Source organism: Brachyistius frenatus, unplaced genomic scaffold, assembly GCF_029030835.1.
Source record: "Brachyistius frenatus isolate BFR_SWC_R1_liver_20210118 unplaced genomic scaffold, ASM2903083v1 Contig_42, whole genome shotgun sequence".
Taxonomy (NCBI): domain Eukaryota; kingdom Metazoa; phylum Chordata; class Actinopteri; family Embiotocidae; genus Brachyistius; species Brachyistius frenatus.
The window spans coordinates 25,852-97,940 of record NW_027210641.1 but is presented as its reverse complement, the minus strand read 5'-3'; the positions used below and the strand labels follow the sequence as shown (position 1 = coordinate 97,940).

The 72,089-nt window shown below is 39.3% G+C and overlaps 3 protein-coding genes across 6 annotated transcripts in view; 1 reads left to right on the top strand and 2 right to left on the bottom strand.

Moving 5' to 3' along the window:
* Nucleotides 1–7,573, bottom strand: part of kcnj3a (potassium inwardly rectifying channel subfamily J member 3a) — a 26,267-nt gene extending 18,694 nt beyond the window's left edge. The window contains exons 1-2 of the mRNA XM_069702433.1: nucleotides 6,039–7,573; nucleotides 4,513–4,729 (exon numbers count right to left, since the gene is read on the bottom strand). Coding sequence (XP_069558534.1) covers nucleotides 4,513–4,729; nucleotides 6,039–6,716 — 895 coding nt within the window. The 5' untranslated portion in view covers nucleotides 6,717–7,573. The remainder of the gene's footprint in view (nucleotides 1–4,512; nucleotides 4,730–6,038) is intronic.
* Nucleotides 7,574–11,785: 4,212 nt separating this feature from the next.
* galnt13 (polypeptide N-acetylgalactosaminyltransferase 13) lies at nucleotides 11,786–52,896 on the bottom strand. Of its 4 annotated transcripts, none has more exons than XM_069702451.1 (13): nucleotides 52,469–52,896; nucleotides 49,060–49,352; nucleotides 41,839–42,007; nucleotides 39,908–40,074; nucleotides 37,847–38,054; nucleotides 35,674–35,844; nucleotides 34,854–34,971; nucleotides 32,585–32,765; nucleotides 30,663–30,802; nucleotides 28,295–28,393; nucleotides 27,481–27,615; nucleotides 21,929–22,151; nucleotides 17,059–17,148 (listed from the first exon to the last, which is right to left on the bottom strand). In XM_069702451.1, exons 2-12 carry the CDS (start codon nucleotides 49,199–49,201, stop codon nucleotides 21,966–21,968), a joined length of 1,716 nt encoding a protein of 571 aa, XP_069558552.1. In that variant the 5' UTR covers nucleotides 49,202–49,352; nucleotides 52,469–52,896; the 3' UTR covers nucleotides 17,059–17,148; nucleotides 21,929–21,965. The 4 variants fall into 4 exon arrangements, with proteins under 4 accessions (XP_069558554.1, XP_069558552.1, XP_069558553.1 ...); XM_069702452.1 differs by lacking the exon at nucleotides 52,469–52,896 and adding an exon at nucleotides 51,577–51,676; XM_069702455.1 differs by lacking the exon at nucleotides 17,059–17,148 and adding an exon at nucleotides 26,964–26,993 and having other exon boundaries at nucleotides 21,931–22,151.
* A 2,075-nt stretch (nucleotides 52,897–54,971) lies between these two features.
* Nucleotides 54,972–56,137, top strand: rprma (reprimo, TP53 dependent G2 arrest mediator candidate a). Its single transcript, XM_069702407.1, has one exon. It carries the CDS (start codon nucleotides 55,250–55,252, stop codon nucleotides 55,556–55,558), a length of 309 nt encoding a protein of 102 aa, XP_069558508.1. The 5' UTR covers nucleotides 54,972–55,249; the 3' UTR covers nucleotides 55,559–56,137.
* The last annotated feature ends 15,952 nt before the right edge of the window (nucleotides 56,138–72,089 follow it).

The window sequence follows — 72,089 nt, the reverse complement described above, 5'->3', positions numbered from 1 at the left end:
CCGGAAATCCCTTGATGTCACAAAAATGCAGAAAAGGATGGGTCAGTTGTTCTTCTCTCAGTTACAACAAAATAGGAGAGGAAGGAACATGTCAATCAAGCTTATTTTCTACACATGCTCACCAGATGGGTCTTGGTGAACTATGGATTACTGGTCCACAAAAATCAGTCGTGTCCAGAAATGATTTATTTAAAACGAATGTGAATCCCAGTTGCTTTATTCTAGACCATAAACAGTTTAGTCTCCAGCCAGTGATGAGGCTTGTCACCACAGCATAATTCGACAACCAATTTAGAGAAACATAAATTTAATTTCCAGTAGTGAGGGTTGGATCAGTTCCTCAACCCAACTGGAGGAGGTTGGGGTGGATGGTTGGGCATACAATCAACCTGTGTCCAGCATGTTGTCAGATTTTTAGGCTACAAAAGCACTTTGGTTACAGTTATAAAAAGATTGTAGAAGTTGGTTCAATGCTAAAATAGTCAAACATCATTTCTTGTGTTTTAAGTCACTTTGACATTTTTCTGTATTAAACCAAGACTATGACCTTTCCCTAACCTCAACACCAAGTGCTTTGAGTGCCTGAACATAATCATGAAGTTTTATCAGGCTATAGCTGTGACCACATATTGTGTAGCAAGTGCAGATATTGGAATTGCATCAAATGATTAGATACAGTCGAACCTTTGCGTTATTTGTCATTATATTGCAGTCCATTAACATCAAAGCATGTAATACACCCATCAGTCCACTAGAGGATACCATGTCAAAGTCACATTTTACAATCATGTATGAGCAGCCCATTAAGGGGGTCATACGATGAGGTTGGGGGTGTTTGGATGAAACGAACACAGAACTTTCACCTGGAACATTGTTGTCTGATTCTGTGAGTAAGCAAAAGTTGCAGTGGATTTCTTTAAAGTAATGAAGTAGGTTATGAACAATATCAAAAATGTAACTTGCGTGACACATGTAATATTTATTTATTCTAACACACACCAGGCTCTTTTCCTAACCAAGTAGTTTTGTGCTCAGATGTAAATGAATTGCGACCGTGACACATTTAACAAAATCATGATCATTACCTCATCAAACCACCTAAGCCTAAGCGAGGAAAAAGGTGACACTGACACGGTTTCCTCTAGTGGACTGAGGGGTGTACTACATGCTTTGACGTGATACGGAGTTGTATATTAGTAGAAAATGAAATCAGAGCATCATTATGTTTAAGTTTATTGTTGCAAATATGAACTGTATTGCAAAGCTAAAACAATTAGTCAATTAAGCCACTAGCCAATACAAACCCAATTAATCTGTAACCGTTATAATAATTAATATATTGTAATAATAATTTTTCCAAACATTCAGACGCTCCTTCTCTTCCATTGCGATGATTTGCTGCTGTTACATCAGTAAAAACGGAATATCTTTGAGAACTATTGGTCTGGCAAAACAATCACTGTGAAGACATCATCTTAGGCTCTGGGCTTCTTTTTTTTTTTTTATTTTTTTTTTTTTATCATTTTGCACATTACCAAAACAATCTGTTGTAGTCTTACTATATAAACAGTGTCTTGTAAACAGGGTTGTTCCAAGATGTATATAACATGCAAATGTATATTAACTCAGAGAAGTTATATTATCACACAACTGAGCAGATGTTACTGCCCCGCAGAGTGTGAGTCTTAATAAGCTTGTTGTCAAATGCAAAATCTAATAAGTACATATTTTTTTATCATAACTGTAAAACAACTACAGTTATTTGTATTTAATTGGTAGTAGCGTGATCCACAAACATCCAATATCGGCTGTAGTCATTACTTCTTACTATCTTTAGCAGTATTAAATTCCGATTTGTTTATCCAGGCACCTGTCAGGCCTGCAGTGCTCAAATAATGCAGAAGTAACTCTGTATTATTGAGCTGAGATTCACATCAGCAGCAGTAACAGGGGGATGGAGCGCTCACAGACAACCTGACATGCACATTTGCTCTGTAACCAGTGACACTGTTGAACTTCTTGTTGTGAAGTAATGTGCCGTGTGTTTGTAGCCTGTATCTATTGTTACTGTGTCAGCCATTTTTCCTGTTAGCACTGTTAACTCATCCAAAACTTGTTACTACGGGCCTCTCATTTGTGCTTTTTTACCCCGACAGCTTGCCTGTTTTTCAGACAGCATGTACAGTGCATTAACTGCAACATGATGTCGAGCCAATTTATCCTCAGGAGCGCGACAGCTTCCCGCAGATGTGCTAGAAAACCAACTCGATACCACAAAGCCACAACTGGCATTACTCCAGAAGAAAAAAATGATGCTACCAGACACCGTACATGTCTCATTTGGACAGTGTATCACACTGAGGTGGTGATCAAAAGCACATTGGGCTCCTTTTCAAAAGGAATGAGGAATAGCTCGTGCCTTTTTATACAATGCAGAGGTTGTCGGAGGTTACAGCAAAATGGAACAATTCTGAGCTCCTCTCTTTGTCCTCGTGTTATGGAAAATTCAGTCCAAAACATTTTTGTGTTTTCTTTGGGAACAAAAGGTTACTGTGTCAAAAAGGCTACACTATTGTGCCTGTTACTATTTAGTAGGAACGCCAACGAGCCAGTGATGGTGAAGCTTTAATCTGCAGTGGACAGTATTTTAACTTGTGCTCCAAACAGTCTTTTTTTCCAATCGTAACAAAAAATCGAATCTGGGGAGTTGGGCAGCTTCTTCACTAGCAAACACCAAGCCTCGTAAATATTTCATCTCATTCTTTCTCTGCTGTATCACCTGTTCTGTCAAGCACTTTATGGTACAGTACCGCCTCCGTGTGTTTTTTTTATATTTCAGAGGAGATCCTCCTTAATACTGGGTGATGTAGTTAACATGGCAATTTCATTTCATGTTTGACATCGCGTGTTTGTCTGATTTATTACAGAAATTGTGTTATGATTCCTATACCATAGGAATAAAAAACCTAAGTTTAGGTGCAGTGCTGCAATCCTGAATACTCAAGGAGAGGTTGCCATGGAAACAGAGTTACATTGGCCAGAAATGAAAGCGTCTAAGGATTTAGACTTTCACTGTACATCAATTTTTAACTATAGATTGTTTCTACATCATCCTTTTCCACCGACTTTACATAACCACTACTGCTCCTCGATACAGACATTTCTATAGGTAACTATAACAATCCCCAAAATAAATAAAGCCAAAGATAAAGTGATGACATATGCCTCTGTGACGCTGTAATACTATAATTATCTGCTAATATAACACTAGTTCAACCGCATTGCTTCACTTGATATTTAAAATCAAAGCAACATGTACACAACAGTAGACAAGTTCAGATTAATTAGCTGAACACCCAGCAGACATACAATTACTCTAATAATAAAAACATATCAGATGTAGGTCCCTTTTACTCTTCATGTTTACTGGCTATTAACTGAATTTGTAATGAGTTGACCAAATATGAATGAACAAGTCTAACACTGTACTCACACTGTAGTATATTAATATTATTCAATAATGTACACTGCCTTTTTGAGTATGTCAGGTCTCATCAGAATGATACAACATAAATGCTTCATGCCCTGAGCTCAAGGGCCATATGTCAGATTAATCTCAGCCGCAATTCAGCTTTAATAAAACTGCAATAAATTACTATCATAATCATCTATCAGGAATTGAATGTCCTTGACAATTACCATCTGCATTATTAGCTTGTAAGCCTCCCTGTCACATCTCCATATGCTGCCTCCTCTCAAACCAACCTATTACAACCTCTGCTCAGTCTGTAATACTGAAGAGCTCTCATCACACCACTATATCAACTGTGTCAAATAAACGGTTGAATTTAAAATGACCACAGAGGAGAATTTTACTCGGGGCATGCTCATCTTCTGGAAATGGAATTCCCCGATTCCTAGGGGACCTTAGAAAGCAAATTATTATGCCCTCTGAGAACAGCAACCATGAGGTAAAAGTGCTGTTCAGGCACAAAGATGGAGAAATGGAATTTGTTTCAAATGAGAAAAATAAAATGTATAAAGCCGCATGGTGACCTGCTAGAGTGTTCAACACTGATTCGTCGCTTGAAACTCTGTCTAACTTCCTTCAACCCCTTAAACACTTAAACTGTTCAAATTCATAGAATAAAAATGATTTCACTGAATGCCGTCAACACAAAGTTAATCAACTGTGATTTATAAATGCTCACTGCTTCTATTATTAGCTGCTCTGTGTGTTTGCCACAGAAAGAAAAATCTATGAAATGCAATCAAAAGGTCAATATTGAGTCCATTTGGATGTCAGCTATTAACACCTATGAGAGAGCTCAATATTATTCATAAGAGTTATTGCAGAAATATATCACAGCACCTCAGTACCATTACAGAGACAATACAACATGCTCCTCTACTGTACACGTAGCCTGGAGCCACAACATGTAGAAAAACAGGCTGCAGCCTCTCGTTTTCACCAGAGCAGCCCATCAAAAACGCAGGTTTGTTCTTACTCACCTGTGGTCTCTACTATTCCTTCTAGTATCACCACAATTTCAAACTGCTCTGTTTGCATGGACCTCTGGGAGAGGTCGTAGAAGGGGCTTTTGGTGTCAATCACATGGCAGATCGTGAGTGGTGAGACGAGAAAGAGCTGGTCTGCCCCGGTGCTGAAACCCACGTCCAACTCCAACTGATCCAGCGGAAGGAACTCGCCTTCGGGTGTCTGGCGAGACTAAAGGAGCATACAAGAAGAGACAGGGATGTTGAGTAGGGGGGGAAACACAGATTTATCTACAGTTTATCAACAGCCTTTGTGTAAGCTTTTCACATTTTATATGCAATCACAGCCAATCATCAGTCCATCAGAAAAATAATTTCCTTAAATGAAGTCTACAGAAGCATCCATACTGCCAGAACATTCATCTCATCATGGGTTTGATGTGTCACTGAGTCTTATAATGTTGATTTTTTTTTTCCTTCTTTTTGTTTTGTTTTAAGAAACAACTAGTTTTAATTTCTTGATACATGTGGGTTTATCTGCTTTATACTCATCTGTTGTGTCACAACATGGAAACACAAGAAGAATGTTTATCTACCTTTGCGAAAAACACATTTGTATAAATTGCTATGATGGGTGCGGTTACAGTACACTCTATACCTACCTTAAACTTAATTGTTGACTACTTTCTTTTTCTTTTACATATTTCTGCTATACTATCCCTGTTTTCCTGTCTGCTACCATGGAAATTGGTGAATAGGTTTATATTGTTGACAAATCTGACATGTTTACTACACTTGTGAAACCAGGAGGTTGACAGCAGGGGACTCGACAGAGGAGGATCTCCTCATGAGGGACAGCAGCAAATTGTAACCTTGTCATTTAATAGTTGAAACAGTTTCAGGAGATGAGCTAATGAACAAAATGGTCCTTATCAAGGTCTTAAAAGAGCTATTTTGCCATGGTGAAGGCCACCTCCTGGCAAACTTGGTGGATTCATGTTCTACCAGTTTTGAAAAATATGTACTTAGTGCCAAAATGGGCCTTTTGTGTTGTGATTCAATGATAACTAATGGTCTTCTTTGTGGTATTTCACACTGTTGGTATAATTTGGATCCATTGCAGTCTCTACAATAAGACAGAAGCTTTGTTTCACAAATGCCTCACAGCCTTATAATAGATAGATAGATAGATAGATAGATAGATAGATAGATAGATAGATAGATAGATAGATAGATAGATAGATAGATAGATAGATAGATAGATAGATAGATAGATAGATAGATAGATAGATAGATACTTTATTAATCCCTCAGAGGGAAATGTTTATGTTACAGCAGCATAAAATGGGTTAGGGTTAATTATGGACAATTAACTGATTAATTGTGCTTAAATGTCAGTTAAATTAGTTAAATTCAGTGTGGAGGCGTCCCTGTATAAGTAAAAAAACAACAACAAAAACAACAAAAAACATGACCTGAGCTTTGATAAAGTGGGGTTAGAAAATAAATAAGAAGATGCATCCCGAGTAAGAGTCACTTACTTTCAGCAATTTGCAGCGGATCTGTGCAGAGACCATATGGCTGTTACGCAGGTTGCCCACCCTGAACATGAGAGTTAGTTTTCCATCTCGCATAGAAATCACTGCATGTTCACTGAACATCAAAGTCTCGGCCCTTTTCTTGGGCTGAGACATCTTGATGAACATGCAGCCGATCAAAAATGCATCGACGATCGATCCGAGGATCGACTGGAAAAGAAAGAGAATGATCCCCTCGGGGCATTTGTCTGTAATGTATCTGTAACCATATCCTATAGTGGCCTCGGTCTCTATGAAGAAGAGGAAGGCTGAGGGAAAGTTATAGACATTGGCCACACATGGAGTGTACTTATCATTGTGGGCTGTGTTGAGGTCTCCTCTGATGTACGCGATGCACCACCACATCGAGGCCATGAAGAGCCAAGCGACTGTGTAGGTGAGGATGAAAATAAATAGATTCCAGCGCCATTTCAAGTCTACTAGTGTTGTGAATAAGTCTGAGAGGTATCTGCTGGTTTCACCACCCAGGTTCCCATGCTGGACGTTACATCGCCCGTTCTTATCCACGAACCGCTGCCTCTTCTTCTTTTTCTCCGGGGGAGGCTGATTGAATCCAGACCCGCTAGATGAGGTGGTCACTACCTGATAATCGTCCCCAAATTTCTTTCGAAGTGCAGACATACTACGATGACAGCAGCGAAAGAAATAAGAAAGGATTCAATGTTTTAATAGAGAAAGTCTGGCTTGTAGTTGCTGCAGTCGTCAGTGTCCGTGCGCAATGTCTCCTTTTTGGAAAATAAGGCGATAAAAGTGCGAAGTCTTCGCCCCAGTTAGACGTGCACCGTCCTCTTTCGCCACACACTACTGTTGCTACACTCCACAGCCATGAAATATCAATAATGTACCAGTAGTTCACAAACCTCGAAGATAAAAGCCATATGAGAAAAAAATAAACGACCCACAGGATAAGGTATCCAAACGCGCCAGTCGCAGTCCAGGTTTCACAGGTTTATCATTTGCAGCGTCGTGGATTACTCATCGCTCGTGAAGGCTGGGGCTATATCGACCTGTTCAAAACTGTACTCACAGAGTAAGTTTTCATTGGAAAGTTCAAAATCCTTCAGCAGTCCATAAAACACCAATATCTCTGCGTAATTATTCGCTGGAAACGGTTTCCTGGATGAAACCTCTCTGTGCGCACTTGCGGCTGTGTAAGAGATGATTCGGTTTCCAGTCCTTCTTTTGTGGTGTGTATACATAGGAGATAAATTGCATCCAAGCATGTGACTGTAAAAAATGACGAGCTGGAGGAAGAAAATCACCGTCCCACTGTCGTCATTTTCGGCTGCGCGCATCGACGCTGATTGCCAGGCTCTTTTCGGGCACCCTTTCCCCACTTTTAGAGAAATATCGACTGGATTGTCATAGTTCCGCGGTAGAGATCCACCAGATACTCGTTTGGCTGCTTAGATCCTTCTTTCCCTTCGATTTCTCTGTTCGGCTCCTGCGCACTTCCACGTTTTCAGTGATGCACTCACTGTTGCCTAGTGGTACTACAAAGACAGACAATTTGGAGGAGGAGGGAAGAGGGTTTGCCTGATTTGGCAGTTTTTTTGTTTTTGTTTTTTTTTTCCATTTGATGAAATATGTGAAACTGCAGTCAAGATGTCATGATGACTTTCAAATAATTACAATGAACGCCTCATTTTGGGCTCCAAAAATGAATGATCAGGCCTCAGGCTCTGTGTAATATAACCAAAATGGTTGATATGATGATAATTTCTATTTATGAAAAAACAGGAAAAGCTGAATTTTTATGCCTTTATCTCTCTGTTGCAAAGAAACTGCATCATGCTGAATAAATATATTTTATTATTTTCTTAATTTCCTTCTCAATATATCTGCAGTTCAGGAGAAACAGATTTTTTTAGTGAACATTTACAAATGCACCTTGTTTGCTGGTTATTCTTCTGGGTCACCTGCACTAACAGCCACTGATGACCCCTCTTCCATCCCACAGGTGACTGCCCCTGCTTCATTCTGTGACGGCTATACATTTGGAGATCTTAACAGAGTAACACGTTCTGCAGGAAAGCTGCTGACACTCACTGCAAACTGTATCAGATCTCAGGGGGACAAAAAGCTGCAACCAGAATTCACTCATATTACCAAGACCATAGTCACAAAGGAATACACCCACTCCATAGTTACCCAGGCTTACACAGCGTTTCACAAACAAACGAGGCACAAGTGAACACTATACCACCACCTCTCTAGTTTATCTATCTCCACCCGTTTCCTCTTTTATTCCCTCTTAATTTTGTCGCATAAATCAGGGAGTTGTGACAGCATATCTCCCTGCTTTAAGCACACACTTAATCCATAAACCACTGATGAATGCAGCATTGAAATCTGCACATGTTTGCAGGAAACATCATCGGTATAGCTGCAATGTAGATTAATTCAGTTACTCTCACCCAAGAACTAGTAAAATGAATAAATGAATAATTTAACTTCTGAATCAAGCTCAATAGTCACCGGTAACAACTGTAGAGTATCACACTTGAGCTCATGTGAGTGTGGATCAGGCCACGCACCATCTTTTCATCTTTTATACGCCAAACATGCTGTAATGTCCACAGTATCTTGTTGATTCTAATTCTTCAGCCATAGCTGGATCCGATGTCTAAGCTCACAATAATCAATATGCTGTTGAGTCAGTCTGGTTCCATGTGAAATCTACCTCCCCGGCTCTCCTGCAGATCCCTGTGGTTTACCACATGATATCCCATGTCCAGTCGGAGCCCAGCAAGCCCTACTGTACAAATGGAAGCTTCTAAAAACAGCACTAAGGCCTGACATAACTGTTTCCAAATGAATGATTGCATGGCAGCACAGCGCAAAGTTGAGATGCCTCCAAGCGTTGTCAAGGCTCTGTGATCCGGCCCCTCTGAGGGGAACAGGAAAAGATTTCCCAAACAGTCACCAGACCATCATAATTGCCAGGTGAACATTAGCTTCTGCAGGACTGTGTGCTTTTATAATGAGTGCAGGGCATCATGGGTCATTCAATTCATGAAATTCTGGCCCTCATTAGGAGGAAAAGGCTATTCACATATTTGCAGAGTAAAAATAGGGCTATTAGTTTGGACTGGCCAACAGCTATCCAACCAGCACCACAAGCTAGACATTTTTAATTGCTGTATTTCACACATATACTCACTGAAACGAAAGTTTTAACACAACTTTTGTCAAAGTGTCTGTCCTAGATGTACTTTTAGAAATGGCAATTAACTCCAGGATACAGTGTTTTTTTTATGACCCAGTCCCTCAGCATTACTGTCAAGTGTTTAAAAGAGGTTTAAAAACCCCTGACTTGGCTTCAAATCAAAGTATTTCTCTATAAAAATGGATATTTACATGCAACAATCAAAGTAAAAATAAACATTCTTCGGGATTAACAGTTACACTTCATTAGAACTGTGTGTGTGTGTGTGTGTGTGTGTGTGTGTGTGTGTGTGTGTGTGTGTGTGTGTGTGTGTGTGTGTGTGTGTGTGTGTGTGTGTGTGTGTGTGTGTGTGTGTGTGTGTGTGTGTGTGTGTGTGCAGTTTGATTAGATGAGACTGAAATAACCAATACTGTTTCAACTTTGGCAAAAACTAGTGTGTTCATGTTGGATCTCCATCATTCATAGCAAAAACTGAATTGAGATAAAAGGTGATACAACTGTAAACTGTACATCCCTGGTTACAGAAATGAATCACTGTCATGTGCAGTTTCTTTTCTTTTTGAGGCATTTTCACCTTTCGAAGGTCCTTTTTTTACAAGGACTCACTTCATAATCACAAAGAGAATTGTACAATATACTGTGTAGTGTTAAGAAGTGCTTTATGTGCATAATCCTTGAAAAAAAATCTGCCATAACAGAAACCCATATTTTTGCCATCATTCAAACATTCCCAACTGCACAGAAGCACTTCTTTAATTCTGCTGAGCACACAGTCAGTGACAGCTAAATACAGGGAGGAGGTTAAGGTCTGAGCTTGTTCTTGTCACACACCAGGAGTGCAACACTGTGCAAAAAATTGGAAAGTATGCAGATTAGTTCTCGTCGAGTAATGGGAGGGTTTTAAAAAGCAGCACATTTCGCTTCTACAAAGCAAAGGTGCAATCATCCTCGGAAAACAACTACTCTTTCGCAACAAAACACTGTCTTCCCTTTCCCATCTGAGACTAGCGAACAGCATGTCGGTGCCACTTCTTGCAGCAAATAACATCAAACTTGTGTTACGTCAGTGATCAGAAATACTTTGATGATCTTTTCTAACCCATTTCTTAAAAATAGCCTGGGTAAAACCTGATGGGCGGGTGGGGAAGGGATTGATTTATTAATCTAATCAGACCAATGTAGGACACTGGATGCATTTGTCCCCCTCTCTGAATCAGCTAGGATTGGACTTGAGGTCATTCTCCGGGAAACATCAGCCAATCACGTCAAACAATCTTCTCTAATTTTCCATCTTCCTTTATAATCTCAACAATCAGAGACAGAGCAGGAAAAACCGCCTCGGCTTTGATGTTGGCTTTGATGGATTTGTTCTTCTATGCGCCCCCTCCCCACGAATTTGAGACTTCCTCGCTAAAGAATTCTCTGTAATCGTATTTTGTGGGTACAATATTGATTTATGAATTTGAACAAACAATCCTGTTCTCATAAGAGACATGTGCTATGATTTTCCCCCTGCAAAGATAAGGTTTTAACATGATCTGAAGCGTGCTCACTGGATGCTGAAGCACTAACAGGCTCTTCTCCATGCTTGGCATGTAATGTAAAACCATGTGGTGGATGAGCAGAGCAGCATCTCTAAACCAGTGATTCCATGAGAGTCAAGCAACTGGGTCAAAATATGGAGCCTCCGAGGGAGATATGAAATTGTCAGCATCTTGTGGTATTTAAAGGACATTACAGCTGTTTGTGAGTGAGTGAATGAAAGAAGCGGCAACCATTCTGATAATGTGGATAATAGCCCTTATAGTCACATAGTCTTTAACAGGTACGCTTAACAGCAAATGGGAACATTGTTCTGGTGTAGTCTGTTGGTTTTTCCTTCCCCAGAAGAAGTAAGACCTTATTAGTTGTCGCTGTGGTCAAAAATAGCATCTGAACAGGAGTGCTTTGCAGAACAGCTCCTGGAGATTGATGATTGATTACTACACAATTACTGCTGAAAGCAGCGGGCCCCCTCCTCCTAATCACTGCTTTCGTTGCTAAAAGGAGATTATCACATAGGAGAAGCTTGTTAGAGCCACTTCCTTCCTGCAAATCTATAAAAATTACATCAAAAATGTCTCAGTTGAATCCCTAGGCTGGCTCTGCACATTTACAGGTACTGTACATTAGTCTGTGGGTGTGTGTGTGCGCCTCCTGTGGCAGTGGATCTGACCCCCTCTGAGATATTGGCCTCGAACCATGTCTAATTAAACCAGCTTTTCAATGCAAGCTGTGGAACTTCAGGTCCCTTCAACAATTAAGTGCAGCATTTCTCATTTGGTCTCAAGTGAGGAGAAAAGGCACATCCACAGGGTTGATTATCCCCTCCCCCCCCCCCCACACACACACACACTCTGCCTCTACCCATTATTGGATTCACTTAGTTGATGGAGCCCCATATATAGAGCGGGGAGAGACAGGCAGAACAGCATACAATCAAGCACACCAGAGACACTTGGAGAAATTGGACAGAAAATGTGCAGCATTTTATTAGAAGTCAAGTCACGAAAGTATTAAGAGCTTCTTGTCATGATGGTCTAATGGAAACAGATTAGAGAGACAATCACATAACCAAAAGGTAAGAACTTCAATTCCTGCTCTTGTGTCCTTGGAAGTTCTCCAGGATAAGAGCATCAGTAAAAAGGAGTTTGAAAAAGTGAGTGTAACAAGCAGCAGGTAATGTAATGGGGAAAAAAAGTAACCTAATGTCTAAGATAACTGCTGGTACAAATGTAGTTTTTAACCAACATTTTCTTATTTTACCATTGTATCAAAAGTAATAGCCCACCAAAAACATAACTTAGTTTTTCATGTCTAGTCCAAAAATAATCAAAATGTTGTTGATATATTTTAACTTAGCCTTTTATACATTATGTTTGTTCAGAGATTGATTGATTGATTTCTGTTGTGTAGTCTTTTAGTTCAGTTGATATTTTGTGTTTCCTGTTTTATTTTGTAGTCTCTCACCCCGGTCTGGTTCAACTGCCCTTCTTGTCCTTGTCTGTTTGTATGCCGCTCCCCGATTCGTTTCACATGTCCCTCGTTGGCTTCCTCTCCCTCGTCTATTTAGTCTTTGTGTTCTTCTTTCCCCTGTCAGTTTGTTGCTTCAGATGGCCTGTCTGTCTCTTTGAGTTCAGTAATTCCTTAAGTCTGTCCGGTCCCCGTTGCTATTTAGTTAGCCAACTTTACGGTGTTTTAGATAGTTCTTCTTCATCGCTTCTTAGTTGTTGTTCTTCTGTTTCTTTGTAGACCTAACAATGCTGACTCTCAGTATTTGTGTTTTGGATATTCAGCTTTTGAATTAAACTTTGTTTTTTTTTAGGCTTGAAACCTACTGTTCCCGTGTTGGGCGTTTGGGACCTCCCTCCCTCTGAATCATAACATCAAATCTGCTTCTAAATGACCTGTTTGATCTCTTGGCATAAAAATTATAATCTTCATCATCAGCTACTTCAGGCACAATTTTAAATTTCCTGAGCTTAAATGATCCAATGCTTTAAAAAGCTGTAGAGCCCGCATGGTGAGCATGTTCTACCTCCTAGAGCCACTGCAAGCTGCAGATAGCCACAGATAAGGCCTCCATTAGGGCTATTATTTTAAAGCATCTCACCCCTTAATGGACTCTCCTGGCCTGGCCACAAACCCACTATCTTATCCTCAGAAGCCCCGTTAACCAGCCTGGGTTCAGCTTCTACAGGTGTGAGACTGACTGAAACCACTCAGTCCCCAGAGGACCCCTGCTGAGAGTGTGGTGAGGCGCTGATGTGTTGTCAGCTCCACAACAGCAACTGTTAATAACGCCGCTGTGGATATCTCAGAAAGGTTTACAAAATGTTTATTCCAACGCTTAGTGAAGGAAATGAAAACATACAGTACGTCTACACAAAGAGTGTGCAGAATAAAAAAACGGAATGTGTTTTCCTGTGTGATGTAGAATGCAAACCTTCTGCACCATGAAAAAAAGTATTTTACAGTTGAGGTACTTTATTTGGAGAGTTTATATATTAAAATAACGTTGTAATATCGTTGACTAAAATTGTGTTTTTAAGGTGTAGTTTTACATTTTTGATTAGATAATTATTAGTATTCTTCCTGACAGTTAGATTTGCACTACTCTGTCTGTTCTTTAAATATGAAGAGCCAAAAGCAGCAGCTGGTTCCTGTAGCTCTTAGCATGATGACCCGGAAACAAGGCAAAATGGCTTGCCTGGCTCTGTTCATATATCAGTTTTCAGAAACTCAAATTTGTGTTTTTGCACTGGTTTTTGTGTGGATTAATCAAACTAGATGTGTTACTAGATGAGCTTCAAAGGTACGGTTAGACGGATCCAGGCTAGCGGTTTTCCCATATTTCTAGTTGTTATACTAAACCAACTGTCTGTTGAATTTAGCTTAATCTTTACAATACACACATGACAGTGGTATTGCTCCTTTCATTTTATTTAAAAAAAACGATCCCCCAAAATATTTAACTATTACTTTAGTCAAGAATTTGATGATGTTTTTTTCTGATTTAAGCTTTTGAAATCTGCAGACACACCGTTTAATTATCCAGGTTTTGAAAATCACGTCAGACGAATCAAATATTTTGAGTATATATGAAAAGCTCTTGGGAATTTTGTCCAATGTCAACATTTTTGGACATTCTCCAGACTAAATCCTTCATTAGATGGTAAAAAAAAAAAAAAAAAGAAGAGAAATGACTGAATATCTAAAGTAATGATTAGTCAAAGCTGCATAACAGTCACAATGTTGAGTGTTAGTGTGATATTCCCTGGTCTCCGTCTCCATTGACCCTCTGGCTCTCTTTGTTCTGTGTCCTGTTCAAGGTCAGTAATTTTACCTCTCAGACTTTAACAAAGCAAAGTCACCTGAAAGGTCAAGCTATCTTTGCCTTAAAGAACACAGAATAATGATCCGTGTTAGAAGTCCCTTCATCAGCTTACAATAATGGGCTTGACCCAATAATGGGAAGGTAAAGTCTCTTACAATGTAATTCTAACAGCGTCCGGGGGTACCGGTCATCAGGGGAGGCTGGAATTTGCTTCATTTAAAAGGCCTACACACTGAATAAAAGAGTAACGATCTTAGTAAAGAGATGTATGTTTTTCTTTTAAAGTTTATTAATGAACTTACCGTATATGTTGGTGCTATATTTTCATCAGTTGTTTCATAGTGAAATTTATACTAATTTTGTTCAGTAGAAGTTTTATTTTTTTCTACAAAAAGGCAAAACGTACAAACAGGTAACATCACTTTGCAACCAGCACATTGAAACATTACATTCCTATCTTAACATGCACTTAAAAATGATGAAAAACAATAAATGTGTCTGCGTGATAGTAAAGAGGTCATTGAATTTTAATCCGAATGCCAAGTAGGCACCTGGCAAGGATTCAGCATTCAAGCAGCATTGATATTATTTCACTCCTTCATGTGACAATTGTTTTTTGTGGGTCTGATGTTGATTTTCAAAACATGCCGCAATTTAAAAACCTCATTTTTATTACCTTGGTTCCAAAAAATACCCACTGCAATACCCCATGATCTTTATTTTTTATCATTCAATGTCTTTTTCACTGAGGAGTGCTAGAGTTTTACAGCATCTTAGAAAAATAATTGGTTCTGTATGTACAACAATGGTGCTAGAAACATGTTAACAGCATAATGCACAGTCATATTTGTTGTTTGATCCCAGCTATGTATTGAAAAGTACCTGCCACAATTGGATGGGTAATTGGTCAATATTAATACAGTGAATATTGACTTACTGAATATTAACTGAATGTTTGATCAAGAATTAATGACGGCGACATATTCATGAGATATGAAAATGATTTGATGCCAATATGGTGTATATACGCTGCAATGTTTTATCTGAAATGAAAATGCTTTCAACATTCTTCTTTTTCAACAATAAAATGATTGAATAATCCAAAAACCAGTGAACCAAACTCAAAACATCTTTCAAAAGGCACACATAGCTGCTCTGTCCAAGACAACAGGATTTCTCAAGCTTGTCCCAGTAGAGGAATGATATCTGTTTTTTTTCCAAATACAGTTGGTACCATTTAGGGGAAACTTTTACATTCGATAAAATTAATCATATCGACTCAGAAGAATCTTAATCACGTATTTACAATCGCACATTAAATTCTTTTATCTCTTTATAATAGCCTCTTATAAATAAACTTCCATACTATAATTCCTTTTAGACTGATATGGAACACTACGTTTATATTATTCTCATCCAAACACTTCAAAACAGACACCTTAATTAACCAAAAAGGTCAATGCTGAAATTCCAAAGATATATTTGAGGTTATTCAGAAATAGTGTGTCCACTACATGGCTTGTGGACCAGAAAGCTTTTTTTCAGAAAGTATATTTTTCAACCGCAAACCCTAAACACAATAGTGTAATAGTGTACCCTAACCCATTTCAGGATTCTTTAACAACCAAATTGTACAGATCCTTATGAAAATTTTATCCAAGTTAAACTGAAATAAAAAGCCAGTTCAGAGTATGTATAATTAATATTTGTTTTGACTACTGCATATATTTGGTCAACACTGTAATCACACAAAAAATTAAATTGTATTTTATTTATTTTTCTGAAATGAAAAGAAAAGCAGCTTGACATTAGTGTTTACCAGGTTTGTGAATTGGCTGCAATTTGATTGGTCAGCATCTGTGGCGACGTGCTTCCAGTTTGCGTGCTAACTTTGAGTTGAAAGTTGAAAACAAACACAATGAGTCGTACCAAATGTGGGGAAAAAGACACATGTCTGAAATCACTAATGCTACAGCGTGTGGGTTTGTTAGAGGAGTAGAAATAACGGGCCTCAATGCTCTTTAGTATCAGTGCTGACCCTCAGCTGTCGTCGTGGGAAACACCCACCAAGCAGCCTGAAGCATAAACACGGTTTCCAGAAATATGTTCCTTGTCTTTTGAAACATAAAAAAATATGCACAGCAGTATCACTATAGTTTATAATTCCTTACACAAAAATGATTAAAAAAGAAACTTCTCCTGACATATTGTCATCAGACCTTTTCAGTATCTGCCTCATAAATCCAGTATTGGTGTGGCTCCATTACCAAGATAACTTTCTTTTTATTTGACGGTGACAGGTAATGATATGGAAACAGGATGAGCAGTAAACCAGCTGTAATGTTTTAAGATCGTACCTACAGTAGACACACCAATGCACTGCCTGCACACCACACAAGGAAGGTGGTTAACATTGTAGACCATTGCAGAAACGTGTCTTAGAATATTATAGATGCTCTTCTGTTTAATTGTTTGCCCAGCAGCTAAGCAGCAGTCTGAGCAGCACAGCATAAGCGCAGTTTACAGGTGTCCTACACAGTGTGATTGCTTTGATATGTTCTCCATATATACACCCGACACATTGTTTTCCCAGTGTGGACACGACGAGGTCCCCAAAGAGACACCTCGTCATGTTGTCAGAATGGCAGGTGCTGCCTCTCTCAAATCTGTAGCCAGCTGTAAGAAGAGACGTCTCCGTGATGGAAGATAAGCTGCTGCTGCTGCTGCTGCTGCTGCCTGATCTCTGTATTCGTTGGCCAGGTGGAAACAGAAAGAGGCATATGATGTGTGTGGTTAAGAGCCACCTGGTGAGGGTGTGGAGAGCCAGGGCTGGTTCGGAGCAGTGTGGGGAGTCGTGAGGAGAGGGATCAGACGATCAGGGTCATGTTACGAAGCAGCCACTGCTGAGAGCGGCTGCCGCTGCAGTCTCTCAGGGTGGGGACCATCTTGTCCTCCTCAGATGGCATGTCCAAGCACTGGTTGCTGTTCACGTGTAGCAGAGTGAGTCGCTGGAGAGAGGAAGGATGAAAACACAGGCAATTACACAGATAAACGTACAAACATGACACAAATGCAAATTAAAGGGACTTTGCTGTTGTTTCACAGGAACATTTGCCTAAATCAGCCGATGATTGACCCTCCGCTTTGACATTTGCCTTGAATCTACGTAGATGACTCAGATGAACCTTCTCAAACACATTTCAACTATTGATTTCCCACATTTCACAAATTTACCAAGCAGGAGCGAGAAAACACAAGAGGAACATCAAGAGAGCAAATGTTCTTGGCAACAAAAAAGTGAAAGTGCTGCCCCTTGTACAACAGACTAATCATTAAGGCTGCTGTGAGAATTGAGGCTCCAGTTGGTGAAGAGATTTGTCATTGCTACTTTAGAGAGAAGAAAAAAACAGTGTAAAAGAAATTATTCTCTCTGCTTCAGAGGGACTGAAACGAACATCTGGTAGAGCTGGGTAATATCGACCAAAAGATACCCTGATGTATTTTTGACGAATGGCAATATACGATTGATATCTCAAAATTTTCGCCGAAGTGGGTTTATCATGTGAAATGTCACAAGCACCTTCTTTAAAACAGATTGTGACCAAAACGTAATACAAAGACAGGGTTTCCTCCCCTGTTTAAAAATATAAAGCTTCAAAACGTGTCAATGAAATTTTTTATGAAGTAAATAGCCTATTTTAAAAGAAACAGGTATTTCTCTGAGAATGTTTTCAACATCAAACAGTGATATGTTGCAGGAAGCGCATTGTCTTATTTTGTTTCCGTTTCCAGCATATCTGTGTTACTGGTACAGATGTTACTGCTCTCAACTCGGTTCATTTGCTCTATTCCTCATTACAACTATTAATCACCTGCTGTACATTTTAATTTACACTAGTGCCACTCACGCACAGCTCTCCTTCTTTTAACTACTTTCTCGCTGATCCCACAGTTTTTTGCAAGTTTTCAGCTCTGCTAGTTACTTTAGCTTAGCAGTTAGTGATGGTTTCTCACGGTCCTGCTCACTCCTGCTCAGTGTGTCTTATGTTTAGTTCTTCCTCTGCTTCTTTAGTAATAATGGTGCATATTAACTAATGTAGTTTATTTGCCATGATGAAAGTGAGGCTGAATGAATTGGAAGGGCGGCTCCTCATCATAAAAAGCTCTATCGTTAACTGTTACAGCCCCGATGAGCCGGGTGTTGGTCCCTCCCCTCAGCCCAAAATGCATTTGCATTTCCCAGCATGCCTTAGTTCTTCCTTCTTAAATTTCAAGAATAAAACAACTACATAAATAGGTCTACATGATGGGTAGAAATTACATTTACTTTTGATAAATCATGCAGTTTTGGAACGGTTTAATGCAGACAAATGTAAAAGACGATGTAGTCTTTTTCATTATCTCTGAAGAAAAACCTGAAACTTGATATATTGCCCAACACTTGTATATTTCGGACATTTTGGATAGTTATGTTGTGTGTCAAAATTCTCTAATCTCTAAACAATAGAAACCCTCCCCCAACGTAAGCAGAGCACAACACCATGTTGGTACATGACAATTGCAGAATGTGTACACTAAATTTAAGGATTCAAGGTGCATTGTTCTTGCTCTGGCTTCAATTTCTGTCTTTAACTTCCTATTTGTTAGCCGTTTGTATTGCTTCATCTAGCTTGACCAAAAAAGGAGGCTTGATCTTAACGTCATTGCACCCAGCCACCCCCACTAGTCGCTGATTGGTCCGCCTTTCAGAGTGTCTGAGACAACCTTCATGCGAACAGGGTTTTCAGACTATAATCATAGCAGAGACTGAAGCTGTGAGCAACAGGCGAGTAAAGTGAGGCTAGCTAATAGTGCCAATACCACTGAAAATCCCCCCTCCACTCTGTACCTGTATTTAGCATTCTCTACCTTCTCTCTACAGGTCAAGCCAAAAGGGACAGAACATTTTCTCTGTCTAACGTCCATGGAGGGAAATGTTTGCTCAAATACTAACTGTAAGAACTGAGACCTCTTGAAAACACTACACAGACATATTTGACCTACAAAAAGAAGAGGCCTATTGAACAAAGACATTTTCTGATCATAAGAACAGATTTTTTTTTGGTCATGTACTACAGGAGAGGCATCAGAGATAACCACCCCACAAACAACTGTAAGAGAGCTTTCAATGGACTTGATTAACCATTTATGTTTATTCTCTCAGAAGTAACACGCTTCCGCAATTTCGTTGCTCACTTGAGTTGCGTTTCTCGTCCTAATGATCACATGCAGTGGAGAGGACAACCTGGGATTGGTTTGTAAAGAGAAGCGGAGCCTCTGCTGGGAAAAACAATGCCATGAGAGAAATTGAGAAAATTATGTTAGGTGCTGTGAGGACACCATACAGTGTTGTAATGTATGAAAGTCAAAGGACTTATAAAAGAAAGCTTGCAACACCAAAACAAAGATAACCTCAGTTTTAGCGGTTAATACAGCATTATCTTGGGAGTCACTCTAAACCAGTGCAAACGTAAAATATAATACTTGTGAAAAACTACAAACGACAGCCTGCATAGAGCATAAAACTCTGTGCAGTGGGATGATTTATCCTGCGGATGAAGCATAATTCTTCATTAAAACAAGATTGTGCTTTGACTGTTGACAGAGGATATTCCGACTAATGAGCTCACAGAGGCGCTCAGGCCATGTTTGATCTTAGGCAATAAAACACAAGGGCCTGACATTCCCTGCCTGGATACAAAGAAGTGCACGCACACACACTCACACCGGTGCGCACACACACACACACACACACACATATGCATCTTTTCCTGAAGTACAGATTGCAGACCGCCCTACAGGGCACATTTGTTCAAACAGAGAAAGAACAAAGACAGCAGGTGGCGTACGACCTTATACACCTGCCAAAAAAAATTAATAAAAGAACAATAGATTGTCAACACTGGAGACATTTTACATTTCTTGCTTTATCTAAAAATTGTTCGTAAAGCTACAACTTAGCGGCGAGTTCTTACTACCAAATAAGTTAAAGATAAAAAAATAAAAAAAATGCTCTTAACCGACATAAAAAAAATACTATATTTTTAAAAAATGTGCAAATGGCAAGCAGTATGATCAACAAATAACTTTCTTTACAAGCACATTCTTACAAGGCACTTCTGTAAGCTGGAGGTAGATCTAATCTATAATTGATAAAGCAGGCTGATGCAATATTGAGAATAGTATTTCTTTTTTCATTCAACGAACCAGATTTACTCTCCTCTAAATTACTGGAAACGTGCAGGTCCTGTCCTTTGCTCATAATTATTTCATGCCTGCTTTAGAGCAGAGAAAACTCCCATTTCAGCCTCCAAGCAAACCCAGAAGTGTCTGCGAAGCAAGTTACTGAGTGTGTGCACAGCTGAGACCGGCTAATTAAATGATGGTTTCTATCCATAAGCCCCGGTTGAGGAATAGCATCCTCTTTGTCACCAGGCAGCACACTGGACTTGCTGAAAGGCACAAGAGTCCTGTCTGACGTGATGTGATGCTGACTGTGGAAGGAGATCTAGAGGGCTGAGAGGCTTTTTGTGGGAAATACAAAAACAGCAGATTCCTTTTATCTCGAGGCAGAGTCAGCAACAGTCTCATTTGATTTAATGGTGCCCTGCTCTTGTGTACGTGCTCTCCTCTTGTGCTGACAACACCAGGAGGACATCTGAGTGTGAACAGCAAATCAGGCCATCTAACAGCAGGTCACTTTACTGCCGCAACTCTGACACACACCAGCAGTCCTGGGAGCTCCTTACCCAATTTACCCTGCTTGGACACAAAAAACGGTGGCATGCTACAGTGGAATTGCTGTTTTGCATTTTGAGAGATACAACGGTACTCTGAGGTACAAACTTCAGATAACTCGGCAGAACAGAATTGGCTACAGAGAATATGACCCTAACCCTAACCGACAGACACAAAGGCTGGAAAAGGAAGGACAATAACAACCGTGAAAGAGACAGAAATGCTGAGCTAAAGAACATTCTTTACAAAACTATGTAAATAAGCAGGATGAGTGGTGAAAAGGACTAATAATTGTGATTCAGTGGTTTAACAATATGTATACAGCACACAGCTGCTTTAGGCCAATAAGAGGGTAGACTGAGCAGCCAGGGCCATGATGAAAAGTAGGTTCACAATGAAGGATCACTTCAAAAGGACTTGTAAACAATGGCAAGCCCATTTCAATCAGCCCTGCATGTAGATAATCAGCTAAAAATAAACACGTCCTCCATCTCAGGCATCATTCACTGAGCGCAGACTGCCCTGGGGACAGCCAGTGAATTTTCACATCAAAATAAAATATTTATGTTGGAAAATAAATGTCAAATGAGATCTAATTTAGCATGAATACTTGCTAAAGGTCTTGGAGATAGCATCTTATACACAGAAGCATCTTGATGGGACATCTGTCATTGCATAACATGCCTCTGTCCCGTCTTCGTGAGTTTCCCCTTAAAGGTCACCAGTAAAAGCTACTTAGCGCTTCCTTAAACAATTTGCGTCACATTCCCACAAATACCTAAAAGATCAACAACAAGCTCTAAATTCATCTGTTATCACTGACAAAAACAAGAAAATACAAAATACTCTAAAAACTGAGACAACAATCAGCTACAAATGTGCCTATTAACAAATGAACAGGTCAAACTAAGCTACTACAAGTTCTAACAGAGCTAAACTATATCGCTACAGAGCAGCTAAAACGACCACCAGCCTTTATTCTGAGCCTAACTTGAGTGCTAATCTGCTCACCTGAGGCCCCCCACAGCCCTCAAGAGCAGACATGACTTTAGAGAAAATAATCCGTGGGACTGAAGTAGAGGTGTCTCGCGACCTCCAGACGAGTGTAGTTGTGGAGGATCCACGACTGTATCGGACTGTTGTTACAGTACTCCACAGTGGGGCCATAGGTGCCGTCCTCCAGACGGCCGATGGTCAGACATGATTGGGTGATGATGTGGAGGAAGGTGTGCTTCTGCAGCGAGCCAGGAGGGAAAAGGGACAGATGGTTCGGAAGATAAGTCAGTCATCAAGTTATTCTTAAACTGACGCATCTGTTCTCTACGGCAAACCTTCCCAGTTTTCAATGACAGTCAACACAAAAGACTTTGTTCAAAACACTTCAAATAAAAAAATTACAGTTATTCTGCATTAACATTAATAGCATGTGTAATCTCTATGCCTGTAAAACAAAAGGTTGACTAAGTTTATTTAGTCCATTTAAAAAAAAAAAAAGATATTTGAATTAGTTAGAAGTGGTACAATGTTTTGGGAACAGGTAGCGGGTGTGCATCAAATTCATGACGTGAAACCAAACAGGCTGTAAGGACTGGACAATAAATCTGCTAAGACATGTACATGGCATGAAGGCCAACCCAGTATCACAGGAAAGCGTGTAATACATACAGTTGAAACCAGAAGTTTACATACACTGTGCAAAAAGACACATAACACTTTTTTTCTCACTGTCTGAAGTTAAATCAGACTAAACCTCTCCTGTTTCAGGTCCGTTAGGATTACCAAAATTATTTAACTTTTGCTAAATGTCACAATAATGAGAAAGAGAATTTCTTAGAGAATTTGATATTACTTTCTTTGAGGTCAAAAGTTTACATACACCAAAAGTACTATGTCTTTAAACAACGTGGGCAAGCCCAGATGATGATGTCATGGCTTTTGAAGCTCCTGATAGGTTAACTGACAACATGTGAGTTAATTGAAGGCACATCTGGGGATGTATTTTAAGGCCACACCTCAAACACTCTGCTTCCTTGTTTGAAATCATGGGAAAGTCAAAAGAAATCAGTCAAGGAATCAGGGAGAGAATCGTGGAGCTCCACAAGTCTGGTTCATCCTTGGGTGCAATTTCCAGATGCTTGAAGGTGCCACGTTCATCTGTGCAAACAATTATACGCAAGTATAAACATGGGAATGTCCAGCCATCACACCGCTCAGGAAGGAGACAGGCTCTGTGTCCCAGAGATGAACGTGTTTTGGTCCGACATGTGCAAATCAACCCCAGATCAAAAGCTAAAGACCTTGTGAAGATGATGGCTGAAGCTGGTAAGAAAGTGTCATTATCCACAGTAAAACGAGTCCTGCACTGACATGGGCTGAAAGGCTACTCAGCAAGAAGGAAGCCATTACTCCTAAAGAAACATAAAAAAAAAGTCAGATTACAGTTTGCAAAAAGACACCAAGACAAAGACCTTAACTTCTGGAGACATGTCCTGTGGTCTGATGAAACTAAAGTGGAGCTGTTTGGCCATAATGACCACCGTTACATTTGGAGGAAAAAGGGGGAAGCTTGTAGACCTGAAAACACCATCCCAACTGTGAAGCATGGAGGTGGCAGCATCATGTTGTGGGGCTGTTTTGCTGCAGCAGGAACTGGAGCTCTTCATAAAATAGACGGCATCATGAAGAAAGAACATTACCTGGAAATATTAAGGCAACATCTCAGGACATCAGCCAGGAAGCTAAAACTTGGGCGCAAATGGGTGTTCCAAATGGACAATGACCCTAAGCAGACTGCCAAAATAGTTAAAAAGTGGCTTGAGGACAACAAAGTCAATGTCTTGGAGTGGCCATCACAAAGCCCTGACCTGAATCCCATCGGAAATTTGTGGTCAGATCTGAAAAGGCGTGTGCGAGCGAGGCGGCCAACAAACCTGACTCAGTTCCACCAGTTCTGTCCAGAGGAATGGGCCAGAATTCCATCAGAGTACTGTAAGAAGCTTGTGGAAGGATACCCAAAACGCTTGACCCAAGTCATGCAGTTCAAAGGCAACGCTACTAAATACTAAGGAACTGGATGTAAACTTTTGACCTTGAAGAAAGTAATGAAAAATTATCTAAAATATTCTCTTTCTCATTATTGTGACATTTAGCAAAAGTTAAATAATTTTGGTAATCCTAACGGACCTGAAACAGGAGAAGTTTAGTCTGATTTAACTTCAGACAGTGAGAAAAAAAGTGTTATGTGTCTTTTTGCACAGTGTATGTAAACTTCTGGTTTCAACTGTACACCAATTCACGGGAGACACAGTGTCAATGTCATGTTTTGCCTCGACCAAAAACCAAGTTACTTAAATACTACTCGAAAGCTAAATATGTTACACTATGTAAGTAACTTATAAGATATCGATGTTGACTTTTGCTTTCTCACAGACTCAGCAGTGGTCCTCCAGGTGCATATCCAGTGTTTGTTCCATCCAACCCCCCGACACACTACCTACTTTGGCCCGCTTTGTACTTCATCACACGATCTCTGTCACATGACGTCGTTCATCAACTCTGGTCATACCATGACCATACAACGTCATGTGACAGAGATCGTGTGACATGCTTGTTCTTCATGCCTAGGTGAGTCAAAACGTGACACTGAGTGGTGAAAAGGACGATGGTGATGGGTGTATTACACACTTTGGTGTGAAGCCAGAGGATATCAAAAGGGGGACCGAAGTACCTGAACCAAACTTCAAACCTCTGAGACAACATCAATACTTGATAACATAAACATTTTAAAAATGAGACAAGCAATTTGTCCAAATCTGTACAATTCAAATGAAAATACAACTTTAAAAAAAAAAAAGAAGAAGAATGAATGGCAAAAAAAGTGACTTTTATCAACAAAAAAGGTTTAAAAAGGGGCAGAGGAGGCAAATCAGTTAACAACCAGTCCAAGCTCCTGGATGTCGGTTATTGTCTAATTGAGTTTCCCCTTTTGAAGAATTCTTTGTTGATGTAGCCCTTGTGGTCTTTTATAGAATATTTTTTTAATTTCAATTTCGTTGTATGGATTTTGTGATTTACCGTTTGTCACACTTTCATGATGCTTCTATCAAATATTTGAATTATTAATTTTTCAGGAAACTTAGTTCAAGTTCTTGGTTCCTTTTTTTGACTGGTTAAGGAAACCTGAGGCTTTATGCTAATGTGAGCATATTGGAGTTGTCATAATTTTAAGTTTCTCATTTGTAAATAGCTATCCATTCAACATGACAAATATATATAGCATTAGTTTAAAGAACATGTCACTTCACATTGTGGATTTGGTGTCTAAGAATTCATGACTCAAACATTGCATCTCAAATAAAGTCAGTAATTGCATTTTTCTGCAATCCAAGTGTGAATTAGAAAACACTTCAAGCTTGAAAAAATAAAGAACGTGGGCTTAAAGAGCACCTGGAAACTTTTAGTTGGAAAACTACAGTAATTAGTCTCTACTGCACTAACATAAAACTTCATGAGTGTAGCAAAGTAAGAAACACTGCTGTTTACTGTAGGTGGAAAATTCAGCAAACTTTGGAAATTCTGCGTAGCAAGACTTGGGGGGGGCAATATCAATCAGTACAATGTTTGTCACAGGTATGTTCACGTGTGATTGATTGTGGGGAAAGCTCAGCACACGGCTTATTTCTGCCTGAAACAGCGGAGCAGGTGAAAAAGACGGAGGGCTGTCAGTCACAGCTGTAAAGGAATACAGCAGGAATATTGAGAAGTCAGGTATTCCTGTAAAAGTGAAACTGATGATCAGATGAAATGTTAATGTTACTGTAGTCACTCAGGATTTAGTCCATGTCAGTCACACCTGGGCTAAAAATAACCTCGGCCACTGACAGCGGTGAAACCCCAATGCTGTTGACAACAGAGACCGTTCCTCTTTGGTTATGAATTATTCAGTTTTTTTCATTTTAAGAATGCACCCTGAGAACAAAGTGTAATGAAAGGATTTCTCCTAGGGTTTGTTCAGGGCTTGATGGAAAGGCCTCTGGGCCTCCCCACCTTGTCATATCGACATGCCAGCGGTAGGACATCTCAATCACCCAAAGATAACACTGTAACCACTGCAGTCTTTCCGAACCACCTCCCTGTGGTTTAAAAATGCATGAATTGTTAATACAAAAATGCTTTTTCAGTTGTATAATCCATAATGTATTTTGAGCTCTGTGGCAACAAGGCTTTAGGGGAATATATTTTAGTTCTCCTACGAGATTCAAAATGTCTGTTTTCTGCCTGCAACATCTGTTTCTTCATTTGACAGAAGATTGAAATTGTAGGACTATTACAGATTGAATAAGAAGGAATTATTTAGTAAAATGACACCCTAGTGTTTAATATGCAGTATTTTGGCTTTGTCATTTATCTCATTTCTGTTTTCATTTTGGTGTGCCAGTGCTACAAATGAATAAACGGTGACAGACACATTTTCTATATTCTCTAAATTCAGTGGTGTCTTTAGTGAGTGTGTCTTACAGGCCAGGGGGTCTGTAATGAAACACACAACATAGAATTGCATTGGCTTATTATCTTTTCAACGTACCATTTGGCACCTCCATCCATCTGGTGGTTGTTTCGTTTGGATTTCTAAGATGTTATTTTTAGTTCTGGTCTTGGCTGGTGACATCTGTGTTACTTTTTTGGACTGAAACAAGTTCTGTGTTTGTGTAAAAGATTTGCCCACTCATACTTCGACTGTTTAGTAGCAGGCATGGCAAATTATGCTGACTATAAGGCAAATTTTATTGGTTGTTTGATTGCTGGATTATGTGAGGAAGTGATAACTAATAAAAAAATGTTTTTAAGACGATCACATCCCACTTTCAGGCTCCACTTCAGTCCTATATAAAAAAAAACGCTTTAGTTCACAACAAGATTTAAATTTTCTACTCTAACAACCACTGAAACTTCATGGTCCACACACTGTTAAAGGATATCACGACACAAGAGCACGGGGTGCAAACTATGGGGGAATATTCAGAAAGGGACGACTGGAACTGCTTACCTCAAAATCATATTCCCATTTGCCAACATACTAAATGAGAGAAGACGAGAGGAGAGACACAGCTGGGTGGAAATACCAACTCAATTTCCGTGCTTCTTAAAAAAATAAAAATAAAAAATAAAAATAAAAACATACAGCACCATCTGGTGGCAGAAAAGAGGTACTCCTTTACCCCTTGTGTGTACTATCTGAATCCTCAAAGTGCCACTGCTCATGCAATCTCCTCATGACACATCCATCCATCCATTATCTATACCAGCTTTATCCTGTAGAGGGTCACGAAGGGCTGGAGCCTATCACAGCTGGCATTAGGCGATAGGGGGGATACAGCCCGGACAGGTCTACAGTCCCTCACAGGCTTAACACAGACACACACATTCACACCTACGGACGATTTAGAACCACCAATCGACCTTGTCATGTTTTAGTGCTTCAGCCATCAGGAGGCAGGAACGGCCACCTGCAATAACAGCTCCAGTTTGGATCATTTGGTTACTTCAGGGAGCATAGATCCTACCTCAGCATCGTACTCAAACATCTGATTGCCCTTCATGTGGTGACACTTGAGCATGACGACGGGCCCGTTGAGGCGGGAGACGTCCAGACAGAGGTCATCTGTCCGGATTTCTTTATCAGCCGTGTATGAGAACACCTGGACATAGAGGTTCTTATTCAGCTCTTGAAAAGCATCAGCAACATTATTCATCATTTTGTGGTCAAGCCATATACTCTACGGTTGTGTTTAAAGGTGCTTTTAATAATATAGGACTAAATTGTACATAATTATAATAAGTTATTGATTTATTTTTGATTACTAGTCCAGGTCTTTGTGATTTATAGTGCAATTCAAATTAATTGTGTACTTATATAAGGTATTTTCAGAACTTAAAATAGTTTTAAAATGACTTTCCCCTTTTCACATTTTCCAGTTACCACAGGATTAGACTGAGATTCTGTCCTGTGTAGTGCGGAATAAATTCTTGGCACAAATCTTTGAGCCTAATCAACACTGGACTTGAAATGAGACAGAAAACTTGGAGAAAATAAACAATTTAAATATATTAAAAAATCTGCAGATTGACTTAAATATTACAAATTCACAAACACCGTGCATCTAACTTGAGGTCAAGCATTCGTGCAAAGTTGAAATCCAATGATATAAAAGTGATCATGGTATTTAATTTAAATTTAAATGATTCAAAAAGAGGAAGGCATACTTTTAAAACACCATAAAAAAGTAGCTTACAAATTGTACATGTGCAGTTACAATAGATCATTATATCTATAAAACAACAAATATTGTATTGAGATGACTATACTTTTCTCCTCACCTGGTTTCCACCCATGCCATGGCAGTTAAAAAAGCCAACCTTCTCGTTCTCCTTTCTTCCCATGTTGTCCACACACTGGTTCGTCTCAACATTTCGGATCTACAGACAGAAAGTACACATTTAGAAGTTCCTTCAAATTAAAGTTCACTCTTAATGAGTTGAGTTCATAGTTAGTAGTGACTCAGCCAATCAAAACTTGTTTTTTTAATAAGTTGCACCTTTTAAAATGTATCTAGCAAGCTAGCTATCATTATGCAAAGTAGTACAATGCATTTTATTCACGTATTTATTCCTTGACCCTTCCCATCGGTGTTATTGTCCAAACTATGAAACAAATGTTATTTTCAATGCCAAACAAAATCCAGTCAGGTCCCACTCACGATAAAAAATGAATCCTCTTTTCGACACCCCTTTTTCCATTAATGTTTCTGACTGACCTCTTCCTCAGTGTTTCAGTTTTTCTATCACGGTATCTTTTGGCATGATTCTGACTTTTATATTTATACATTTAGAATATTGTTTATCAAAAAGCCGAAACAATGAATCTGTTAATGAACCACCTGTTTGACATAAAACTAACCAGCAACTATTCTGACAATCAGAACTTTTCATGTGCTGTAAGGCTTTGTTGGAGCCCCCTTCTTAAATATGAGGATTTGATGCATTTCTTTATCAAAGGTACTAAAAAGCTATTTTCTGACAGAATGATTATGTGAGTAAGAAATTGTAATCAATATTGAAAATAATCATTAGTCACAGCTATAACTTCACAAATGTTACATCAGGTCTGGAAGGCTTCACTTTAACCAACCCAGTGACAACAGCTTGCTGTTTAAGATGCACATGTTGTTGTTGAAGCCAGATCTCACACACACACACACACGCACACTCACGCACACACACTAACACACACTCACACTCAAGTCACAGATCTGAAGACACTCTCTTCTCAGAAAACCAAAGTGAGACACAAAACTGACATTCAGTCCCAAACGCAGCCAACTTCAGCCAAAATTTGTCACCTTAGCTTCTCATTAGAGTCATTGTTTTTTTTTATCATAAGAAATGCATGTTTATCTCCAGATCTTTCTGACAGGGTCCATTAGAATTTAAGGTTTTAGCTGCAATTATAAACCAGACATTATGTCACTGAGTTATGTCCAACTTCTTCTCATTATCTCCACTCTAAAAGCTGGAATACAGAATTGACCTGACTGCACAGTTCTGAGTACCCCTGTTATCACAGCTCCTATTGACTTACAGTCAACTCAGCTATCTAATGAACTCATACATTCACAGAGCTAAAGCTGACCTGACTGTTGCCTAAGCTATTATTACGCCTACCATGCAGGAATAGAATGGCATTCATAATTAAGTGATATAAAACGTAATGGCTCCAGCTGTTAAAGAAAGGCTGACTGTGTGCTATGGAGGATGCGAATCAGTCAGAGGAGGTCTGTGTAGAGGAAAGATGGGAGGAGAGCTGCTGCAGAGGCTAAAGAGAGAGAGGGAGAGACAGAACCATCTTTTACTGCAGCGTAGGAGAGCAGCATGAGAAAAATCCTCTCATCCTAAACTAGATGAATGCTGGAGGATTACAAGCTAATTTCACTGAGTTCTTCGACTGACGTTACATTTAAATGGCCTCCGTCTGGCGTTCAGACAGTATATTCCATGTCAGCTCTGAATTTACCCCATGCTGCACTGCTGTCGATACGGAGCCACGTGGATCAAAAGGCAAATTCAGGTCACTTAAAAAAATGTTGTTTTGAGTGAGAGGGAACGAACTAATAATACCAAAAAAACGTGAACTTTTATAATCCAAAAAACAGCAGACAATGAGTTCTCATGTCTTAGCTGCAAATGATCAGTTCCTGGCTTCTACAATATCCCTTTTTTCCTATGAAAAATGTCCTCTATTTACTTAAACAAAATGTATTGCTAGCTGGCTAATATTTTACAACAGTGTGAGACAGATTCTGACTAATATTTGCACTTTTTCTGTCTTTTAAAATTCATTTTAGCTCACTGGTAGATTACAAAACTAGGCCGTGAGACTGTGTAGCATGTATACATAAGCCTTATCTCACTCACCCAGCATGCACGGTATAACTGTGTAAGCATGTGAGAGGGATCAATAGCGACGTTTGTTTATCATATGTGTTCAATGCAAACAGTTGGGAATGTTTGCTTTTATCTTGTTTTTTCAAGCCGTTGCTGAATCCTGAGATTTTTCAGATTTTTTTCGCAGCAATATTGTCTTTCTGAAAAAATACAGGCCAGAAGCTACAAGGACAAATCTGACAATGCAAAAGGAACCAGTGTATCTGCTGCCTTGTGTGGGATCAGAGTACAAAAGCGCTCATACTTCACCAAGTGAGAAGTATCTTCTGGGGATCTGGGAGTCTGGGTAGACGTTCTCTAGATACCAGGAAAAGGGTTTGCACTTCAAAGCCTCGCGGAGGGCTTTACGGGAAGAGACGTCTCCATAGTCCACTCGCATCACGCCTGCGGGATAAATACAGTATATAGACACAGATTCAGCCATATGTATCAGTGAATATCATCAGTTAGTATTTATCTTAGCATTTACAGTTCTTGTTCTAAAAATAGGAGTTTTATTCTGTCTTGCACCACCAGGATTAAACACCAGGGGGACCCTTCTTTAAAAAAAAATGCTTACTATACTAGGAAGTACTGGCTTTGTGAATGATCGTGCAGAAATTTCTACTTGAATCATCTGACTTCTGTAATTCCTATTATACACAGTGTACTGCTAAAGATAAGGCATCTCATTCAGAAAGGCACAAGTGCTGTTCTGTAGTACTGTGTACCACGTTACTTTAACCAAATGGAAGCTGCCTGATGTATCATTCGTATTGAAGCTGAAGTCTGAGGAAGGATTAGACAGCGACTGGGCATCGACACTTACAAACACATTAGGCAGATGGTTTCTCCCTAGAGTGCCTCTTGAGGACTCATAGCTTGCATGTAGATAGATCCAGGGTGGTAATTTAGAATGAAAGAGCTTGATTGCAATGAGGGAAAATATAGTAAAATTTGTAAAACCAGCCAACATGTAAGACCTGCAGCATTGTACTGTATATAGCCATCACACGTAAGCAGGTCAATGCAAACAGCACCTTCCGTAAAACCAATAACATCCTACACTTGAAACAGAAATTTCAAGTTGGCAGATAAAAGCAATAAACTGAAGGCCACGTTTTCTCCCCCTGGATCTATTTCTCCCTTTCTCTTTCTGTCTCGCTCTGTCTGTACGGTCTGAGCATCACATGTTTCAGATGATGAATAGCCTCTTTGATCTTGAAAATCACCAGTGCAGAGGAGGGACAAGGAGGGAGATACACTTTTAATAGGATCACTAGATGACACTCCCAAATTTAGGCTTAGCAACATACTGTGCTCCTCTGTGCCAATAAGTGAGGCCTGGCAGCAGCGTAGCCCAGATCATTCTCCCTAATGTCCCTGAGGAACAGACAGTCATTGCAAGGCCACAATACGCAGAAAAACCTCATCCATCACAGGCCTGGCTCTGTCTGCACACCTGCCCGTGGAGAATCCTGTCTGGCTGAGTGGAAGAGAAGGTCACAATTTGTGCTGTACGACCGGCAGATTACGGATGATCCCTTATAGGTTGGATGGCATCTAAAATACTTAACCAGAGATTTCCGGAAAACTGCCGTCTGCAAAAGGGTAATCATATTACAAAGTAGACAGATGGAGGGGGACTAATCTCTCAATCTGCACAGGCGTATTGTTGTAGTTTGTCCGTATGGGTTTGAGCTCTGCTGGAGAGAGGACCGTTTTTGACAAATTTAGAGAACCCAAGTTAGTAGAGCACTAAAAAAGTGTCTGAAAGTAGGAGCGAATTAATCCCACTTTGAGGATAACAAAGCAGCGTTAAATTCCAATATAAGAATAAAAGGAGAATTGTAAATTCTGAGATGAATGAGTGAGAAAAAAAAAGCACCATGAAAGAGAATGAAATAATAAAATAGAGCAGACTTCTTTTTCACATCACTTTGCTAAATGTAATAGCAGCGAGCACATAAGCAGCACAGGGGAGTTTGGTAATGAGGATTGTTCATATCTGCTTTTGAACAGTGGTGCACTCGGAATAAAACATCCATTAAATTCCTGACTGAACTAGATATTCCTTGAAACTATTAAAACATGTCAAATGTGTGCCATTTCAACATCGTTGTCACATCACTCGGTCATCACAGCAGCCGAGAGATGCAGTGAAACACAGGTATCATTGCTCTGTACCTGGTGATATAATATAGAAGAAATCTTTGAAAACATCCATCCAGACTTCGGCCAGGCGCCTGTTGTTCTTGTTGATGACTTGGCCCGTTCCTCCAGGGAAGCTGTATGGGGTGGCCTTCCGGAAAACATGGCCCACGTGCGAACATGTTACAATTTCCAGGGAGCCGCCACATTGCCAGATCTGTAGAGACATAGAGATAATGTAGATTTATAGACAGTAATATGTGGCAAGAAAGCTGACAAACACAAACCTATAAAACTGTCAGTTAATGTAAAATCCCTTATTTTGTTGTTCCTCACTCCTGGATGCTCATCTGACTAAGAAATTCATGAAATGAGTCAACAATAAGAATTTGTAGCTCTTAAATGTAAGAATATGAAGGTTCATAAGTGCCACCATCCTACCATACCCCCCTTTTTTACTGCAGAAATGTCTGGGATTGGATGCTGCAGCTCGGTGGCTCGCTTTGAAACAGCTTTTTATGTGTTTCCTGATTCAACATTTAGTTAGAAATTGAAAACAATAAGCAGAATAGGATATGTTTTACAGTGGATGACTTGTTTAAGACAAAAATCATCAAAAATCAAAAAATAACTTGCTCATATGAATTTATCCATCAAGAGTTTTCTTTTTATAATCTGTTATCTCCCTTTTACCTGCATTTCATAGTCAGAAAAAAAATCAACCTTGGACCTGACAGTATTTAAGACATTATACTTTGTCTTTGTTGCATCTTATCTTTCATCAATAAACCTTATTTTAATGTAGTTGCATGGCTGTAGGGGTGGCAATGTTTCTCTGCCTGTCGGTTGGTTCGCTGATTTTGTCCAAACTGAAATATCTTAGGAACAATTGGTTGCATTGCCATGATATTGAGTACAGACAGTCTTGATCACCAGAGGATGAATTGTTGTAGCTTTGCTAATCCATTAACTTTTCATCTAATATCATCCATCCATCTATTTATCAAAACCCGCCTTATCCTGTACAGGTTCATTAGGAGTTGGAGCTTAGTCCAGCTGACTTTGGGCAACGGTGGGGTTCACCCTGGACTGCTCACCAGTGCTTCATCCTCAGGTGAAATTTTAATTTGGCCAACATGTTGTTTTTGAATTAAGAATTATGGCACTCCCATCATCTATCCTTTGTGTTTTGTGCTGATTAGCAAATGTTAGCTGGCCTGGTCCTGCCTGCCTATTGCTTACAGGTACAGCGTTTGCTGTGAATATAGTCTGGAAACCCTTTTCAAATGAAGGTTTGCTCAGCCATTATGAAGGGCGGAACAATCAGCAACCAGTAGGAGTGACTAAGGGCGATGGTCGTTTTGTGATGAAATGTAGTTCCAACAATGGAGGAGGTGATAAAGCTACGTAGATGAAGCAATAGACGAACAGACGAACAGTTGTAGGAACACTAGCAAATGTCTAATAATTAAAACCACAGTCTGCAAAGTTTGCAATGGTCATTAACCAACACAGCATTGCACTGCTCACTTTGGGGAAGGGTCTCTGTTGTTTGCAGTGTGGCGAGTATTGCTGCACAACATTTGTCATATAGTGGGCAATACTAATTGGATAAAGCTGCTCCCATAGTTTCAAAATTAACCCGAGGTCTACGCCTGTTAGGCTGCTACGACTGCAAACAATCCTCAATGGAGCGTGACAGACTCACATATTCACAAAGTGAATTGGGGTCTGGTGACACCAGGCAAAATGTCACCATGCTAGTATACAAAACTAGGATCATTAGCTTCAGCATGTTAGTACTGTCATTGTGTATTTAGCATTCAGCTCAAAGCACCACTGCCCCTAAGTGAAGCCTGCAGATGCTCGTCAAACAGTTCATGTAGAAACTACTAATCACAATAATCCTCAGTAACCTCACTAACCTCAGTAACACAAGACTAGTTCTTGTATTGGTAACTGTGTATGCTTAAATTAGTAAGAAAGAAACTCCCATTATGTCCAAATATCAACTCCAATGGTATAGCACAGCTTAACTAAAGCTGCCTGATCAAGCTGTCATCTTAAACTGACTTCACTGCAGATAAGCTTCAGTAAAGATATCTTATTTCACACAACAGGTATTTATAAGAATCCCTGTACCTCACATTTTTTTTGACTCTCTCCCTTGAATCTCAAGCAGAAGAGATGCAAGTGTAGACAACGTGGATATGGGTAAGGAAATTGGCATGAACCTTCTGACATCTACCAAGTCTGGTAATGTGATCACATCGTGATATCATCCCTCCTGTAGTCTGTCACTCACTCGAAAAGACATTTCCAGGTTCTCTCCACCCCAGATATCCATCCCGGGATCGTAGCTTCCAATTTCTTGAAAATATGTTTTGTCTATAGAGAATAATCCTCCTGCCATGGTGGGAGTCCTGCAAGAGACACACAACAAATTAGGACGAAAAAGAAACCCCACAAAGCCCTTTTGTAACATTACATCTCCTAATGTTGTATTTGTTAGAATCATTTTACAACTCAAAGGAACATTGAGGATATAAAGAAGGCCAATTTTGTTTGACAATTTGAGACAAAGCCTTGGAGGGGCAATTACTTTTATCATCTAATTCATTCTATGTTGAAGTCGGCCCCGAATTATGGATATTGTTTTGTTGCTGCAAGTGATTTGCATATACAAGACAAATTGTGCTTACTTATGTGAAGCAAGAAAAGGCAACTGTAATCAGAGATTCTGTTTTACTATTTTAAAAATATATTAATCTGCTACAAAAGAGAAACATCACAACTCTATGGATGCTTTTCGGGCAGTGGGACACTGAGAGGAGAATGATCTATTTGCAGCAGTAGATAAAAATGATACTTTTCAGAAGAGAACATCTTATAAAGAAGTCTAACTATCAATGTTTCCTGTGTAGCCTCTTGCCACCACAGACAAAATGCAACATTTGCTTAAACTTACAAAAGTGTCGTTCATTTTTTTTTCTGTCTAATTTGACCTCCTGTGTCTTCATTTTTAATGATAAGACAAAACAAAAGTGGAACGTCAGGCACACATCTCCTTGAAAAATAATCTTGATTTAGCTTCAGAGGAAGAAAAAAATATTTTCTTTGTGTACCTGACAGGAAGTGTTCTGTCCCCCTTGCGTCGATCCATCTCACGCTGGGGAACAGGGTACCATCGGAAATTCAGCTTCCAGTTGAATCCGCCATAAGTCATATCTGAGCCTGCCATGTATTCAAAAGTCTCATCGCTGATGACGTCTATGATAGGACACACCACTGCTGTACTGAAAGACACCAAGAGCAAGATTCGATGTTGAGATTAACTGTGGCTGAAGGTGCGCATTGTTGATTATATTTTTAACTGATGATGATTCAACAGTTAAAACATAATGTACAGGTGGTGTATTGTTATTTTACTGTATCTTTAACATCCTAACCCAAATACCAGACCTCATACAATAAAGAAATCAGGTTCTAGTTTGTAACCGCCAAGTCTTACCGCTCTGCGCCTGTAATATACTATTGATTTCATTATTGTTCTGTAGAACATTTCTATGATTATTCATAACGAGTTGCAATCAGCTGAATGTTCACTTTTGAATTAGTCAATTATTGAGTCTATAAAAAGTAAAAACAAAGAAAACATCTTCAAGTGTCTTGTCTTGTTGTTTTGCCCGACTAACTGCAGAGATAAAACAGAAAAAAAGCAGAAAGATTTGGCAGTTTTGGTTGATTAAATAATTCCAACAATTTAGCAACTGATCAAAAATCAACATAATCTTGTCAATATCTTGCTGTATTGTCCAGAGAGCTAAAAATACATCATATCTTATTTCCAGGCCTGTTGTCTTTTAATGAAGATGTCTTTTTGTCCAAGGCCATCCTGTGAGAAAGTCCATGTAATTTTCTTGCAAACAGTAGTTGTGGTGATTTATCTTTGTTAATGATGGCCACTGTACAGTTATTAAAATTAAGGTACTTTGACGCTGTCAAAATAAATGGAATAATCTGTCCTTTTTAATAAACAAATGAAGTAGCCATTGCAAAGGTCAAAAAGCATGACTAACACTAATATCTGTAATATATTTTTCTTGCCTGTTTTAGGATTGGGCATCATTCAATATGATTGTTTATTGAATTTCAGTCACTGTCATAATAATATGGTAATATTATACAATTGAATAAAATTCTAGTGTCCGAATCAATGATTTCACATATACTGTAATTAAAAACTAACAAAATGAGCATGAAGCGTGAATTCTAAAGTGAGTTTTTTTCCTCTGATGTAATGCACAGCAGCAGATCACAGTTGAATTTTTAACATGTGATTTTCAACACATTCGCCTAATTGTAACAAAGCAGTTAGTCTATTAGTATTGGGCAAAATATTTTATCACAAAGCTGCATATATATATATATATATATATATATATATATATATCCCTCCCCCTGACTTTAACAAAGCCACCCATGTCATCAATCATGTGAATTTGCAGTCAACATATGTATACTTCCTACACCCTCTCATCTGTCTGTGCCCAGGCCTAAAGACATCAATACATGAGGAGCAGCATTCAGTAAAAGTGTAATGGCTCCATAATACAATATTCAGAGTCACATGATACCAATTTCTTCCTGAGGGAAAATGAATGTGTCTGACCTCAGATAAGAAATGGATCACAATGGGGTCATTATCAATCCATCCATCCGTTCATGTCACTATCACTCACACAGCCGATGCACTTTATGTTTTCTACAGATATCGCTCAAGGAAGTAGATAACATGTTCTGATAAATAACATAAACACAATAAACTCTTCTTCATCACTTTAAATTAACCCAATTTTGTTTAATAATTGTAACAGACATATCAAGCTGGAGAAAACATCCACTTTCAAATCCTGCTCACATCTCCTTGCTCAGTTGTAGCAGTGTTAACACAATGACAGAGGTACAGTTTTTCCTCTGAGGCATCAGCACAAGCAGAATGATTATCGTCTCCTATCAGCAGTGTCAGGCAGTGTGTTCATAACTGATAGTTTGCTATCCCATCAATATTCAGATAGCACTTTGGCTAAAGCATCCAATGATGCAACTTAGGTGAAACATGATAACAGCAGTATTAATAAAGCATGTTAGCAAGATTGAATAGGCTGACAGTGAAAAGCTCTTCAGCACTGTAGTGCGCTGGCCCCAAAAAGTAGAACGTATTAATCATTTCCTATCAGCGCTTCCAATATTAATATTAAATTTGAAATATTCAGTGTGGTCCATTTTGGCTCCTACCTGTCCTCTTTGATGCGAGCCAGCAGGGGCTCCAGCCAACCGACAGTACACTCGCAGTGAGCATCCAGAAAGGTGATGACCTGACCTGTGGTGGCAGCCGCCCCCCTCAGCCTGGCTCTGATTAGACCCGAACGCTGCTCCATCCTCAGGATCCTCACTGGCACCTCCAGAGTCCGAACATAGTTCTCCAGCTTCTTTTTCAGGAACTCTGTGACAAAACAGCAGACAATGCAGCAAGAGTCTACCTGCAGGGTATTCAAACTGAGCTGAAACAAGTATTCAGTGTATTCGTTGGTCAATCAAAGATCAACAGAAAATATTTTGCTTACAATCTCGATCAATGGTCAAAAATATTTTTTGTAAACATTAATGCCAAAAGGGCCGTTGATTGGACAAATGTTAAAATTATGACGGACAGTTTTCTACAATTATCATTATTTTCACTATTTTCTGATAACAGAACCAACATTTTTTTGTTATATACTGCATGTCTTTTTATACAACTCCCAACTAAAGCCAATACAGTTGGGACCTGCTTAAATAAAGCAACACTTACGAGAAACGGCTGCATCAAACCCAGTATTATGTTGTTTTTTTAAAAGCATCAAAGTTAAGGCCAAGAAGATATTGACCTCAGCCATTCCCACATCATATACATGTTTAAAGTTCGGAAAGGGCAATATGAGTAGCATATGGCGAGAATTAGACAAGCTTTCAAGGGGTATGTTGTTCCCTCATGACAAAATGAAGGTGGACCATTTGATGATCTGGAGTTCTAGTGATCAGCTTCTACAGATAATATTGATCCATACTAGTTGACATTAGTAATATTTAAGTTCTTTTGCCAGACATTACATTCTGCTCGGTGACTTATGGCCTGTGTGAGAAAACATCACTCATTGCTACTACTCGAGCAAAAAGCTTCATAAACGGGTTAAGTTAAATTTTTGTGGCCCACAGAACTCAACAGGCATTTAGTGAAGATATCAGCATGTGATAAAGGAAGGAACAAGGCAGAGCATTATCATTTTTTTGCATCTTTTAATGCTCTGAATCTGTTGTCCTGTCGATGACAGCGAGGACGATATCCCTCTCAGATCAGTAGGACAATTTTAGACGCTTAAAGTTCAGAGTAATGACATACAAGAGGAATGCTTTAGTGGAATTTGTACAGATTTTAAATAATTCCTTTGAAACGGTAAATACTAAGTAGCTGTGATATGACAGAATTGAATTAAACCTGCCGGGGGGGTTGTAATATTAGAAAATGTAAAATACTTGAATCGATATAAATTTTTCTACACTGTGCTGATAGTTGTTTTTATTTAGGATTTAACCAGGAATTCTAAAAGTAAAAGGCCTGGAATTTATTTTTTAAAATTTTGTCAATTTTGCACTTGTAATGTAGAGAATTTAATTCTGGGGTATTTGTTTTCCACACAAATTTAGTAATAACACTGAGTAATTTATTAAATTACCCAACCATCAGAGGATCCAAACTAAATTCAATTAAACAAAACTCTGTGAAGAATTAAAGACATTTTAATCTAAAATATTGGGAACAATTTTGGTATTGTTTACAATTGTTTTTGTGATAGTTATTCTACCATCTTTATCACAAAAATAACAAAAACTTCTATTAGTTGCAACCATGCATCAGTTTACTTGGCGTATTTATTGTCGTCTGTTCTAAATAGGAAATGTTGATTCCACAGATTCCTGTTGTGGCCGGTCTCCTGGCTCTCCCTTTCACTGTGAAGCACAATTCACCGGGCGTTGGATTGTTCACCCACTAACAGGGGATGTGAGCTGGTTTTAGACCATCATGATACAGGTTAGTTTTACCCTTCTACATTGTGCTACACTGTGTTTTTTACATTGCTGCCAAGTTCGTGATCCTTCCTCAGAGATCCATTGCCCACTTTGATCCTCATTCTGCTTAAGTACAAAATGCACATCTAGTATTCTTGACTGCAGAGATAAACCTGTGAGTCTGTCATGTATCAGATACTGTACACTTTGTGAGCTGCTTATTAGACACGGTGTAAAGTGTGTACCGACCTCTCTCGCTGGCATCGTCGACGAGCACAATCTCCACTAGCAAGTGTTTGGGAGAGCGGTTGATGACACTGTGAACTGTCCGCAGCAGGGTGCTCCATGCCTCGTTGTGAAACACGATCACAATGCTGGTGTTGGGCAGGTCGTCTGAGTACACCTTGGTCTTACAGCTGACAGAGCAACAGAGGGAAAAAAGGAAATCTGTGACAGAGTTGTACATAGGAAAGTTGCTTTAGGTTTGTGTGTGGAGTATCGGCAAACTATAGGCGAAATCGCTCAAATCCATATTTACTGATGTAAATGTCGCTCACCTAATATATGAACACAACCATGCATCTGTATACTATTGACCTGAAGCTATTGTGTTGGTTTCACGATGCAGCTCTTTGTTTTGTATTAAAAGTGTCTGAGAGGAATTTGAGTGTATCCTGCTGCTATCCACTGCTGCCATCAGTGCAAAAACATAGTCAGAGGAGATTTACTGACAAAAATCTCCAAAGAAAATAGAAAAAGTAAAATAGTGTTGACAGCTATGTCAGCATGTCCTTGGCTTGATGTGACGCCTGTCAAAGCCAAAGGGTGAGAATGTGGCAAATTTGGGATGCTGCTGTAGTAGATGCTCCTGAATAAAGAATTGGTTACATTACAGAAGAGGAGGTGGACAGTAAAAGTAAAAGCAGCCTGTATGGTAGGAGGAGGGGATGTGGAAAGTGACAAAGGGTGAAAAAAGCCACCGGAGCAGACAGCATTGCTAGTTCAGTTCTGTCTATTCAATGTGGCAGCAGTGACTGACACAACTAGGCCAGGAGGCTGCCTTCAAGACAAAATGTTATTGCCCTTCAGAGGACAACGACTGGCAATTCTGCATGGTTCTGGATAACTGTCAGCACAGAGCTGGTGAAATGTTGCAAGGCTAAGCTGTGTTCTGTGTACATTGTTGTATTATTTATATGGAGAGAATGATGGAGCCATAATGGACAGGAAAGCTAGGCGCTGAAATCAGCTGAATGTTCACTTTTCTGCTGTAATATAGGTCTTCCTTTTCACTATGTAGTCAAAATGATTTTTATATTTTCACATTTTGCCACATTGCAGAAAATCTGGAGTTGGCATTTTCTTGGTATTGGCAAAAAAAAAGCACAAAAACTGAAGATTGTACAGTAGGTGTACAAAAGGCTAATCTGGTGGCCTATATCTCATGTGAAAGGTGGAGACTTTGGTATCCATTTAATGAAAGTGTAGAGGAGAACTCGGCTGGAATATTTAAACATGAATCACTTGGATATTGTGTCTACACGAGGACGCAAATGTCTGTGCATATCAGCAGCTTTAAATGACTGTGCTCATGTTTCATACAAATTTTCATTAAGTGCTCAAGTGGATCTTGAGTGACAGTAAACAAACCCGACTCCCATTCAAATGTCAGGCATAATGTACACAGCTTGAGGGATCTGATGGATGCGACATTGAAACAGTCCTCAACATTAGAGATGTATTTTCTCATTGTGTACAATTATTAGTACTAATAACAAATGAGGGACTCAACGAGTACTTTATTTTAATCACCAGAATAACTTGCACCTATCATCACTGACTGTAATCCTTTGAGACTCTTAACAAGAGAAAGTATTCTGCCCTGCTGAGCATTTGTCTGAATACTGGATCCATGTCTAGCATGACAGGGTTAAGTGTGCACATATTAAAGAGTAAAAAACACAAAAGAAAGAAGCAAAAAGCTAAATGTATCGCCTGGAATGTCAGCTTTGATATAATGAAATTTGCGATCGATATCTAAGGTACAAAAGTCTGCAGGCAGCACAGGTGTCGGGTGAGAAGTGTGTTATGCTGGTCCGTTGGAGAGTGGACGGTGTTAAAGGGTCAGTACAGTAGTGTGATTCACAGCATTCATCTGGCAGACACCCAAGCTTACGCACCCATCCAACCTCACGTCTGGCAGACTCCTGTTGAGCGCAATCATGTCGCTGGCCATCAGATTGAACTGGTTAATCTTAAAGAGCTCCTTCATTTTTTCCTGGTCGTCCTTGGCGATGTTTACTGCCTTGCCCATTTCGCCTGGACCCTCATGGCTCCGAGATATCACTGCTGTAACAGACAATGCAGAGACATATCTGATAAGAAAACCTTTTTTGCTCACTAATGAGGCGGAAAATTAACATCAAACTGCATTTTACACTGTTCATACACATATTTATTAGTAAGACAGCAACATGAAAAGGGTTTATTATTGATCTCTTCATGCCAAAAACTGTGCTGCAAAGAATGCTTGTTAAATTTCTGTCCATTTTGTAAAGTGTACTTTTCTATACTAGTAAAAACATGCATAAAACATAATTTTTCAGAACAATGTACATACACTAAACTTGCTTTAATGTATGTGTTATTAAAGAAGTATGTGTACAGCAGCATGTATGCATGTGAGCATTATGTCATAGTCATATTTATCATATTATATGCAGACAGAAAATGTGCGGGTACTACTAAAAGCTGAGAAAAAGATGTTTCCTCAAACATCAGTGAATGTGAAACAGCATGAAACCTTCAGCACAGACAGACAGTAGTGGCACTTTGCTTAAGCTCTCTCCCAGTTGCTCAGGCTTAGGCTGACTGGGTATTAAGCACTGTACAGTCTGACAGCTATATTTAAATTTAATTTAATCTATTCAGAGTTTTTGAATTCAGAGATTTAGGAGAATGTATTAATAAATGAAAAAGCAGTATGAAATCAATGCCCAGATTTGCGGTCTTCTTTGTTTTTGCTCTCACCATCCAGTGCCGGCAAAATATGTGCCCATCAGCATCGCTCCCGCTGCTGCACATAGCCAATCCCCCTCACCAATGGTAAATAACCGCCGATGGATTTATGACTCTCTCTCTCTCTCTCTAATAATCTCTTAGAACAGAGGCAGTGATTTCCATAAAAGGGGGACATACAGTTCACATTAGCTACATGGCCTCCAGTTAAGAGGATTCCATACGACCCTTTGTAGATATGGACTGGTGTCGGCTGGATTGTTAACCTTAACTGATCCTGATCTTTTCTTATGGCACTCTCCATTTGGACACCGGCTTACATCTGATGGACACAGCTCGAGAGCTGAGCTGCATGATTGAGCAAAGTGTCCATCAAAAACACACTCTCAACCTGCTCCAGCCGAGCTCCACCAATCCATCATTCTATATGTCTGGATAAGCACAGGTCAGGAAAGGTCTTGCACACATCCAAGCAAACCACCAATACCACCTCTGAAGAAATTACGGTAAAATTACTAGCTGCAAAGCCAAAGTTGAGCTGTATCGCTTGACGGATTGATGGAAGCCAAACTGCATTTATTGAAAAGCTGGAAGCTGGACTGTATTGCTTTATGTTCAGCTGGGAGCTAAACTGCACTGCTGTCTAAACTTTACATGAAGGAGCTGCTGAAGGTGTAAGAGCAGTTGTAATAATAAGGAAGAACTGCAGGGGGGCAAAATATGGTATAAACAATGAAAAAGTGTTCAAATAAACCTATATGTGCAATTACTTTATCTTAAAGTTCCTCTCCTGGCATTGATTAAACCTCAAAAATGTGATCTCTGATCATCAAAATTACATATTTTGGGGGGTTTTCTGAGAAATTTTGAGCAATTGGTTCCTTAAATATGTGACATCAGACACCCGGCCCTGGTAGTTTTGTGGATTATCAGTGGTACATTGAAGTACATGCTTAGTCGTGATGTTGACTTGCATATCTCGTAGCATATAAGAACAAGGTTAAAAACTTAACTTTCACTGGAGGTGATTTTTAAATCTTAAGTGTACAGGAAAGGAGGCGTCAGGAGTGGGTTGCCCACTAATCATAAGTTTAGTGGTTCAATTCCCGGGTCCTCCTGTCCATATGCTGAATTGTCCTTGGGCAAGACACTGATTTGAGTGTCTTTTAAGTGTTAAATATGAGAGTAAACACCAGTTGAGGTCTGGTGCAAGCACTTCCATGTACTACAACAAATTGAGCTTTGTGTGAGGGTGTATTAAGAAAAAAGCCATTGAGCTTTTTATTTTCAAGTCTTCAGTGTTAATAAAGCCTGCTGTAAAGCCTGACGTTTCTTATAGCTGGGGGCTTTTAGTTTGAAAATCCTGCATACCCCAGGACAGAATTAGGTTTATTTTAGGGTAATTTGTGATTCTTAAGGTTAGACTAAGGGACACATGAATGCATTGTCAATAAGTGTCCTCATAAAGACAGAAAGACGCATGTGTGTCTGTATATGCGTGTACACAAAAACTTAAAAGGAGCTACACATTTAAATATCAGAGAACCACTATAATTAGGTTCCTCTTAAAAGTGCTACGACTTTCTTTTCCTGTCTGTTTGTCACATCAGTTAAGATTCGACCAGCTGAAGTTAGATGCAGTTAGATTGCAGAGAATAACGAGAAGAAGGACTCAAATGGCAGCTTATTACTCAGGGATAGAATAATGAAACAATGACAGTTAAAAGTGCTAAAGTATTTGTAAATAGAACTTATATATATATATGACCTTTATTTAACCAGGTAAAATCAATTGAGAACCAATTCTCATTTACAATGATGACCTGTCAACACAGTCCACACAGTGACACAAACAGCACAGATACAAAACAGTATAACAAACACATGAGGAAAAGGTAGGCATACAGTGTTGTACTGTATGTAGCTTGAGTTTCACAGAAATGGTAAACGAGGGTTTGGTTAAAAGTCACAGATATCAGAGAAGCGGTCCAATCAGCTCATGTGAATCAGCTGCAATTAAAGGTTGTCATGGTGATGGTAACTGCTCAGATACTCCTGGATCAAACAGTGCATTTCCAAGATGTCTTGTATTCTGGTTTCTGTCTGAACATTACGACAATTCAGCCGAATAAAGACACATTTGCAAACAAATGCTAAATATTTTGGATAATATGTCACACATGAAAAATCCATAAGCTGAACACCATGACACCTGAAAAAGGTTTCCATGTTGAACAGCATAGAAGAGGTTATTCACCAGAAAAGGGAGCAGAGACAACAACATCATCACCAATAATATGTTTTGCGTTTCACTTTGTAAAAATGAACCTGTTGTCCAACAGTTGTATTGATTTACATCTAAGTCTAAACTGTACCATACCACTGGAACTTTTTTCAGTTAATTTTCTTTTCCTCTTAACTTTCTGTACCTCCTTCATTTTTTTAGTCACCCTCTAGGATTGAAGTGTTGATGGTCCACTACTTTTCAGACTGAAATATCTCAACATCTGTTGAAGAGATTAACATGAGCATTTGTAGAATCGTGGCCTCCTCAGGATACATTTGTAATGACTTTAACGATTATTTGACTTTCCCTCTGTCACCAGTTACACCTGCTGTTTTGGTCCATGTATGTGCAGCAGCACGAAGCGCAACAGTAGATGAAGTTGTACGCCAGTTACAGTATATCACTAATTTCATCGCTTTGAAACACGTGCCACTTACATTCGAAATCAAAATTCATGTGCTTTAACTTAGCAACACACAGATCAGAGGAGCCTTGTGAATTTTGTGAATTTTGTATTCAAGTCTGACACGTACACCATTATCAAAGATGATCACGATCATCTAGGATGAAAACAGTGGCCCTGTCTGTCCTCAGGTCAATCAACCTAATTTAATGTCCCTGCCTGCAGCTTTAACCCGAGTAATAACAGTGAAAAGGTTCCCCTTTAATGAGTAATGAGTCTTCTGAGACACAATCACTCACAGTTGTGGTCTAGAGGTTAAACACCTCTTGGCAAATTACGCGTTTAGTTGATTTTTGAAGTACAACCTGCGCAGCACATCAGCTGGATCACTTCAAGTTCTAAGATGTGTTTAGGGTGTTTTGTGTGTGCGCACCATGATTAAGACTTTCAGTCATATTTAAGGCAAGACTGTGAGGGCTATTCCAAAATCTTCAGCTTGCATTTCTTGAAGTAGGTCACGGTGCAGTTTGAGGTGAGGTTAGAATCATTGTCCTGTTGTAGAAGCCATTCTGCATTTCTTCTACTTACTTACACTCAGATTTTGCTGATATGCGCATGCAATGTTTTTTATCCCACTGACTACCACACAACCCCAAGTATAATATTTCCACACTTTAACAGTAGTTTAAAGTGCTGCTTTTTCTGACCAACACACCTTTGGTGATTGTAGTCAAAGCGCTCAATTTGAATTTCTCTCAACAGCTTTTGTTTCCAAACCAACTCTTGCTTATCCAGATGTTGCTTTGCATACACGAGACGTTTTTTGTGATGAGGCTGCAAGTAAGGTTTTCCTCAGACAACTCTTCTATGCAGAGCAAGTTTGTTCACAGATGCTGGAGAGTGGAACGACTCTATCAGCTGAACCTTCCTGCAGCCCCTTTCTAGTCATATGTGGGTCTTGCTTTGCCTCTCTGCCCAGCAGACGTGCAGTTTTATCCAAAGGTTTTTTTTCCTTCAGATTTTGTCTTGACTTCCACTGATCCTCTTAACTGACATTTCTTAATGACATTTCAGACAAATTGCAATCTCGAAGTGATATCTTTTTATAGCCTCCCCCTGCTTTGTAGGCATCAATTAGCTTCATTCTAAATTCTCAGTCTGTTGCTTAGATGAGTCCACAACATTTGAGGGGTCAGAGACTTTATCCGGCTTTGTATTGTCATTAGCTAATAATCCCTAATGACAGGGTTGACCTGCTTAACAAGTCAGTCAGTTAACAATTTAATGAAGTTTTGAGACTTTACATGTAGAAACTTTTGCAGATGCTGCAATGAGTGTTTATTTATTAAATTTAGGTCATTAAATAAAAGTTAACAGTACCTTAACATCTGAAGAAAGGCTTTAGGTTATATTTAACTCTTTCCACTCAAAAAGTCAACAAATTATGTAATTTGCCCAAGTGTGCAAAAACAATTGTATTTCAGTGCCGATCACAAATGAAGTGCCACATCCCTCCATCTACCATTATGTCATTAAGATTAGTGTGAAATTGAAATTCTATACTTTCTGAACCATACTTGTCATGTGCTAAACAACTTTTTATTATATTTCATTGCTGTAATGTCTCTTTGATTCCCGTTTGCGAGGTGAAAACGAATCTACATGCAGGTTTTGCATTGAGTTCTTCATCACATGGCTGCCAACGTCCCCCAGCTATTTTCACTCTCATTTACTCGACAGAAAAAGATCTGTGTGGTGGTGCACAGTTGGATGCTCCTTCATTCCACTCTCATTTCTCCACACGTTAACTCCTCTTCCTCCCTGTGACGCACTGCTCTGCTCTGCCCTACCTGCAGGTCTGACACGGCTAGCATTACATTATAGATCAGAGAAGCTGCTCTTAAACACAAAAACCACATGACACCAGGAACACACACTACGCAGACTACTTTTACATTGCTCTAATGTGCGTCTTTACTGTAAACTGCAACATACAGTCACTGTGTGGCAACCGAGGGAGCCCTTCTACTCACACAAAGAACAAAGATTCACGGCAACTGGGATCAGAAATTCTATTTAAATGTAATATCTACAAAGGTAAAGGTGCCCAGAAAATGCTAAGTTTCTTCTGTTAGGAGAGGAAAGTTTATAAAAAGTTAAGTCACAGTAAAAATTATATTTCTGTGTCTGAAAAAACAACTTAACGTGGCATTTTGCATAATAAGATCTCCCCATCTTAGTTACATTACAACATTAATGCAACTATATGGTATCGTATTAAAGTCATCTGCCTCCAATTAAATTACAGTCTTCCGTTATACAGATAGAGATATTTAAATTATTATATCACAGGCATAATCAAGAAAATTTTGTGAAAATAAATCAAATTATTGCTACAAATGATGGAATCGTCTCCGATTAATAGTTTTCAGTTTATGGCTGAATGAATGAATGACATTAAATTGAATCTTAAAACACCTGAAGTGTCACTGCAAAAGCAGATCTGAAAAGTATCTCATCACACGGCTCATATATTCAGCAAATCATCAGATTTACCATCTTATGAGCAGAGTAACTCCAAGGTAACATTAGACAATGTTTGTATGGTGATCAGTCGGAGTAGCTGGCAGCTCTGCCTCATTCTAACCTAAAAGCAGCTTAGTAAGCCTCTTAGAAACCTGCTTACTTGAGAGCATGTGAGGAAATGAACTCTACGAAAGAGGAACTGTGTTATGTTGATCTCAGGAGCACACACACACACACACACACACACACACACACACACACACACACACACACACACACGCACGCACGCACGCACACACACACACAACGTATTTTAAATTTACCAAGCTAAATTAATAACTTTACAATCCCATTTGACGATAAAATTATAGAACAAAATTACTAGAACCATGCTGAATTGGATTTTTTTTTAAGACCATTAACTACAGTTTTAACATAATTATATATTAACTATATCGGACTGTATAGTAACTATATGTTATTTGTAACTTTTAGGAAAATTTCTTCCCCCTCAGTGAACTTTACCGTGTTGATAGGATGCTAACAGGTGATATTACGCTGAGGTGAAATTATGGAAAATTGTAAATCTATTGCTTATAATCTTAAGCATGTTTGACTGAAGCTAAACTAAAGGTAAATATTAATTTATTTTGCACCTCATTTATACTTATCAAATTCAATAACCTTACAACTGCCAGAGTTTTTTCTTTTGATGGTTTGTAATGTTATAAACAGACTGATGCGTGCATATTGGTGCCTCAAGAGAAAACCTACTGTATGTTCCCTGATTAACCTGAACATGTCTTCAGTGTGCCGTGTGTAAAAATATCTATTCACTCCTACATGTAAGGATCAGAAAGAAAGAGCAAAGTTTCATGAAATTTTAAAACTTTGATATTTTTTTTTAATCTTTCATGAACATCATGTCAATACTCTTGTAGTATATATTGTCAGAACACAAAAGTTATATGAGGAGAGCGATTTGACTTCACCAACAGCAAAACACACTCTACAGAAACTGCCCGGCGATCAAAAATGATTTAAAATAAAAAATAATGTCTGTATTTATCAAGTCTTTGGAATGGATCAGTCTACAGGCAGAGTTCATCACTTGTGAAACTTTACACCCCTTGAATGAAAGGTGCAACAGCACTGTTGTGAACTCACCTCGGAGGGCAGGGAGCAGCGAGCGGTCCTTTCTGTCATCACATTTGTTACACTCGCTGAAGTACAGCAGCAGGAACACGTCAACCAGCACCCACACTAAAGAGGTGGTCAACACCACCTTGCAGTAGACAAACCGTCGCATCACCTGTCTGGGATGTCAGCCAGGCAGCCAAACAAGGGGGTTGGCAGCGAGTGCTCACGAGCGCTCAGGCTGCTGGTGAGGCATTTGAACTGTGGAGACGGGGCAAGGAAACAAGGGCAAGACCAAGCGGGTGTGACCAGGAGGCGTCATCCTGTAGGGGGGGGTGAAAAAAATCATGTTACTATATATTATAGCATCATTCACATTCAGTTAGTCATTTGAAATTATTGTAAGGATAAAAGTCGAATTGGTGCATCTTGTAAAAATACATTTCCAGTGCTCTTCGGTGGAAAAATGACCTCCAACATATTTTTGTACTAGACCCCAAAACCATAAATCAGCCAACCAATACATCATAAAACCTGGTTGCGCTTATCACAGACATATTCGCATCTGTGAATTTGTTGGCCAATCTAAAAACTTTTTTACAGAACATAATGCAGAAAAAAGATGCTTGAGATGAATTAGAAATTCATCTGTTTGTGTGTTGAAGTTTTTATAACTATTTAGAATTATTAAATCCCAATAAAGTTTACAGTTTCAGATCACTAATGACAGCGTGGACAATAAACTGTAAGATATCCTGCCTCCCTTATATATATCTGCAAGTATTTAACAACAATATCTGTGCAATTATTGCAAAAAAACTAAAGTTTTTTTCCCCAGTTTTATACTCTTTGCTGGTTTAATAAAAATGGTGGTGTTTACATGTGTTCACTGACTTTGGTCACACAGACCTTTATGCTCGATTGGAAATCCCACCCAACGTCTCACATTGGGCTGACCACAGGCGTTTCACATTCTTCCATTTAAAAGGACGAGTGAATGCTCATTTCTCCTATACAGATTTCTCCTACTTCATCCGTAGTGTTGCTAACACCATCTGGGACACTTTAATACCAGAGGCAATTTGTGGAGGTTAAATATCTCATTGGCATGGAAAGTATGCCTAACAATATTTCTGATGAAAAACAACATCATTTCCTGTCAAACAGGATTTCTACTTGACTGAAATTATAGGTTTTTGTTGACTGAAAGGCTCATGAAAGTATAATCAGAATGGAAATTGAATGATGGAAAAATGCTTTCAGCCAATCAAATGCACAGAATCAAACACACAAATAGCCAGGGGTCGTTTAGATATTCAGAACAGAAATATAGGTTACAGTATACATCAAACAGTGTAGTGAAATAGAGATTAATGTTCTACTGATTGGTTCCAGCCTTACATTTTACATTAAAGTCAAATGAGCCTCTGTGCATGCTCAAAATGTAATCATTTGTGTCTATGTGTGTGCATTTAACTGCATCTGCATGTGGGTATAATTTACCTTATTAGTTATTTTCTCAACTAGTGGAAAATGCCTGCAGCATCTCCTGCAGGGAATCTGACAGATTCCCTTATCTTTCGCTTGCAGCATGGTAATGACTTTGCACTCAACACACACACACACACACACACACACACACACACACACACACACACACACACACACACACACACACACACACACACACACACACACACACACACACACACACACACACATTGTCCTCTCCACTCCCTGTCTAAATGTCCATCACAGGGGCTGACACCGCTGCCCCGGGCTGTGTCTTATCTCATTCAAAAACAAGTCAGCCTCTGTCCAGTTGCATCAAGACTCGGATCGCAGTGCAGTGGCTGATTTCAGACAGACTGAATTCACACGCACTGCCCGCTGACTTTTAATGCGAGGAGATGTACGCAATCTAGACTTCCAGACAATGAGTGTAATCAACAAAATTGTGACAGTAAAACTCTGCTGAGACACAAGTCTGTATGTAGCATCTCACCTCCGCTCACGCTGCAGACACATCACTGATGATTCTGTCTCATGATGTCTGTTTGCATCTTTAACCATCTGCTTTGGTGCATGTGTGGCAATAAACACGCCACACATGGATATGATATCGCCAACCACACAACCAGCAGCTCGCTGAAGTCTTGTCCGAAGTAAGTCTGACTCAATTAGTCCAACCATCTGCACATGAAAATGTCCTGTGTGCTCGAAAAATACAACCCTATTTTCTTTTTCAAGATACCTTTTCCAGTCCTTTCAAGATAAGTGTAAATCGCCTGGCCTCATTAACTGCTTCCTCAAGTGACAGTTAATTGTGTTAGCAGCACTCTTTATTGTGAAAAGTCTGGTGCAGTGCTTCGAGTTAAATTACATGTTCCTCATTCATTTAACGAGGGTGCAAATAAAAGGCTGCTTAACAAAATTGTGTTCCATAAAACTGACACACCTCACATCAACACTTCACAATGCAACCATGATAGCGACATGAGAAAACTTCATAACACAGTAAAGTGATCAGATAGTGTTTTTGCATACTTGTTTTCCTCCTCCACAGTCGTCAGTTTTCTCAGAAGTTGCGGATTTAAAGAATTGCTGGTGACCACTGTGCGTCTGACAGGTCTAAGTGCCTTGCTCGTGGGTTCTTACAAAACAGGAGAACAGAGATCATTCACATACCCAGACCAGTCCAGCTTAGACTCACATTTCAATGCAATACTTTCCAGTCACACATCTGCGCCTCTATTGTCACAAGTTAAAGTAAGGCTGCGTATCGATCCTCAATACTTTTGAGTGCTGAGTAAATTGTGTCTGTGGTGTCAGGTGTTGAAAACTGCCAGGACTAAAGCTAGCACGAACAGAAGGGGCCAGCACACAGAAGAAAACAATACCAAACTGAGGTTTGGCACAGCAGTACATACTGGCATTTGAAAGCAGGTATCAGACCAGGCACTGGCATCAGTACTAAAAAATGCTAATCTAAACCCAGCCCTCCAAGGAACAGGAGATAATTATAGAGCTGATCTCAGTAAGCCCATCAGGCCATCCACAATAGCTTACTTTATAAGCTCAACCACTGAAAATGTAAAGACGTCTAAAACACTAAATATGTTATCTATAATTTGTAAAGGTGAAATCTATGTACACATGCAGGCTCTGGCAAGCTTTCCTTCATGTGCATGTAGGTCCACACTGAGTTGATAGATTATTCTATTAATTGTAGGATGTGATATGAATGAGATGAACATCACGCTACTAACAGCAGATATTGACACATGGTAGCGTGGATTATACATTTATAAACTATAAGCATCATCTCAGCAACCTTATGATTTCGTGTTGTGATGTGTGGACGACGGGACCGTGACATTATTTTTTTCAGTGCAAGGTGTGCGTGCGACAGAAAAATGAGGACACGTTCTTTGCTTACCTAAATTACGTGAACCAGTGACCTGTTCCAGCCTCGCTTTCAGGCAACGTGTTGAACGTAGACAACATGACCAAATGTAACATAAATTCAACTGCGTAAATGGACCGTGCACGGGCACAACGTCTTAAAAACGACACCCAAGTTAGAGTCCATCTCAGTACAGAGCAGTCCACAATCCGGTGTGATCTGTCCGTCCAGTAAAGCCTCTCATGGTACCTGTTTGGACTCCTTGATATGATTTGTCCCTGCAGCTGAGTCGCGGTAAACCCGGTGGACATGAAGCAGCTCCATGAATTCTGCCGTCCGTTTTAAATGCGCGTGCGGTCACTGCTACAGACGTCTTTCGGCGCACCTGTTCTCCGGATGAATATTGTAACGGTAAGAGGACAGAGGAGATAATACTCCGCACAATCTAACCTCAGTCAGATCAGACCGACCTGCCAATGTCTTGCATCTCCTCTCTGATTGGCTGACGGCGACGTCACTCATGACATTCTTTTCTGAGTGGAGCTTCATGGGCGTCTGGTAAATGTAGGCGCCACCATCGCGTGCAAAATATTGGGTGTTGTGTTTAGCCTGGAGATGTTTGAGTAATACATGGGCAATAATTTGTATTCAACATATGCATTTAATAACATGTAATACATACTTTATACATTTGATTATTTTTATTTTATTTTGAGAAAATTATTTCTTATTATTAATATTATTGTTGTTGTTATACACTTTATTAATCCCCGAGGGGAAATTATTATTATCATCATTATTATTAGTGTAAATGCAGTGAGTATTCACACTATTATGATCCTGATTGTCTTTATAATATATTCATCATTATTATTATTATTATTATTATTATTATTATTATTATTACATGGATGATATCAATCTTGAAAATGAAAGACATCTTCATATTTTGTATATGTATTTTTTGTCATTCAATTTAAGTCAGCTATAATACAGTAATAACATCAGTTATAAACCCTCTATTATCCCAAAAATTACTATTTATGAAACGATGGATCTGCTGCAGGTTAGTTAATATACTCAACATTACTTTCCAGTGTGAGTTTCTAGTTCTGCAATCATAATGCCACTCTGAGAGTCTTCGCACTGCTGATGTCTGTGTTCACCACATCATGGACTTGGTATAAGAACAAGTAGAAAGCTGGTTGAAACTTTAAAGCAGTGGTAAATAAACTGTATAGACCTTGGTGTGCGTGTGTATCAATGACCTAATTCAATACATTTTTCATAATCGCACTGTTTATTTCAAGCCATGTTTTTGGTGAATTGTGTTGAGCAATGCTGCCATCTGCTGCTACTGATGAGATACCCGCAGTGTTGCTTTGGTCTCTGGGCAATGTAGTTGATCAAATCCAAGCTCAGCATTGAATTAATCTTCAGCTGATCCTGATTACTATGCTGTACTGTCAGTGAGCTGTCTTTTTATAAGAATCTTTTATTTTCTGTTTCATTGAACTCAATTCAACAGCTGACAAATACTGCAGCTCTGTGAGAGAAATACAACTTCCATTATTTTTAGCATTTTGTATGCAGATAAACAAACATGTGACAGCAGATTGAAAAATGTCCACTAGATGTCAGTGTATGCTCAAGTTCCTCTTAGTTTCAGAAAGGCAGAAAAACTTGATAATAATGATGATGATGATGGTGGTGGTGGTGATGATGGTGATGATGATGATGATGGCTTTGAGAAATTTGTTAGAAGACGTTCTGTGAAAGGTGACGCTGCACTTGCACTTGTTTTTTATGATGGACGCCTTTTTGAGATGAGATTATGTCTAATTATGATCCTTTCAACGAACATCAGACCTGTGTACTTCAACAAATGAGAAAGGCCTATTTTTTTATTAGTAAATAAAGTGTACTCAAAACAACAACAAAATGAAAACAAAAAAATCTCTTGGGCATCACTAATTTTCTGATTAGTCAAAAGGATTTTAGTTTTTGCCTTCCTTTGCTGTACATACAGCACATGAAAATGCAATATTAAAATGAATGGATCTGGTATAGGGCAGCTGAATGCAAGGTAGACAATAAATGCCCATATAATAAATTAGAGGAAAAGAAACAACCAGCATTTACTGAGTTGCCCATATCTTCCAGCAATTTTACAGTGATTCTCTCTATTACAAGATCAATAAGTCCAAACCCTATAATATCCACTTTCTGTAGACAGACAAGTGTTCAACGCAGTGAAATTGATTTCTAATATTCTGTCCACTAGAATTTAGATGCATCTCAATATATTGCAAACTGATTTATCTTTGACACAGGGTCAGCAGAAACTCCGTTAACGGGGATGAGAAACTCAATGTGCATAAATGCATGTCTGCACACAGATATACCAACACTCAGCAGGCTGCAAACACACAAAGATACATCACACACAGTACATGATGTCCTGCATACATGCACATTCATGACGGGCATGCAGTCCGGTCGTATGGTGGCGCTCTTGCTGTTTCGTCCTGCCACATGAACAGGTACGGTCTTGGCTATTTAACCGAGGGTTGGTGGAGTCATTCCGCTCGGAAACTGGCAACAACGGCACACGGAAGCTCCAGTAACGCGATGCCAAAACAGCTTGTTAAACTCCAGAAGAGCGCTGTCTGATCTGACGGAACTTCTTCAACTCAGCGCCTCCTCATCTTCACTTTTTCCCTCGATGACAATTTCTCTGGGATCGTGCCGGGCGCGTCTTTTCCTCTCCCTGCCTGTCACATCTCCTCAAAGTTACATTTTTACAGAGTGAAGATGAATAACACCGGGTTCAACCAGACTGAGAGCGGACTATTCAACAAGACGGAGGAGTTTTTTTGCTGCAACTTTTCATCCGTGGTGACTGATAACGGCTTTGTGGCCGCCGCTCCGGATGAGCGGAGCCTCTTCATCATGAGGGTCGTCCAGATAGCCGTCATGTGTGTTTTGTCCCTCACGGTGGTGTTTGGCATATTTTTCTTGGGCTGCAACCTTCTCATAAAGTCAGAAGGGATGATCAACTTTTTGGTAACGGACAGAAGACCGTCAAAAGAAGCGGAGGCGGTGATTGTTGGAGCCTACTGATTGATGGGGACATTTACACTGTGGTGACTCTGATCAGATGGGAGACAATGCGATGTTCACCTGCCCAAACAACGCCCTGATTTTCATAATGGTATTAGAAAAATCCTCAGAGGAACGGTCACCGTGCAAGAGGTAACTGAACCCTGCTGGGGACTGAGGCTCACGGGTGTTCACTTTATGTCTTGTAGCCTTTTTTTGAATGCCGGCAAAGACTCGTTGTTCTCCAAGAGGTACAGTGCGTGTTAAGCATCATTGTTTATTAAGTATTCAAACACGCACTCTTGTCATTTCAGTGGTTGCACCGTTTGTCAAGCAGCATCCTTTGTCATGTTCGTGACAGAGTCTTTGTACTTGCTGCTTTAAATTACCCTCACATTGCAAACGCGGTGGAGAAAGTAAACAATACCATGTGCTGTATGTTGTATGTTTTTTGCATACAATATGCAATATTCTCTGGATTTCCTGGTGATATGAGTGTTTGCGCGGGCGCTGGAGAAAGCCCAACATGCCGTGTATCCTGTAAGTGGAATAAATTCATGCTGTCATTAAAGTTTTCCTCTTAATTAAGGTCTATTTTTCTATCACGCACATTGCCCTCGTCACGCCCCTTGCCTGAGATTTCAGAAACTGAAATTACACACTCAGAGAGCTGTTTGCTTCAGAGCCATATTGTGGTAATTATATAAATAATGTTGACAAGACACAATGAGGGCCATTGATCTTGAGATAGATTGGTATATTAGGATTTTTTTAATTTTATTTATGGAGATGGGCATCAAGACTTTTACAGGGATACATGTGATGAGAGTGTTGAGTGAGGGAGAAACAGATTTTTATCTCATTTGCTTTTTTCATAAATAGTTGAAAATCCAAATCACTTTACTGAAGATCTTTTCTTAAGCTCAAAATAATTCTTTAAAATACATTTTAACAAGATAAAAGAAGATCCATCCCATTATCTGAGTGTGGTTTCTGTCTGGCTCAGATTTGGATCAATGCACCATTTCACATCATTCCTCCTTCTGTCAGAACATCTGTCGAGCTCTGCCCCTGGCTCACCTGGACGCTAGCTCCCCAGGGCCTCAGAAATGACTTGTCTTGTCAACCCAGGGAAGATGGAGCCATCGAGCAATATGCTGTCGTCTTGCCCACCTGTGCTCCACACAGTTAAATAGAATCAACTTCCTTTCTCTAACACGTCCTTCACCCCCGTTACTCCCTCCTCCTGTTTCTCCCTTCCTGATGACGAGGCCTCGTTCTGCCTTGTGATGGACATGCTCGTCAAGGCTAAAACAGTGGCCACACACTTAAACCACGGATTGATATCGTCATGTTGGTTCTTAAAGAATCAATACAATCAATCCTTTGTGATCCTCAATTTAATAATGATGTGTGTAAAAGGATTCTTGCTTAAAAATGTAAGTAAATAAATGGTTAATAATTTAAATGTTAGACTTTTAGAGCTGGGTAAGATCTATCATATGTTCATGGATTGTATGAAACTACCATGTAATGCAATCCACTAAGGGTAATGAATACCTGTGAGGCTTACAATGTTCAGTTTAATAAGGATTATAGTCTTGCACTGGATTGCATTGAGTTATAAGATGTCCCACCTGTTGTTTGTGGTGAAAATAATAATAAGTACATCTTGCAGTAGAATTGAGTTTGATAAAAACCAAAAATGACAGCTTCATATTTGCCACAACTAAATCCACACCTCTGTGGGTCACCTTCCACCAAAATTCGGTGTTATTGTGTAAATCTTAACGAACATAGAGGTGTGTGAATTCCATGTCCACTGTACTTGATTGTATTGTGTCCATGAACCTTCAGTTATCACGTAAACATACTGTACATTTCAAAAATTCTTCCCAACCCCTCTTTTTCTCGCCTCTTTCGAAACACCCCTAAGAAAAAGCTGCAGTGATGCGTCATATCTCCAGAGGTTAAAAATGGCAAGTTATTCTTTAAAAGTAAAAAAAAAACTCCAAGTCAATTTTCATTCACCTCTACATAATTTAGCAGGCACAGTTGGTTTTTTGCAATATATCTACTTCATCTTCACCTGAGGCAGGACTATAGTGAGAATAACACATTAACATGGCAATATTTCAAATTAAGACTTTTTATTATGAAGATAGGGATTGGATTCAGATTGCAAAGAAATAAACTAAAGTTATTGCAAATATAATGTACCGTTGAGAAAGAAAATCTCTTTCTAAAAATATAAAAAGAATCTCCTTCTGAAAAATGTTATTGATGTGATTGAATATGTTATGGTGCATTGAGTGTAGAATAAAATAGAAGCACATTTGTGGCAGGCAGAATTACTTTCTATATGTCACATCATGTGTTTTTCTTTGCTTTGTGTGATTTGCCTTTATTAGGTAGCGCTGGGAATAGCTCACAGGAAAAGTATTGTGGCGGTTAAATATCCAGCAGAGAATAATCTTCTGTGTGCATCTGAGCTATTGTTAGTTTATCCTGCAGTTATTGGTTTTGGAGAGTTTGGCATAAGTGGAAGTTGGAGATTAAAGTTTAAGAACGAGAACTTTATCATGAAAGCATTTCTCCAGGCTCTTACTACAGAGTCGCCTTTAGAGGGTTAGTTTCCTGATATTCCATCTTGCCAAACATTTCCCACACCTGTCACACACCGACGCTCAGAGAGATTTCGTAGGTACTAACAGCAAACAGCCATCTATACCGCTGTCAACAAATTGGTTCCCTTGCAAGGCTTATAAGTAACTGCTCCCACAGTATTTAGGAGTGTGCTGTGAGTTTTACTCTGAGTAAACCAGAAGCACCAAGCTCTAAGGCTTAAAAAAAAATAAAAAAAATAAAAATAAAAAAAAACATGCTTTGATTTATAACTTTTTTTCTACAGTATTTGTTTTCCCACAGGCAGAAAGTCTTGTGGGTCAAACAACAACAAAAAAATCTAGTTCGAGAAACTTATTCCACCAGTACAGCACAGGTCAAAACAGCTTCAGCTCACTTCATCCCATGTGGACTGTATGTGGGCTGTGCTCCACTGTGACAGCATCTGTAGGGTGTTGATTGTGGGCTAAAAGAGCCTTCGGGTCCTGGCTTGCTCTCGTGTGATTGGCTGGTGAGCAGAGGTCCAGTCGATGAACTGGATAGTGACTAAAAACTCCAAATAGCAGCAAGGCAGTCACACAGTCATCTCCTCTGTTTACCCCCCCTCCCCCCCCCACACACACATCTCATTTCCCATCATTCCTGGAATCTTTTCTTCCTTTGTGGCAGCAGGAATACAGATATCTGTTCATGTGGCATAATATTTAAATCCCTGAATTTGAAATCTTTACATTAAAATAATATTCAATTATTGATTACTGCTGTCTGCTTCAAAGCCAAAAAGAGTTAGATCTTTCACCTCACATCTATTGAGACTCAATTGAATCTTTTTCCAGAGTGAATGCAGACTGTGATCTGCAGATATTTCCATCAGCAGTAATACATATTCAGACTGAACCAGCTGTTGCAGCCGTCATGTGGCATCGGGATTCTACGACAACAGCAGTAATTGTGGAAGTCAAGCTGTGATAAATCCATGCCGACTGGTTTTAAAGAATGATTCCATTACTTCACATCTCCAATTCTAGTTCTGGGATGAGTCATTGCTCTGTTGTACTGCTGATTGTTTCACACTGAAACATCACAGGGATTTAACATATGAACAACCCTGCCACTAACACTGCACTGTAATCCTGTGTGTTGTTACAGTTCTAAAAATCTGTTCACTCAGTCACACTATGGAGACTCACCTCCAATACGAGGACAAAAACTGGTCCCCACAGTGTAAATAATTACCTTTTTTTGTTGTTGAAATTAAGGTGAGGTAAAAGCTATACTGTTTTGTTTTGTTTTGTTTTGTTTTGTTTTGTTTTGTTTTGTTTTGTTTTGTTTTGTTTTGTTTTGTTTTGTTTTGTTTTGTTTTGTTTTGTTTTGTTGTTGTTGTTGTTGTTTTTGGGGGGAGAGGGATGGGGCTTTAAGAGGTGTGGCTTGTAGTAAGTAACACACCAGAAAATGATCTCCCAACTTTGCAGCTTGTTCTGTGCAGCATTGTTTTTTATTTTAATGGGCTGTAAATATGCTGCTTTGGATTAGTTCACCCGCTCGTATCAGTGTTGTGTTAAGCAGCATCAGGAGGCTGTTAAAAAATCTCAGATAAACGCACCACACTCAACCTGCTCAGCACTAGAAAGACAACAATTAGAGATGAGCCTTTGAACACACTAAATCTTCCAAATGTAAGAGTCCAGCTCTTTGTATAGGTTCAAACTTATGGGAGTATTTGTTCAGTGGAGAAACCCAAAATTAAAGAGGGTGGCAACACACAAATGAGCTCTTAAACTTGGACAAACTGTTGGATGTCTATTTGAACCAACTGGCAAAGGTAATGTCGGCTTACTCCATGCTGTTATTGTTAAGTGCCAAACAGCAGGTTAATACAAGGAGGGTAATGCATTATTATGGTAAAAGTAGTGTGAAGTGTTTCTGTGAATCTGGTTATTTTATTGCTGTTTGAGTTTAAGAAACAAATGTACTCTTCTAAATAGAGCAGAGGTTTTTTTACACAGAGAATAAAATGCAGGACAGATTTTATGGATGACCAGCAGAAACTCATCATTCACTGCAGTCATGCAAGTGTGTAATGAGTGTTCATTGCTTTCAAAGTAATAGCTGTGCTAATGTGATATTGACCCTGCAATCCATTTCAATTCAATGCGTGTTTCAGGCTTTATTGACCTTCCAATCATGCCGCTCTCTGGCCGCTGCATCCACTTCTGAACAGCCTTGTCTCTCTGAGAGCGAACTATTACTTTACTTTCAGAGGAAGGTTCCTCCGTACACCATTACCACCAGGTAATAACCTTTTCAAGAGAGCACTCAAAGCACAGATGGAGTATCAAGCTTTTTTTTGTACAATAACATAACTTTCAAGAGGGCTTTTAAACTTACTGTTGAAGAATGTGAGCACTTTGCTCCCACTTTTTCGTCTTAAATAAATTTGACAGACACTCTGTTTGAAAGGAAGTACTTGCATAAGCTTTCTGGGTCATTTTTATCAAAGTAAAATTATAATCACTTGAACTATTTCTAAGTCACCATGCTTTAAAGAGCTTAATCGGACTCACAGTACATTCTGTATCATGCACTTTGTAAGCATACCCTGCCACTTTTCAGTGTAATTCTGTTGAGCTTGAGTAAAGACGCCATTAGCTGTAATTTTTTTTTAAATCCATTTTGACTTTTCAAATCACATTTTTATGCACAGCAGCCTGTTGGCTTGGGGATGGTTATCAATAATAAATGTCAGGTGTGAGGACCAAAGCTCCCCTATCATACAGCAAAATGTCTAATAGAAAAATGCATTATTTAGTCAACTGCTTGTCTCGGCACACATAACCCATGTTTATATCTTAGTTCATGCATGTTTCATCACCACTTTTGTAGGATCTATAGCCCACAACAAAGTTAAGCTCATCTCAAGCTCTTATGGTTGTATACAAAATGCTACTCATGTACTGAACAACCTGTTACAAGATATCCTCAGGAAAAAGCTGCCTGAGTTTACACACGTCTGTCTGTGTGGAACCTTTGGACCTTTCCTGCTACAGTATTTTCATTTTAAATATGGTTTCAACAGAACTCCAAATGGCCTTTGGCAGTCTTCTTTTATAGTTTGTTACATCCCATTTTCCCGACCTGTCACGATGACTAAAGTGTATTTGAACATGTATTTTTCATCAAACTGTTGAAGAAGTTTTTCTTTGGCAACAATGCTCGGGTCTGCTTGTGTTGAGCTATGAGAGGTAGTTTCAGTGGCTGTGAAGAGATCTGGACACCTGGCTCTCGCTGGCATCACAGTCTCATGTGCGAGCTTTATGTCATCTTCATCATGACCATTATCATCACTTGTTCCCGTGAGACCTGGATTTCATAAAGGGGTTTTTACTCTTTCAAATGTTTTAGCACTTCTCTAGACATGGAGAAGAACAGATTTCCACAAAATAATTATAACAAGTCTATGGTCATACAAAATTAATATAGTTAATAATCATGTTTTCAAAAGCTCAAAGTCCTTTGCAGCATCAATGCAAAGAGCTGGTCTCTTGGCTGAGCAAAGATACACTGATGAGAAGCGTTTTCTTCATTCTTGAGTGCAGAAATCAGCTGTGACAGTTTGGACCTGCCTGCCAAAGCAGCAGTGTCCTGCCTGCCTGTGTGGCGCACTCCCGTGCCCCAGCTGTCAGCTGCACTCAGTCACTGTACCGATAATGAACAGCATTTGCCCAAGCTATCCTTTACGACATCCTACATCCTCACCTGACGTTCTAATCACAGAGAGCCTCCATGATCTCTGGATCACTAAAATGATTCATGTGTAATGAAGCTGTCCTAGAATACATATGGAGGAATATAATTTTGAAATTAAAAATCATTGCATACTTCCTCATGTTCAGTAGTTTTCTATAGGAAATCTGAACACAGGTGCACAAAGTTTGCCAACTATACTGTCTACATCCTCTATGGACGGTAGGTCAAATCTGATTTGCCAGCTGAGCAAAGTGTCCCTTGTTTCAGATCTGATGCTACACCTTGGGAATTCATGCCTAATGGTGCACCTCCTAGTTCTGTCACGGCACATGAAAGTAAGCCTGAGTGCTGTATGATAAAACCTCTACAGGGTCATGACTTATTGAGCTTCCTCAAATTGCTTCTCATGGTCCTGCAAGCTCTTCCTCCCTCAGGCCTGGCTCCATTATCGCCTGGCTCTGTCTGCAGGTGCTATACGGTCACATCACTGACTTCCTCCATTTAAGCTATGCAGCAGCTTAGTGCCAAAGAAAATGCTGCACTGCAAGCTGTTGATAGTCTCAAAATATAGATTGTCAAGAAATCAGCAAATACACTAATAGAAACATAATAACAATAAAAACACATGTTAAAGTTTGTGGCAGTATATGTGGATTATTCGTAATGTAAATACATAAAACTGAAGTTCTAACTAACTGCACTGTCTTTAATTAACTATTGTGCTTTTATGAAGGAGAACAATTACTCCCATTTATGACTTTTCCATTAAAAGTATCATATTTTTAAAAAGACAGATTCCCTAAAGGGGAGACTTTGGTGAGCAAAGATAAGCAGTTGCACTGACAGAACAGATCAATCATACAGCAGAGGAGACAGAAGGAGACAGAAGGAGAAAGAGAGAGGGGGAAAAGTAAAGATTGGAAGAAGAAGAAAGTTAAATCAAATGAGTCAGAAAAGAACTTGACTTGAAATATTATTTCTGTGCAAATGATGTGATCTGAGCACAGAAAAAGGAGTGTCAATCACTCATTGTCTGAATCCTGATCCACTTCACTTCACAAGCCATGTGTGACTTCACAGCAAACTGAATGGAATGACATTCAAAAATGTCACTAATATAACAGTTCTGGTCCCACATGTAGGCATATACTTGACCAGTAACCATTGAAAAATCTGCTGTTTTGTTACTTCACAGCGCTATGAGCTAAAATAACAGTCAAAAATCTAGGAAATAGATTTTGACTACAGCCACCCTGATAACAACTTCCTGTCAGGCTTCTTTTGTTCAATTTCAGCTGAAGTCTTCACAGTGTTATCTCCACCATGTGGTGTGTGTCTATGTGTGTGACACCTTTCTCTCCTGTGCTTCTACACTATGAGGGTCTGCATTATGGGTGCATCTGCGACTCACGAAGCATTGCTGCAGTGTGTGTGAAATGACATCCCAGCCTAGCATAGCCTAGCCACACCTTACAACACAACAGCTGTCACAAAAGATCAGCATCCAGTCTGCCACACTCCGGGAGCCGCTTCCTAAAAGACCTCTGCTGTTCCGTTGTCCTCGCTGTTTATTCTTACAAATGAAAGGTCAGCTCCATCATATGACCAATAAACTCCCGCCTGTTTGACTGTGTCAGTTTGCATCGCCTCAGGTTTACGAACTGTCCCTCAAAGCTGATTTTTGCAACTCATTAAAAGGTATAATTTTCAGGTGAAATGGGTTTAATAGATGTATTTTCACACCTACATGATAGGCCTTTTCTGCGGTGATGTCACAAATAACGCTGGTTCTCCTTGAATGTCATCTAAAATCTAGCATAACATTTTAATCAGTAGTCACAAACATGCCATTTAGCCTTTAAGTAGCTCTTATTAGATGTCACAAATGAGCTCCAAACCAGAGCTCGTCTAAAGCAGCAGTCATCCAAACAAGCATTTCAGGTATGATTAGCCTATTCATGACCATCAGATGTGACGTCATTCCATTTTCACGGGGACTGAGCCATAGAACCATCAATTTAAAAGACAAAGCTATAATATTGGGAATTATCTACACAGCTGCTCGAGTCGTCAACATAAAAGATCCGAAGCCCCAGAGTTTTGCACCTGGCTAGTGTTAGAGAAGCTTTGATCTGTGTCTCTGCTTGTTTTCCGCTCTTTGTAAGCATTAAACAGCTCCCTGGTCCCTTTGAGGGGAAATTGATTAGCAAATAAAACAGAAAAGAGGAGGAGAAGCGTCTTTGTGTCCAAACAGACATCTAGTCGAGTCGGTGGCTTTTACAGTTCAGAGAGTTGTGACAGGGCGGTAAGATGATGTCCACCCAATGCTGTCTGAAGCGAAAAACACAGTATGAAATTTAATGTTGCTTACATGAAGATCTGTCTGGAGTGAAGGGCCTGAACAAAAGAAACCTAAATCTCTTCTTCTTCATATTATTTCACATGTACGGTGTTTTACTGCAAGCAAACTCGCAATTTAGTGGTTCTCATTTACACGTACATGGTTCTATTTCTGAATTTTTGGATTAAGAAAAAAGCCTGTTTAGGGTTTACAGAAGTTCAAAATGGAGAGAAAAACATGCATTTCCAAATTAGATGGCATTGCTCATCCACTCATCCAGGATGGGCATAAACCTGTCAGATCCATTAGTGTGAGGGAGACCTGCTGTGGACATATTCATAAGGTTTGGAAATAGAGATTTTTAGGAGTGCTATCAGCTTTCCACGTCGCTGCTGCTATTAGAGAAGCAGCATCATGGCCGTCATTAATCTATGCTCTGCAGTTGCAGCTGGTGCCTCTGACTCGGGCTCTGACCTCCTCCCCTCCAGCACATGGAGATGTGATCATATCCCTTGATGATGCCTCAGTGCCTCACCCGACCGATGAAGCCTTTCACTAAGCCTCCCTTCACACATTTACCTGTCAATGGGTCTTGCTCCGGTGCCTGGTGTCCTTTCTGTGTCCTTTCAAATTGGCTAAAGTCAAGTTTTATTAGCCTGTGGACACTTTAAACTGCAAAACATGCTCGAAATTGTTACCACAAGGGACATTATTATTGTTCATTGTTATAAGCGAGACACCATCCCAATAAAGATTTGGGTAACTACAAAATAAGTCAATACCACATGTATTGCTTTAACAACAAATCTGAAAATTAAAACCTCTAGTCGCTGTCTGGTTTCTGAATTAAAACTTCAGCTCACAAACTGCCAAGCAAAGTGATGTCCCCTGGTATTTATTTCAATTGTTTTCATTATGAGAAATAATTAAAATCAATGTGTATGAATCCATGAGATTTTCCACTGCTGAGAACAGCAGCCCGTCACACGTGCTGCTCAGCTCAGAGCAGACAGTAACACTCCTGTCACAGTTTCACTAATATGCCAGATTGATAACACCACAAAAAAGTCCTCCTCTTACATCGGCAAAAGACATGTATAGATAAGCAGCCAGCACGGTAAGCTTACCAGGTTAGACCGGTTCATCGTAAAACCCCCCAACTGACAGCCAGTAAAGGCTGAAAAGCTCCCTGCTGGAGCGACCCAAGGGCAGAGAGAGACAGCAGTGCTCTGTTGCCCCCCTGCTTTCATCCCGCAATGCACATTTGAGACTCCGAAAACAGGCAACCTTCGAGGGTGGCCTCTTTGTCATATGTCAGACACGGGCATTACTTTGTCTGGCTATTTGAAAGATTCTTGGAGAGGCAAATTGGTTTCCAAAGGTTTTCCCTAAAAATAGCTCAGTCAGTTTGGTGCCATGCCATGTTAGTTTATTTTTACACAGCAGATGTGATGCACAGCGAGCATCGTGGCACAAAAAGAATAGATCTGACTAGAAAGGAACTGATAATATTGCCGGCTCCTTAAATCTTTTCTAACCTGAGAGTATACAAGCACAAGACAGTGGCTGTGAAGGACCAGAAGGAACGCAGTTTTCTTCTCAGGCATGACATTGTATATGCATTTTTAGGATTAATGCCCTCTGACAGCTAAGTGACAGCAGTCATCCCTGAATCCCAGAAGCAATGGGCATATAGGGGTTAGTGAGCTCCCAGAGCTCTCAATACAAGCAATACACATGCAGTACAGAAGTACATGCACTCATATACAAATAAACAGTCTGACAAAGACTCCCGGGACTGTACTGTATGACAAGCTGTCTCTGTTTCACAGACTGTTTCTGCTGGTCAGCTGCTGATGGATGAAAACCGGGAAAAATATAGATGACATTTAGAAATGTTTTCATTTCATGATGAAAGTGCAATAACAGGACAAGCTAGCGGCCGAATTTCTCAGTCAAACAGGGTTGAAATTGAGCTTGTTTAGGCAGCAGAATATCAGAACTTCATGGTGAATAAAATCAAACCCGTCTCCGTCTTTTTCTGCATCTTTATCTCTGTATTTGTCTCTCTGGTTTTCAATGGTCTTCAATGGTCTCCTCTACCTTTTTCAATCTGTGTGTGTGTGTGTGTGTGTGTGTGTGTGTGTGTGTGTGTGTGTGTGTGTGTGTGTGTGTGTGTGTGTGTGTGTGTGTGTGTGTGTGTGTGTGTGTGTGTGTGTGTGCGTGTGTCACTCTCTCTGGGGTCCTCCGTGTCCCTCTGCTTGCTTTCAGCCTGCATTTTGGTGACAGCCATGTCAAAACACATCATCTATACCGAGAGCAGGTTTCAGTGCCACCAGGCTCCACACAGCCTGGCTCAGTGAATGCAAATCTCTCATAGGGGCTCCAAACACCCTCCTCTTTCCCTAAAACCATAACATTAGAGGTGCTCCCACACCCAACAAAATAAATACATTGTTTGTGTAATCGGTGCCTAGCAGACTGCTCCAGGCTGAAAGGAACATAAATTAAACTCTAATGATACCTATAAATGTGATAATGTGTTTACTGAGGAATGATAGGTCTGTAAATAGCAATGCACATAGCAAGAACACCCATGAAGATAAGAACAGGGCGAGATATACAGTATAGGATTGTATATATGAGATAGGTACAGTGTCTTATCAGATAATAATTGTGGCTCTTATACCTGTTTAATAAAGACTGTCTGCAGTCAATCATTCTCATTGTGGGTGAATAGAAATACTAGTTGCATATTGCTGTTGAATGTCTCGGTACTGTTCATCCTCTTAATCCCCAATTTATTTTGTAGCATCCGATTTTAAAGGCTCCTCCTGACATACTCTTCGGTTCTGCACTGCATCTGCAATGGAGATCTATAAGAAGAGAGAAAGGACAACTGTCGCATTAAAAATTTAAATGACATCACTGGAGTAAATATAGAAACTGCCAATTGCATGTTGGTCTACAAAAACACAAGGCTCTAACTGTAAAAACACACTTAATTATAGGCACAGACCTGGAAGGTGCAGACTTTGAAGTTGTTTGGATGAGGTTAAATATGACCCACTCAAATATGAAAAGCTAAATTGACTATATATCAGTTGCAGTCATCCTGTATTATTATGTTTTCTGTCTTTGAAAAAAAAAAAAAAAAAGGGAGACCATTATCAATTCCTTGCAAAAATGTCCTCCTGCTCTAATCAATACTTTCATATTAATTATAGCAAGATGTTGTTTTTTTTTCAATGAATTAAGTGCCACATTTGTTAATGGCACATAAGTCAGCAACAGATGGTTGAGGTGGACAACGGCCATACAAAGAACTTGACTCCATGTTAAGTTTATGCAACTAAAACACTTTGGTTAAGGTTCAGAAAAGATAGTGATAGAATATAAATAAACACATTATGTTTCCAATCACTGTTGACCTTTTATGTATTAAAGCACACCTCGATTTTCACACAACCTTAACCAAGAGCTGTGAGGGCCTAAACATAACCAAAAAAAACAGATGAATGACACTGAAGTCACTGAGGGTGACTAGTGAAATGGAAAAATTTGATATTTTGACTGATAAATTCTCAGTGAACATATTACACCGATGGTGAACAATCACTTGCAAGTACAATAATTTAACAACAATTAAAAAGATTTAAAACATTAAAGAGAAAATGATAAAATGGCAAATGCACATGTAAAGTTCTGTAGTCTCCATCCATTACCTCACAAACTCTATTATTTTCCTCTTCTGAGGACAGCTGCAGGACAAGGCTTTCTAAAAACAGACTATTGGACCAGTAGGAAACTTCTGTCCGTATATTGTCTAGTCCAGAAAGGACAAGCTCCCATTTCCTAACAGGCAATACATAGATAGCTGTGAGCAGTATACTGTGTTTTCCTCGATATACGTGTGGGGGGTGATATGCTGCATGGGCTTGACAACTGTCACCTTGCATTAGCTTTTGAATGCAGGCTCTGATTACTGGCAGGTTAGACAGATTTGACAGAAGGCAACTGACACTTTCAGATTCATGTTTGAGTAGCCAGGACAGTGGGATGGAACCTGAGAGCTGGTTGATAAATATTCAGCTGTGGTCTGTGAAACCCTGTTTCTGTCCGGTCTAAGCATCACATGCAGAGACAACAAATTGCTGTTCAAAGGACTGTTCTTTCCCTTCCGGTCCTTCATTAACAATTTAATGTACCGAGCTGCTGACCTTTACCTCTATGCTCAGGTCTAAAGATAATAGGCATCACCGCATTCAAAGACTCTTATTATGGGTAATGAGCATGTGAGTGGGCTTGCAGATTTAATAAGTGACTCCAACAAAGAGCAGCTGCCCCTCAAACAATAAGACCACAATCACTGGTATATTTCACTCAGTACTCATTTCAAATGACTGCAGTGTGAATGATCAACTTTCATTTTATGTTGACTTAGTAAAGGCCTTATAGATTTTATTTCAATAAATTCAGTCAATGTATGTGCATTTAATATATTTGTCTGATTGTTTCCTCAGCCACTAACACTCACAAATATGTAGTCAGGCTACAAATATATATAAATAAGCACATCAAAACAATGGAGAAATGTAAGAGCTGCTTCCATAAAAGAGTACTGCAATAATAAAGGTACACAATGAATATCCCATCAACCTCTGAGACGTATAAAAATGATGAGCACGCCCAGTTGACCTCAATTTTAGTTCAGGATGGCAGGAGAAAGAGATTGAAGAGACTCTAAAAGACGGTTCATTATTGGACGGAAGGCGCTTTAGTCACAAAGATTGCAAGAGTTTCAGCAGGAACAATTAAACTGTGAATGTGATATCAGCATTTAGATCTATGGCAAAGACATCATGTGTAAAGAAACACAGAATATCAGATGTCAATATGGTCAGTCTTTTCCAGACAGAACATTATACATAAATCGCTCATTATGCTGTTAAAATCACTAATAATGTTCAAACAAGACACCAATCAGGGGAATGAAGTCAATGAGGCAGTCTTCATTTTCTCTTGTGAAGCTGTATGAAAGTACCTGTGAACTTGTGTTGATTCATTTCTTTAGTGCCTTCAGTAATGGTTTTTCATTACCATACTTATTGCAGGCATCTGCTGCTGTGTGCATGTGTGTTTCTCAGTGATATGGCTTTGTGTAACACAGAAGGGTTGTGGTGTGGTCCATAAGTGAATATTTGCAACACTTTGTATTTCATATTTAATATCAAAAATATGTAATGCAACATTTTTAAAAAAAACAATTGGTTTTATTTTAAGGTCTGCAGATTTAGGAAAAGGATGTGCATGTGATGCTTTGAGCTTCATTGATTTGTTTTTTCATCTTGTTAGTAGCAGCATCAGATCCAGCCAGCCAACAGAGCTAATCAAGAGTAAACGGTACATACACTTTGTATATCTACATTTGGGGATTTTGTTTTTCATTTAATTAGCTTATATGCTGTATTTATACTGAGATGCAAAAAATATATGTAATAAATACATTCCAGGTCCATTTTGCTCTTCTACACACCCATTTCTGAGGGATGCTGTGTTACAATCCACGTAAGTGAACACAGGGGGAAATGGGACAGCAGGAGGCCTTTTTTTCTTCTTTTTTTTTCTAAATTGGCTGGTTCGGCAGTTGTGTAGAATGACAATCTGGATCAGTGTTTTTCCTGGAACCCTCATTTCATTCACCTAATTTCAAAGCAATATGCCCTGAATCGTGAGGTGGGTTTCCACCTTAATTCACATCAGTAATCACAGGCAACTTCAGAGCAAGTTCAAGGGCTTTTATCTGTGCTCATTGATTGGAGAAGTGCCATTACAGTAGCATTTGGGCATCAGTTATCCAAACAATTAAACATGTCCATGCTGATAAAAATCACAACTTTCTATCACTCTACAGAACATAAAAGGTAATATTCATTCATTTTGATGCTCTCCATATAAATCTACCATGACCAAAATAATCATTGATTTGATTCAGTGAGGATTCAAAAGAAGTCTAGAAATTTAACAATTTTCAAAGCTGAAATATATTTGAATAAACTAGATTACGAAAACCTAGTTCCTTAAATACCACTTGACCCAGTGAAGTGAGAGTGATATGGCTCAAGGCACGATGGTGAAAAACAACTCAGCAAGGCTCCTTTAATTAAATGGCTGTCTCAAGTCTGACAGGACAGGCCTGTGGTATCAGAGCCTCTGAGAAACAACACAAAAGGATTGCTCCGTCTGTGAAGCCAACAGGCTCGCACCAGCCTAAATGAGAGGCAGCGGAGATGGCTTCAGCCCAACTGTTTCCTGGAGATAAGGGGAAACAGAGCATTTGGGATGGAGCAAATTAAATAAGTCAGACAAACAGAGAATGACAGTTTAACATGATATCTAATTAACAATCAGGGATTGCCAGATGCAGACACATTCAGAAGTGTCCAATTTAATAATACACCTCTAAGTCCACAAGATGAGACCCTGTCAGTGTCACGTTTTGCCTCACCTGGGTGTGAAAAGTACACACACATTAGACCAGGGTTGAAAAAAATAGGTCATGTCACAATATATGAAGTGTGTGTAACATTAGAGAGGTGGGTCAGATGGATAAAACCCAGGACTCTCGTCCAGGAGATCAGGGTTCGAGTTGGTAATAAAGTGACAGGGATTTCTTTTGGGTAACAAAAGTAAGTTACTTACGTAACGTAACATATTTAACTTACATAATGTACTTTTTAATTCCTTATTTGGCATACATAACGTAAAATTACTCATTTTTAACCCAACTCATGATCTCTTTCTAACCCTAATTGAGTAGTTTTGGGTGCCTGAACCTAAGGCAACTTACTTTTCATGCCTGGGCAAGGCAAAATGATTCCCTGACCTGCAATGAACTGGCAGGTGTATTACACAGTTTGGCATGATACCAGGTTGAGCAGCAACATACAAACAAAAATAGCAACATATTATCACTTTGGCTCTGTTCAGCTAAAATCTTCTCCACACATTGTACCCTGTTATTTAGTGTAAAATATCATTCAATAAATGTATTATGTCCTTCATTATATGAATGCTGCCAAGACAATAATAATCTCTAAATACCTCATTTAATAAGTGCTCTGTAAAACAAAAGTCTGCGCAAAGAGTAGAATGTGAATATATTTGCCTGTACTCATTATTCACTGTTACTTTTAATAAATAAATAATGAGGACCCTTCACTATGTTGAGAAATTTCTTTGGAGGTTGGAGCAATTACAAAAACAAACCTAAGCAGAGAGACTGCTGCTGAGAACAACATGGGATCAGTTCATCACAGTGGCAGCTTCAGGCAGCAATTTAATGAAATATCAAATATGTCACTGAGTTAAAGAGGTAGGGGATTTTAAATGGAGCCACCCCACCAGTTTCAGACACAAGGTCATTATTTTTTGCCTCGGCTCACGGTTTCTATTAGGTTTTTTGCCATTTGGTTGACGTGCAGCAAACTCTGCATACTCATTACAGATTTGGAGCAGGTGCTTTCAGTTAACTGAATGCGGTAATGCTGTGTCAGTCACCACATCTTGGAGGACAATGGGTCTGTCTCACTCTTTGAGAGCCTCCTGGGTCCCAGGAAGCTTTTGAAATTGAGTATTCAATGTAAGTCATAAAATAGTGTCCCAAGGAAAAAAATGTGAATAAAAAACTCCCCATAAATAAAGTCAAAAGGTGTAATCATATAAGACATTAAAATATTTGTTTAAATACACCGTGTATATATACATTAACTTTATGAAAATATTTTTATATACTAACTTTACTTTGGGGAATTATAATTTGCAAAGGTATATCGAAGA

Bases quoted from the DNA above. Each gene is read 5' to 3' on its own strand.
- rprma (XM_069702407.1), top strand. From the start codon at position 55,250: ATGAATAACACCGGGTTCAACCAGACTGAGAGCGGACTATTCAACAAG.
- galnt13 (XM_069702455.1), bottom strand. From the start codon at position 49,201: ATGCGACGGTTTGTCTACTGCAAGGTGGTGTTGACCACCTCTTTAGTG. The intron at 40,075-41,838 runs GTGCGTAAGCTT...TTGCTCTGTCAG, and splicing joins CCAGACGTGAGGTTGGATGG to CTGTAAGACCAAGGTGTACT. The intron at 27,616-28,294 runs GTGAGGAGAAAA...CTCTATGTCCAG, and splicing joins ATGGCATGGGTGGAAACCAG to GTGTTCTCATACACGGCTGA.